Source organism: Hemiscyllium ocellatum, assembly GCF_020745735.1.
Source record: "Hemiscyllium ocellatum isolate sHemOce1 chromosome 27 unlocalized genomic scaffold, sHemOce1.pat.X.cur. SUPER_27_unloc_18, whole genome shotgun sequence".
Lineage (NCBI taxonomy): Eukaryota > Metazoa > Chordata > Chondrichthyes > Orectolobiformes > Hemiscylliidae > Hemiscyllium > Hemiscyllium ocellatum.
In genome coordinates this window covers 30,302-100,683 of record NW_026867485.1, presented here as the reverse complement: position 1 = coordinate 100,683, position 70,382 = coordinate 30,302, and the positions used below count along the sequence as shown (strand labels likewise).

General features: G+C 46.1%; 2 protein-coding genes and 12 non-coding genes across 17 annotated transcripts; 2 read left to right on the top strand and 12 right to left on the bottom strand.

Annotated features, from left to right (window-relative positions):
• Nucleotides 1-29,775: 29,775 nt before the first annotated feature.
• Nucleotides 29,776-29,847, bottom strand: trnae-uuc (transfer RNA glutamic acid (anticodon UUC)). Its single transcript has one exon. It is a non-coding gene; the product is annotated as a tRNA-Glu (tRNA).
• Nucleotides 29,848-30,425: 578 nt separating this feature from the next.
• Nucleotides 30,426-30,497, bottom strand: trnae-uuc (transfer RNA glutamic acid (anticodon UUC)). The gene has a single exon. It is a non-coding gene; the product is annotated as a tRNA-Glu (tRNA).
• Nucleotides 30,498-31,075: 578 nt separating this feature from the next.
• trnae-uuc (transfer RNA glutamic acid (anticodon UUC)) lies at nt 31,076-31,147 on the bottom strand. Its single transcript has one exon. It is a non-coding gene; the product is annotated as a tRNA-Glu (tRNA).
• A 578-nt stretch (nt 31,148-31,725) lies between these two features.
• On the bottom strand, nt 31,726-31,797 carry trnae-uuc (transfer RNA glutamic acid (anticodon UUC)). Its single transcript has one exon. It is a non-coding gene; the product is annotated as a tRNA-Glu (tRNA).
• A 578-nt stretch (nt 31,798-32,375) lies between these two features.
• trnae-uuc (transfer RNA glutamic acid (anticodon UUC)) lies at nt 32,376-32,447 on the bottom strand. The gene has a single exon. It is a non-coding gene; the product is annotated as a tRNA-Glu (tRNA).
• A 578-nt stretch (nt 32,448-33,025) lies between these two features.
• On the bottom strand, nt 33,026-33,097 carry trnae-uuc (transfer RNA glutamic acid (anticodon UUC)). The gene has a single exon. It is a non-coding gene; the product is annotated as a tRNA-Glu (tRNA).
• Nucleotides 33,098-33,675: 578 nt separating this feature from the next.
• trnae-uuc (transfer RNA glutamic acid (anticodon UUC)) lies at nt 33,676-33,747 on the bottom strand. Its single transcript has one exon. It is a non-coding gene; the product is annotated as a tRNA-Glu (tRNA).
• Nucleotides 33,748-34,325: 578 nt separating this feature from the next.
• Nucleotides 34,326-34,397, bottom strand: trnae-uuc (transfer RNA glutamic acid (anticodon UUC)). The gene has a single exon. It is a non-coding gene; the product is annotated as a tRNA-Glu (tRNA).
• Nucleotides 34,398-34,975: 578 nt separating this feature from the next.
• On the bottom strand, nt 34,976-35,047 carry trnae-uuc (transfer RNA glutamic acid (anticodon UUC)). The gene has a single exon. It is a non-coding gene; the product is annotated as a tRNA-Glu (tRNA).
• A 578-nt stretch (nt 35,048-35,625) lies between these two features.
• trnae-uuc (transfer RNA glutamic acid (anticodon UUC)) lies at nt 35,626-35,697 on the bottom strand. The gene has a single exon. It is a non-coding gene; the product is annotated as a tRNA-Glu (tRNA).
• A 578-nt stretch (nt 35,698-36,275) lies between these two features.
• On the bottom strand, nt 36,276-36,347 carry trnae-uuc (transfer RNA glutamic acid (anticodon UUC)). Its single transcript has one exon. It is a non-coding gene; the product is annotated as a tRNA-Glu (tRNA).
• A 578-nt stretch (nt 36,348-36,925) lies between these two features.
• Nucleotides 36,926-36,997, bottom strand: trnae-uuc (transfer RNA glutamic acid (anticodon UUC)). Its single transcript has one exon. It is a non-coding gene; the product is annotated as a tRNA-Glu (tRNA).
• An 11,918-nt stretch (nt 36,998-48,915) lies between these two features.
• On the top strand, nt 48,916-56,362 carry LOC132807534 (zinc finger protein 239-like). Of its 2 annotated transcripts, none has more exons than XM_060821643.1 (2): nt 48,916-48,998; nt 54,556-56,362. In XM_060821643.1, the coding sequence occupies exon 2, from the start codon at nt 54,950-54,952 to the stop codon at nt 55,763-55,765; it is 816 nt and encodes a 271-aa protein (XP_060677626.1). In that variant the 5' UTR covers nt 48,916-48,998; nt 54,556-54,949; the 3' UTR covers nt 55,766-56,362. The 2 variants fall into 2 exon arrangements, with proteins under 2 accessions (XP_060677626.1, XP_060677627.1); XM_060821644.1 differs by lacking the exon at nt 48,916-48,998 and adding an exon at nt 53,341-53,395.
• A 3,185-nt stretch (nt 56,363-59,547) lies between these two features.
• Nucleotides 59,548-63,144, top strand: LOC132807520 (zinc finger protein 664-like). Of its 3 annotated transcripts, none has more exons than XM_060821621.1 (2): nt 59,548-59,647; nt 61,018-63,144. In XM_060821621.1, exon 2 carries the CDS (start codon nt 61,415-61,417, stop codon nt 61,826-61,828), a length of 414 nt encoding a protein of 137 aa, XP_060677604.1. In that variant the 5' UTR covers nt 59,548-59,647; nt 61,018-61,414; the 3' UTR covers nt 61,829-63,144. The 3 variants fall into 3 exon arrangements, with proteins under 3 accessions (XP_060677604.1, XP_060677603.1, XP_060677606.1); XM_060821620.1 differs by having other exon boundaries at nt 59,548-59,673; XM_060821623.1 differs by lacking the exon at nt 59,548-59,647 and adding an exon at nt 59,680-59,806.
• Nucleotides 63,145-70,382: the final 7,238 nt, after the last annotated feature.

The following is a 70,382-nucleotide window of genomic DNA, read 5'->3' as shown; positions in this document are numbered from 1 at the left end:
TCCTTGGGTGGGTTCGAGTCACCAACCTTTCGGTTAACAACCGACCGCGCTAAACAATTGTGCCACAGAGGCAGGTGATGCCGGGGACAGCGCCATCGCTTAGGGGAGGCTATTAGTGAATTCATAATTCAGCCGGCCCCGCCTAGAATTACAATTGTCGTCTATCACGTTTACCTTTCCTTAATAATGCCTGGGACATTCATTGTGGAGACACCGGGGACAGTCTGATCCCACCCTCTGCAGACATATCCATGTCACGAGGAACTAGTTTTCTTCCTCTGGGACCGTCGCCCTTCGAGCCTTTCAGTGTTTTGCCTGTTCCCGAGTTCCCTCATTGGCTCGGAGGCGAGAAGGGGTTTGAATTCCTGATGTGCACGAACGACAATTCTTTCAATGTCTCAGATCAGTTCATGTCCCGAGAACATCAGAGTCAATCTCCCAGCCTCTTTAACAAGGGGACGGTGTCTGGACTGTCTCTGCTCAGTCGGACGGTTCATCTTTCATTCTCATCTAAATCCGCTTCCCAAAGAGTTTCTAAAGGTTCACAAAGCTGGAGACGGGGATTTCTGTTTTGCTTCATGAACATTTTTCCATTTCCTAACTGGCAATATTTTGCCAAAATCTCTTCCCAAGTATACCCCATGCTTCATTTCCAGGGATGAGGAATTTCCATTGTGGGGAGACATTCCCAAGGTTGGGAATGTTCGCTTTGGAGCAAAGAAGGTTAACTGGAGATCTCCTGGGGCTGTTGGTAATGATGGGAGAAGAAGCGGTGGGAATGGGCAGATTAATGATCAGAAGAACCAATTGCCACTGACCAGAGTCAGTTACCAGAAGACAGGAATTGAAGTTCTTGAATGAAATGCAGCACTTGTGCCTAATAAACACAGAGAATACTGCAGAAAGCCAACAGGTCGTGCATCATCTGTGGAAAGGTAAACAGAGCTGACGTTTTGAGTCTGGTACGTTGTTTGTTCCGAACTCGAGTTTCCTGCATGGCAATCAATTCCCAGACATGAGAAAACGGGACTTTATTGAGACGGGTTTTGTGAGGGTTGAGCGATAATGCAACCAACAGGAAGTGATTTAAAATCGCCAGAGAAGAAAGCATAGCCAGCAGGTTACCATCCTGGGCGGGGGATCCCCAAATGATCTCCACGCCAGCACCTTAAGTATTCGGCCACAACTACACGCCCAAAGTTATGATCTAAAATTTCTCATGGAATTGCTCTAACAGGAAAGGTGAGTACTGGGCTTGTCCTGTCCGCGCCATAGCCCCAACGTATCCTGTTCCCCTGGATTTGATCAGGACAGAGGAGGCTGATGAGAGATCGAATTGAACTACACACATTGATGAGGGACAGAGCGGGTGGGAAGGATCCATTTCCGTGCGTAGAGAGATGAATAATCAGGGCCGAAAATCAGGAGCCACTTCAAGAAATTTGGGGTTCATTCAGCAAAGCTAATGTAGAACTGTTCACAGAAAATGGTGATGAAAGTCTCTCGAGTTATTTTGATGAGAAGTATTCATGATGCTAATACAATCGAAAGGATGAAGGAAGATTGGTAAATGTATTTGGTGACAGTTCTGTTCATGCCCTGTGAGCGAAACCTGGATCTGAAAGATTAAAAGGGACATTAACAATATCGATCTGAAATTGGATACGTGACAAGAAACAGAGCCATTATTAACAGTTGGCTTTTGAACTGGAAAAGGTTTCTCGTGAAATTAGCTTAAGGCTTGAGGTATGCAAGGTCAAGATAATTTCGGTAAAACACGGAAACGCCATCCTCATTAGCAGACAGTGAAAGGATTACAAGACGCAAATTAAGCATTTTCGACAAGTGGTACAGGGGACTGGGAAGATAAGTATTATAAACTGTGAACAACAAAGTTCTGGAGCACAACACTTGCATTCAAAGACCGAAAACATCCAGATCCTGATTAATCAGATTGCATTGTGGTGCTTTTCTGCAAAACATCCACTTGCAATATCCGACAAAAGAGTGACAAAACCCATCCCTGTCAGCCCAGGATAGAAAATCCGAAGGGATGAAGGTTTGCTTATTTTCTGAAGATTCACAAAACTAAGACTGAGTTTTGGTGATTGTTTCCTTTCCACTCCCAGGAGCCACAGTGGTTGAGACGTTGAGTTGGGGAAAGTAAAATGTGCCCGTCAGCAGCGTGTGAGGCTATTTCAGCTTCCGCTGTGACTTGACTCCGATGTTCTGAGGGACATTTATTGACGCGAGACAGTGAAAAGACTCTCATTCCCGCAGATCGGGAATTCAAACAGTATGCCGGCTTCAGGACAATGAGAAAGATTAATTGGGGTGTGTGAAGAAGCTGTGAGCTGCATTTCAAACAGGTAGGTGGAGACAGATGCGTCCCTGGCCCTGTGCGTATCTAACGCCACCATGCTGCAGAGTTCTGACGCTAACACGGACATGCGCAGCAATGGGAGCATTCACAAGGTCAACAACCAAAGATAATCACCGTTACTGCTTCCCTTCCACAGTCCCAACTTTGTGAAGCAGTATCTTTCACTGGCAAAGAAAACACCCTTGTCCTCAGGTGCCTGCTTCATTTCGATCACGATTTCATGTCCCTCACTGTTCTAGTCTCATTTGCAGACACTTGGCTCATAGCCTCAAAAGAAGCTCTGCGGATATCTGCTTATTCCACCCGAACACGCAGTGGGTTGCAGACTCCCACCAGTCCCAATGTGAGTGAAATAGTTTTTCCACTCCACTGACTTGAATCTTAAAGAAGAAGCCGGGGAGCAAGCTCCCTTTCTTTTCGACGACATTTCTCATTTTGTAGTCGGCAGGGGTCACACCTGCGTGGGGAAACCGCAATGGGTTTCAAGTCCATCGTATAAACCACTCAGCCCACGAATACAGAACTACACTGACAGCTTCATTTCCCAGATCTGTCTGCCTGCGGAGCTGAGAAAGAGTGAATCATCGCAGAGTTTGTTTGAATCCATTCACTTCAGTGATTCGAAAGGGTAAAATATCTGCACACTGCGAGTCTAGGTGTTTCATCGCAAAAGATTAAATGAACTTTCAGTTAAAAACAAATCTAGAAATTGCAGGAGGAACGGAGAAGGTCAGGCAACATCTACGGAAAGAGAATCAGACACAGCTTATCAGAATTCCGTTTTCGCCGACAGGTGCTGTCAAACCTGCCGAGTTTCTCTTTTGTTATCTCGGGTTCTCAGCATCCGCAGTCCCTTACGTTAGACAATAATCCAATTCAGAAACCACTTTGTGGAGGAGGTTTCCGTTTGGATAACATTCGCCTGACCCCATTGAAGTGCACACAGCCGCAAAGCCAAGGAAGAGCAGCGAACTGAGCATCCCTGGGTCGCTTCGAACCACCAACCTTTCAGCTAATAGCCGAACGCGCTGACCAATTGCGCTACAGAGACAGGCGGTGTTAGCGTCGGCGCCATCGCTTAGGGGAGGCTATTAGTGAATTCATAATTCAGCCGGCCCCGCCTAGAATTACAATTGTCGTCTATCACTTTTACTTTTCCTTAATAATGCCTGGGACATTCATTGTGGAGACACCTGGGACAGTCTGATCCCACCCTCTGCAAACATATCCATGTCACGAGGAACTAGTTTTCTTACTCCGGGACCGTCGCCCTTCGAGCCTTTCAGTGTTTTGCCTGTTCCCGAGTTCCCTCATTGGCTCGGAGGCGAGAAGGGGTTTGAATTCCTGATGTGCACGAACGACAATTCTTTCAATGTCTCAGATCAGTTCATGCCCCGAGAACATCAGAGTCAATCTCCCGGCCTCTTCAACAAGGGGACGGTGTCTGGACTGTCTCTGCTCAGTCGGACGGTTCATCTTTCATTCTCATCTAAATCCGCTTCCCAAAGAGTTTCTAAAGGTTCACAAAGCTAGAGACTGGGATTTCTGTTTTGCTTCATGAACATTTTTCCATTTCCTAACTGACAATATTTTGCCAAAATCTCTTCCCAAGTGTACGCCTTGCTTCATTTCCAGGGATGAGGAATTTCCATTGTGGGGAGACATTCCCAAGGTTGGGAATGTTCGCTTTGGAGCAAAGAAATTTAACTGGAGATTTCCTGGGGCTGTTGGTAATGATGGGAGAAGAAGCGGTGGGAATGGGCAGAATAATGATCAGAAGAACCAATTGCCACTGACCAGAGTCAGTTACCAGAAGACAGGAATTGAGGTTCTTGAATGAAAAGCAGCACTTGTGCCTAATAAACACAGACAATACTGCAGAAAGCCAACAGGTCGAGCATCATCTGTGGAAAGGTTAAAGAGCTGACGTTTTGAGTCTGGTACGTTGTTTGTTCCGAACTCGAGTTTCCTGCATGGCAATAAATTCCCAGACATGAGAAAACGGGACTTTATTGAGGCGGGTTTTGTGAAGTTTGAGCGATAATGCAACCAACAGGGAGTCATTTAAAATCGCCGGCGAAGAAAGCATAGTCAGCAGGTTACCACCCTGGGCGGGGAAGCCCCAAAGGATCTCCACGCCAGCACCTTAAGTATTCGGCCACAACTACACGCCCAAAGTTATGATCTAAAATTTCTCATGGAATTGCTCTAACAGGAAAGGTGAGTACTGGACTTGTCCTGTCCGCGCCATAGCCCCAACGGATCCTGTTCCCTTGGATTTGATCAGGACAGAGGAGGCTGATGGGAGATCAAATTGAACTACACACATTGATAAGGGACAGAGCGGGTGAGAAGGATCCATTTCCGTGCGTAGAGAGATGAATAATCAGGGCCGAAAATCAGGAGCCACTTCAAGAAATTTGGGGTTCATTCAGCAAAGCTAATGTAGAACTGTTCACAGAAAATTGTGATGAAAGTCTTTCGAGTTTTGTTGTTGGGAAATTTTGGTGATACTAATAAGATGAACGTAGATTGGTAAATGTGTTTGGTGACAGCTCTCGTTATAGCATAGCCTTCTTGTCTAATTGATTCAACACTCCCCATCTCTATGTACAGGAATTGATCCCCAGCTTATGGAGCAACTCGGTAACAAAATGCATCAATGTCATTAAGTAAGGCCTGAGTACCAGATCAAGTCACAATACAGTGGTTCCATGAGCTTTGAAAGTAACATAAAACGTACTGTAACCAACGATTGTCCTAAGACAATCTGGGTGACGAAGTTTCCTAATTTCTTTCCTCGAAATGAATCACATTTTCTTCATTTCAGTGTACTTTAATATGGACTGGTATTGATTCCCATAGCACTTAACCGTTCTAATTCTGTGATTGAGCCGCTTATTTGCCTCGATGCATGAGTAGAACCTGTCACTTTTCGAGTGCCACCGTTAAGTCACACCTACAAACTTGCCTCCCATTCACTTTCAGTGTTCCCTCACAACCGAGCAACGGGGACAGTCAGAAAACGAACGGTAGCAAAATTCAGTTTGAATATGATTAGTTTGCCAGTAGAAGAAAGAGCGAATGTTTTGCGTAAAAAACCAAAGTTTCAAAGGAACATTGCACAATTTGGGAGTCAAACTCACGACATCAGAATAAAAATCTTTTGTTCTATTACTGAGGTATTCGAACATATAGTCAGGGTATAACCAGTTCTTATATCAAGCCAAAATAGCTTCTTAAAATCCACGAAAATAAATACATTGATCAGCAGAAGTCTACAGCTCCAAAGCTTTCTGCTCAAAAATCAGGAAAATCATTGAGATTCCACTCCCCTTTTGCTTCTTTCTCAACGCTGACATCCAGTCCTTCAGCTTCTCTTCTTGGATGTAAAGTTATTTGTCTGTTTTTTTTGCCTTTAATTTGGAAGCAAATTCGCTTCAATGTCAACAAAACTGACCGGCAAACCTGACACATAAACAGCCACTCACTACCACAGATCCCCAATTCTCACTTTCAGATTTGCAAAGGTCAATAAAATAAAGGAAGTAAGCAGTTGAGCATGTTTAGAAATAGATGACTGACTTTTATGGATGACTCGCTTGGGCCTTTGCCAACGCTGCTCACAGGTTTCGTGATCAGGATATAATCTCCCTCAGTTTCCCTGAGCCTGTGCTCGGTCCATTGGAAGATTAGGCCAGGGTCGCAGAATCTCACATCCCAAGGATTTACAGTCTTCCCCGACTAAAGTTGCATTGTTGTTTTTCACTGGCAGCAGAAGATTGGAGATTATAGGACCAGAACATTGCTGCTTTTCTATGTTTTCTTGTGTTGTTCAATCCGAGGCTGAGGAAGGCAAATCATTATCCGGATCGTTGGAAACCAAAAACATTAAGTTTCTAAAGATTCAAGTGCAGGAATTCAGCCAGTTAACTGTTCGGTGACTGTGTTTGTCCGCATATTGGTATAAGATGCCTGGGTGTGTCTATATTCGACATTTCCAGAACAACTAATCATTGGAGATTATTTTCTTGCCGATTGTGTCCTCAATAACAGGCCGGAAATGTGCTATAAGGAAGCAGTTCAGATTACAGGAACATCGGAATATGAATAGGCCATTTAGCCCCTCAAGCGTGTTCCAACTTTCAAAGAAATCAAGGCTGATTTCATTTATCTGTCTGACTCCATTTATCTCTCTTTGGCCCACCTCCCTTAATACCTTTCCTGAACAAAAAAAAATCTATTTCAGATTTAAAGTTGACAAATGATCCTGTATTCTCTGGCGTTTATGTTGGATATTTCCAAACATCTGACAAACTCAATGTGTAGAAGTGCTTCTGAACATCTACCCTTAAAAGCCTGGCCTTAATTCTATAACTTTGCTCCATTTCGACGTACAACTATTTTGGTGAACAGCCGGACTTGCTGACTAAATGCACCAAAGAGTCTGAGATGTAAAAAGAAAAGTATGATCACGAAACCCGAATGTTAGCGAATTCGAGCTTCAGACTACAATCACTGAAATAGCAATTGTCCTCTGTCAGTGTGACTTTACCAAAATAAAGGCTGGGACATTTAGTGTAAACGGTCTGACCACAGACACAGCAGACAGAAACCACCCCTGTGTGGGGATACAAACAAAGTAGTATGGCAGCCTGTCTGACATTTCCTTAGTTTCACTTGCATTGTCATTTTCGTCTCTGTTTAGAAACACGAACTGACTGAGCAGAATAGAATTTTTCTCCGCCGTAATCATACGATGGTTTTATAGCACTATCATTGCATTCGGGAACGAAGTTTAGAAGCCGATGGCCCTCACCATATTCAAACTTTACCAAATGTCTTCAGAAATCATTAGCCAACATCGGGAAAAAGTGCTTTTAAACATACGTGAGGAATTTCGGTTTGATTGGTCTTGAACTCAAGTGGAAGGAAGGGAAGCCCCGATGCAGGGCTGCCTGACCCTCTTTAAAAAACTGTCACCAGAAATTCCAACTGCAACACGACGTCATAGGACATGCACAGTGATGGCCTGCAGCTGCTACGACACAATAATGATGCTGGTCCCGGAACATGAATATGAATTCGGCATGGGTCACGCGGTAATGAATCCAAAAAATAGTTTTCAGAACATCTGCTTCTCAGTCTGTCTCCCAGGACCCGGGCGGGTCTCCACCGGCAGATAATTACGCCATTCTGTTTTTAAATTTAGCTCGAACACCCGAGTGACCAGGGACAAGCATTACCCTCCTCAACAAAGGAGACAGAGAACAGAAGAACACCACGCTGAAATCCACAAATGTGTAACCTCATCTTTCGACATTGGACCAGTGTATCACTGTGATGATACTTAGTTCACATCTTCAAAGATTTTTTGGGGAAGCGAGTGAGGAGGGAAAGCTGCAATAGATGACACTGAGCGGTTGGCAGAGGATAGCTTCTATCCATCAGCCTCCGGTTATGGGCCCAACACGGTCCCCCTGCACTACTCTGTTACGTTACGCTACAGCCTTTCCTGACAAGTTTTCAGCTTTTCATCTGGCGTGTGACATGCACGTTCGAGATTGATGTCAAAAGATCTTCATTACTCTCGTGAAATATGCTGTTGCGAAGATGTATAGCTGTTGTGTCAATATAAACGTTGTATAAATTCGAACATTCTGCTTTTCGAACTGTGATTTCGCTCAGAACTACACAATTTCAAAAATCGCCATGTTCAAACGTGAACACAGTGCCCACAGAAAGAATTAGCAGTCCCAATGTTTCCCAGTGCGTGGCTGCCTGACTCTCAGGAAGGTTTCTTTGATAAACTGTGTCCTAGCATTCCAGCCGCACGTCATCGGACATGCACAGTGATGGGCTGCAGCTATTGTGACACAATAATGATGCAGGCCCCGGGAACATGAATATGAATTAGTCGTGGGTCACGTGGTAGTGAATCATTCAAACGAATGTTATTTCATTTCAGGGATGAGGTAAATGGGCAGGAGTTACACCTGGGGTTCACTCTTCCTTCACTCCCGTCACCCGCCCATAGCCCCATGGCACTTTGTGCTGCAACCGCCGAAGTTGTAACACCTGCCCATTTCCCCCACCCTCCTCAGTATTCAAGGGCGCGAACATACCTTCAAAGTGAAGCAGCACTTTACCTGCACTTTCCATAGCCAAGACTAATGCATTCGCTGCTCACAATGTGGTCTCGTCAACATTGGAGAAACGAAGCAGAGACTGGGTGACTGCTTCGCAGAACATCTCGGTTCTGCCCACACAAAGACCCTGAGCTTCCAGTTGCCTGCCACTTCACCACACTACCCTGTTCCCTGTCCAGCATCTCTGTCTCAGGCTTGTTGCAGTGTTCCAGCAGAACAATTTTGCACTTGGGGACCCCTACAGTCCATATTGACAGTTGGACCAACAGAAGGTGGCACTTTAGTCAAAGGTCATATTTATACAGCCTCCACATGTCTGTTTTGAATTCAATAAATTTATGGCCTGAACTTCCCCACATCTTAGCCCCCTACCACGCATACTAGGCCATGTTATCACGTAGTCTGCCATTACACACCACCTATGGTTAGCCACTAACAGTTTCCTTTAACAGCTATTCACTCTCCCAGACAGATCGTTATCAACTCCTTTGACTGTCCAACTATTCTTGTCTCAGTTTGGGCTCTATCCCTATCTATCACCCTCCCATCTGCATATTAACCGACATTTTCCTAATCATCACTAGCTCTGTGGAAGGGTCACCGAATTCTTCTTCACAGAAGCTGACAGACCTGCTGAGCTTTTCCAGCAACTACTGTTTCTGTTTCTGATATACAGCATCCACAGTTTTTTCAGTTTTATTGAGAAACAGTTGCAAATTGGTTCGAGAGACAGTGAGTGAGACAGAACATCCATGAACTGTTGGCCCCAGTTCTCAATCATAACGTAAAATCATTGCAGTACGATTACTTCCCCTAATACTGCAGAGTGAGGGCCTGTGTGCTTGTGGCGCAAGGGGAGCGCGTCTGATTAGATTAGAAGATTGCATGCTCAAATCGAGTCAGGCTCAGTGTGCTACATGAGAGCTCAATTTCTGCTGTCTCAAATCAAGAAACTGGATGTCAATGTGCTGTTGCGCAGACATGTGGAGGCTGTATAAATATGACCTTTGACTAAAGTGCCACCTTCTGTTGGTCCAACTGTCAGTTCACTCAGAATCGCAGAATGCATCGCAGCCCACCTTAGCTCTGCTGCTTCTACGCAATGAGCAAATTAGTGCCTTAATTCGTATCGTAATCTTGACTTCTCCCTGAAAATCTCTGCATTGTTCCTTTGAACAATGACCACCCCGAATTCCCTTTTGTGTCCATTGAATCTGCCTCTCTGTCACTGAAAGGCAGGTTTTCCTGATCCCAACCACTCCCTGTGCGAAAACGTTCTTCTTAATGTCACTTTTCCTACTTTTTCTAATGACTTTTAGTCTCTGCCTATTCGCTTTCGATCCTTTCAGGCGCGGGAGCATTTTCACCAAAGCGGGAATCATACGCCTAGACCACTACACCATACACCGTGGGCCCTCTCACCTCCCGAAGCAAATGGGACTTGCTCAATATGGAATACATTCCACATTCCTCCAAGAATTGCATACAGCAAGAGTTTCCAAAACATCTGCTTCTCATTCTGTCTCCCAGGACCCGGGCTATCTCCACTAGCAGATAATTACACCATTCTGTTTATAAATTGTTCTCTCACACCCAAGCGGACTGGTACAAGCATTATCCTCCTCAACAAAGGGAACAGGGAACAGGAGTGCACCACAGGTGCATCACCTCAATTACCTATGTTGGGCCAGTATATCAGTGTAAGATATTTAGTTCACATCCTCAAAGGCAAGATACAGAACATAGCACCAGTGTAGGGGAAAACTGCTAAAGACAACATCGAGAGGAGAGTGGAGGATGGCTTCGACCCACCGACTTCGGGTCGATGGGCCCAGCACGCTCCTGCTATACCACTCTGCTATGCCAATGGCAGTTTTCCCAAAGAAGTATTGAGCTTTGCATCTGGACTGTGGCATGCACGTTCGAGATTGATGTCAAAAGATCTTCACATCTGTCGGATCATATGCTGTTGCGCAGACGTATGGAGGTTGTGTAAATATAAACTTTTTTCTAACTTCCCACATTCTGTTGGTCGAACTGTGATTCCATTCTGAATCGCAACATGTGTCACAGCGCAGACGGAGGCCATGCGATCCACCTTCGCTCTGCTGGTTCTACACAGCCAGTAAACGTGAGTCTCTATTCGTATCATTCTCTTGCCTTCTTCATGTAATTCTGCACATTGTTACTTTAAACATGACCACCGAATTCCCGTTTGCGTCTATTGAATCTGCCTCTTTGTCAGTGTCAGTTAGGGATTTACTGACCCCAACCACTCCCTGTATGAAAGTGTTCTTCCCAATGTCACTTTTAGTTCTTTTCTTCATGACTTTAAAACTCTGCCGAATCGTTGCCAATCCTTTCAGGTGTGGGAGCATTTTGACTACCTTACTTTCCCTGTCTGGACCCCGCATGACTTGTGAAGCTTCAACCAGGCCAGATTTCAAAACTTCTGTTCTCCGAGGAGAGCTGTCCCAAATTTTCAATCTTCCTTCAGTGTTGACATTCCTTGAACACGGCACCACTGACGTCAACGCAATATTCCATCATTTCACTTCCTTGCTTTCTGCCCAATCCTACTCCAAGCGGTAAAATCAATGACTGCAGATGCTGGAAACCAGATTCTGGATTAGTGGTGCTGGAAAAGCACAGCAGTTCAGGCAGCATCCGAGGAGCAGTAAAATCGACGTTTCAGGCAAAAGCCCCGACTTCAGCGAAGGTGCTTTTTGAGAAAGTTAACCAGGCACTCTTGCACAAGTCAGGAAATGCCGGCTTGTCTGGGATTTCGCGCAAGTCTACGTAGTAGTAGAAGACCCAAAGTGAGAATCATACCCCGAGACCAAAGAGCCACATCGAGAGCACACAAGTACCCCTGATCCTCCTCTTTGACCAGCTGAGTCTTGCTCAGTGTGAAATACGTTTGACATTGCTCTGAGAATTGCAAGCGGCAAAGAGTTACTGGAACAGCTGCTTCTCATTCAGTCTCCCGACTGCCGTTTGTCCCGGACCCAGAAACCGGGCTCCCTTCTAAACATTTCTCTGACACCGGAGTGACCCGTGATAAGAATTGCCCTCCTCAACATAGGGTACAGAGAACAACAGAAGACCACTCAGACCTCCACGAGTGTGTCATCTCAGTTGTGCACATTGGGTCAGTACATCAATGTGAAATATTTAACATAAACTGATTTCGCTCAAAAGTACAAAATGTCAACACTCACAATGTTCAAACTTTACAAAGTGCTCATAGATATATTTAGCGAACACCTGGAAGAAATTCTTCCAAACTTACCTGGGGAATTTCGGTTTGAGGGCTCTTGAACTTTAAGTAGAAGGAAGGGACATTTGCCTCGAGCTTGCGTAATGTGGAGATGTGTTCCCCATGTTAACTGATAGTGGTTGGCTATCCCAGTGCTTCCCGATGCAGGGCTGCCCTGACCCACAGGGAGGTTTCTTTGACAAACTGTCCCGGGGCTTCCAGCCGCACCATGACGTCATAGGGCGAGCCCGCGGTGATGGCCTGCAGCTGCTGTGACACAATAATGATGCTGGCCCCGGAACATGAATACGAATTAGTTCATGAGTCACGTGGTACTGAATCATTCTATGGAATGTTCTTTCAACTTCACGGATTTATATATGAGAGGAGGTAAATGGGCAGGGTTACACCTCGGGTCCACCCTTCCTTCACTCTCAATACCCCACACCCACCTCCCCTTGCCCCAAGGCACTTTCCCCTGCAACCGCCGAATGTGTAACATTTGCCCCGTTACCTGCTCCCTCCTGAATATCCAAGGGCTCAAACCTGCACATTTGCCACAACCTCGTTACTGCATTCGCTGCTCACAGTGTGGTTTCCCCAAAGTAGCATGAAGCATACACTGGATTTCTGCTTCGCTGAGCATCTCTGTTCTGCTCGAAACAAAAGGCCTTGAGCTTCTGGTTGCAGAGGAACAGAAACCACACATGGGAAATAAACAGCAGGTTCACTGTGTTAGATTCCCTACAGTATGGAAACAAACTCTTCGGCCCACCAAGTCTACACCAACCCTTGGAAGAGTAACCCAGCCAGACTAATTCCCCTATTCTATGTTTATCCCTGACTAATGCATCTCATACTATGGGCAATTAAGCATGACCAATTCACCTGATCTGCACTTCTTTGGATTGTGAGGGGAAACCTACGCAAACACGGGGAGAGTGCGCAAACTCCACAGAAATTGATCCTGGGCCCTTGGTGCTGTGAGGCAGCAGTGCTAACCACTGAGCCACCAGGCCATCCCACTACAGGTTTCCCCCACTATCTGAACGTAGAGCATTCCTATGAAAACTTTCATAAGCTGCCATGGAGTAAAGTGAAGAAACAATTACCATGAATTAATTTAGATTTTGCCTTTCTTTGTAAAAGCAAAAATCCTCTTGGGATTTCTTTCGGTTTGTGAGAACAGGTATAAATGTAGGTCTTTTGTAAAAGTCAAGTAGTGTAAAGTTAATTTTCGAAAAGTGGGGGATACCTTTATGCTGATGGAGTGGAGATGGGAGGCAATGAAGAGGGGTGGGTGGAGGCTCAGGTGGAGAATAAACACTGACAGAGTCCAGTTGTGCTGCCCGGCCTGGCCCTGTGCTGGAGACTCAATGGGACAGAGACAAATGTATCTATTTCAGGTATACCTGCAGCTCAATCCAGGATTTTTTAAAAAAATGTCATTCCTCTGCTTCAGCATATGGGGCAGATGAACGGTTTCTCCCTGGTGTGGACCAGGAGGTGATGCGACTGAGTGAAGCCTTTCCAGCACTGAGTGCAGGTGAATGGCCGCTGCATGGTGTGCAAATACTGATGAATGTCCAGTGCAGGCGGGGAAGGGAAACCGTCTTTACACTCCCTGCATTTCCACGGTTTCTCCATGGTGCAGGTGTCCTCGTCTTTCTCCAGGTTCAACGATCAGTTGAAAACTCGCTCACACTTACAGCATGTGTATGATATTACTGGTGAACCCTCTGATAATTGGAACACTCTCATTCAGCCAGTAGAGCATGATCCAGTCACTACTCTGGTGTGTGGGACTCTGAGTATGTGAGACTCTGAGTTTCCAGTCACACGGACATTTACAACATTACTAAACAGACAGACCGCCTCATCCTTGTTGCCAAGGCCATCAATATCCAAGTCCTGGCGAGTCAAAGTACTGTCAGACTTTGATGTGATGTTTGGTCTGAGATTTCTACCTCCAAATTCTTCTCTTATAATATTCCCGTGAAAAGAGATTGCAACGTCCATTGCTGTCAGTCCACAAGAGATTAGATTAGATTAGACTTACAGTGTGGAAACAGGTCCTTCGGCCCAACAAGTCCACACCGACCCGCCGAAGCGAAACCCACCCATACCCCTACATTTACTCCTTACCTAACACTACGGGCAATTTAGCATGGCCAATTCACCTAACCCGCACATCTTTGGACTGTGGGAGGAAACCGGAGCACCCGGAGGAAACCCACGCTGACACGGGGAGAACGTGCAAACTCCACACAGTCAGTCGCCTGAGTCGGGAACTGAACCCGGGTCTCAGGCGCTGTGAGGCAGCAGTGCTAACCACTGTGCCACCGTGCCGCCCACAAATAATCAGAACAAATAATTCTAGTTTCTTTGGAACATTCTTTCCTGGATATCAAACCTACAGTTCAACGAGCAAACCTACACCCTAAACATTCTTTCCTCTCTTAATAACCAAGTTCTTTGGGCTGATCTTTATGTAAATGTCTACCAACTGGGTAATGTGGTGGATTGCATACTCCATGAAGAGTTGCTGCATGGACATCTATCATGCGGTATTCACGTTCTTATTGAAGATATACAATATGCTGCAGTATAACATTACGAGCCCAGAAACAACTGCAAATCAGGCTTTTAGAACCACAAACATTCCATCAAATATGTACCATGTACGCCAGACTTATCTATCTTATATTAATGCACGGTTGTCTTAGATTCCCAGAAGACTCGGACTTATGTGTGAATTTTTGTAAAAGAGCCGTCGTTTTGGACTCCTTCCATGTCATACTGACCACATTAATACTACACCAGGATTCATGGATCAATGACATGAGGCTTGTCTTTACCTGCTTATAATTTTCTGTTGCTTAAATGTTTCGACGAACACCAATATTTTTCACCATTCATAGAGTCAGAGACGTAAAGCACAGAAACAGACCCTTCAATTTAAATTGTCGAAGCCGACCATATATCCAAAATTAATCTTGTCCCGTTTGCCAGCATTTGGCCCATATCCCTTTAAATCCTTCCTATTCAAATATCCATCCAGATGCCTCCACAAGGCTCCACCATTTCATCTGGCATCTCATTCCATACACGCACAACCCTCTGCATGAAAAGGTTGACTGCAAGGTCCCTTTAAAATGTTTCCGCTCTCGCCCTCAACCTATGCCCTCTAGTTCTGCACTCCCCCTATCCCAGGGAAAAATCTTTGTCTATTCACCCCATCCGCGCCCCTCATGTTTTTATAAACCTCTTCTTTAAAAAAATCACTCAGCCTGCGACGCTCTAAGGAAAACAGCCCCATCCTATTCAGCCTCTCACTGTGGTTCAAACCCTTTTACCTTGGCAACATCCTTATGAACCTTTTCAGAATCCTTTCAAGTTTCACAACATTCTTCCTATTAGAGGGAGACCAGAATTGCACACAATATTCCAGAAGAAGCCGACTGAAACTGACGTTTGAGAGTCTGCGCCCTGTTTGGATTCATACTCTCTGCCTCCAGTTGCTGCAAGTGAACAGTGCTTCCCCCCTTCTCTCTCCCTCCCAGGATGAGGAATGGAAAGGGGAAAACATTGCTTTGCTGACAGATGTTGTCCAGAAGAGACAATTTCCCTCTGAAGCTCATTGGATGACGTTTACATTGTGATGTCCACAATGTGTGTATGTGTGTGTGTGTGTGTGTGTGTGTTTGTGCACGTGCGCGTGCCACACCTTAGGTAGCCAATTGGATTCGCGGTGTTTGGCAGTGACATTCCTGCATTTCCAGGCTAACCGTCTCCCATCGCTCGCGTCACCCAGTCCAGGCAGTGCCGTGACTGGGGATTGAACAATGGGGAGTCCTGAAGGACTAGAATTTTCCGGGTCCTCTTGCCAATCAGAGCTCCTCCATTGTCTGAATGCGCAAGTTGGACTATGAGCTTCTGAAGCTATTGCCGTTCCTTTCTTTCTGAATGAAGACTGAGCTTCACCCCAGATTGCAACTTCCTTTCTCTGTCCAAACATCTGTGAGTCCAGCACATTTTTGTTGAAGTAAGGCATATTTCCTGAACATCACAATTATAGGAGTGTCTTCCCCCTGATATTCAAAGGGATGGTCAGTCAGAGAAGGGCAGGGTCACACCTTGTGTTGTGTGGCATGTGTGACAGCTGAAACAAGATGTCCCAACTCCTATGCTGAATACTTTCGCTGATGAATGGAAGCAGGCTGAAAGACTTCTTCACCACCCTGTCAACCTGTAACTCCACTTTCTTGGAACTATGAACGTGCTCCCCTAGATCTCTTGGTTCGAAATACTGCAAATGAAACAGATTCGGAGCTTGTTGGAAGAACATTATGGTTTGGTACTTATATCTACTCTAATTCACTATCTTACTTAGATACATAATTTAAGGCTCTCTAATCAGTATATGTTTGTTATTCTTTCCTGCCTTCAATATAGTACGGAATCTATTTCATACTCCAAGTGCAGCCTCACCAACATTCTGTATAGCTGCAACATAAATTCCCAACTTCTATACTCAGCGTTCTAACTGATGAAGACCAGTGAGCCGAAATATTTTTACCTATGATTCCACTTTCAGTGAACCTACTCCAAGATCCCTCTGTTCCACTACAGGTCCAACCATTCACCATAAAACTCCTACCTTGATTAGACTATCCAAACTGAGAGACCTCACGGTTATCTATAATAAATTCCATTTGCTATTAAACTTAATCTATGCACTCTACGTTTTGAATCTCCCCCACCCCCAGGAAAAGACCATTCCTGTTTACCCAATCCATGCCCTCATAATTTTATGAGGGGCATGATAGGGAATGAATACTTTTCGTCAGTATTCACTGTTGGAGAGACACTGAATGAATACTTTTCGTCAGTATTCACTCAGGAACAGGACATTGCTGCCGACGTGAATATTGAGTCACAATTAATTAGAATGGATGGCTTTGAGGTATGTAGGGAAGAGGTGTTGGAAATTCTGGAAAGGGTGAAAATAGATAAGTCCCCTGGGCCTGATGGCGTTTACCCTAGGATTCTCTGGGAAGCAAGGGAGGAGATTACAGTGCCATTGGCCTTGATTTTTATGTCCTCGTTGTTTACAGGAATTGTGCCAGAAGATTGGAGGATAGCAAATGTGGTACCCTTGTTCAAGAAGAGGAGCAGGGATAACCCTACTAACTATCGGCCTGTGACTCTCACTTCTGTTGTGGGCAAAATCTTAGAGAGAATTGTAAGGGATAGGATTTATGAACATCTGGATAGGAATAATGTGATCAAGGATAGTCAGCATGGTTTTGTGAAGGGCAGATCGTGCCTCACAAACCTTATTGAATTCTTTGAGAAGGTGACGAAGGAGTGGACGAGGGTAAAGCGGTAAATGTGGCGTATATGGATTTTAGTAAGGCATTTGATAAGGTTCCCCATGGTAGGTTACTGCAAAAAATACAGAGGTATGGCATTGAGGGTGTGTTAGAGGTTTGGATTAGGAATTGGCTGGCTGGACGAAGACAGAGGGCAGTAATTGATGGTAAAGGGTCATCTTGGAGTGCAGTTACTAGCGGTGTTCCGCAAGGATCTGTTTTGGGACCATTGCTGTTTGTCATTTTCATAAATGACCTGGAGGAGGGGCTAAAAGGTTGAGTGAGCAGGTTTGCAGATGATACGAAAGTCGGTGCAGTTGTTGACAGTGAGGAAGGATGTGGAATGTTACAGCGGGATATAGATAAGCTGCAGAGCTGGCCAGAAAGGTGGCAAATGGAGTTCAATGTAGGTAAGTGTGAAGTGATTCACTTTGGTAAGAGTAACAAGAAGATGGAGTACTGGGCTAATGGTGGGATACTTGGTCGTGTGGATGAGCAGAGGGATCTTGGTGTCCACGTACACAGATCTCTGAAAGTTGCCACCCAGGTAAATAGTCCTGTGAAGAAGGCATATGGCGTACTGGCTTTTATTGGTAGAGGAATTGAGTTCCGGAGTCCTGAGGTCATGATGCAGTCGTATAAGACTCTGGTGCGGCAGCATCTGGAGTATTGTGTGCAGTTTGGATCGCCATACTAGAGGAAGGATGTGGAGACACTGGAACGGGTGCAGAGGAGGTTTGTCATAATGTTGCCTAGTATGGTAGGAAGATCGTATGAGGAAACGCTGAGGCACTTGGGGCTGTTTTCATTGGAGAAAAGAAGATTTAAGGGTGACTTGATAGAGGTGTACAAGATGATTAGGAGTTTAGATAGGGTTGACAATGAGAACATTTTTCTACGTATGGAGTCAGCTATTACGAGGGGGCATAGCTTTAAATTAAGGGGAGGTAGGTATAGGAGAAATGTTAGGGGTAGATTATTTACTCAGTGAATCGTGAGTTCATGGAATGCCCTGGCAGTAGCAGTGGTGGACTCTCCCTCTTTATGAGTATTTAAACGGGCATTGGATAGGCATATGGAGAATAGTGGGCTAGTGTAGGTTAGGTGGGCTTGGATCGGCGCAATATCGAGGGCCAAAGGGCCTGTACTGGGCTGCATTTTTCTAAGTTTCGATGTTTATGAACTTCTATCAAGTCACCCCTTAGCCTCCAAAGCTCCAGGAAAAATAGCCCCAGTCTGTTCAGCCCTTTCCTCGCTCAAACTCTGCAACCTTGGTAGCGTCCTTGTAAATCTTTTCTGAACCCTTTCAAATTTCACAACATCCTTCCCCTAGCAGACAGCCAGAAATGCATACAGTATTCCTACAGTGGTGTAACCTCTGAAGAAGATTTTTAAAAATACTTACAATTATGGTATTACTACAAGGAAATCAAATCAGTTGGGCATGACCTTCCCATAGCAACTTGTCTTGGCCGTCCTTCATTAACCGATGCTTTTCTTGTAAAAAGAAATTGTGGCATGTGATTGTTGCAAGTATGTGCAACATTTTCTCACCGTCCCTCATGTCCCTTGGTCCGAGTAATTGACTACATACTAGAAGGCAACTGAGAGTCAGCCCCACACTGTAGTAGGTCTGGAATCACATGGTCCCTGTGCACGCACAGGGTTGATGAATGGTAGATTTTCCTCCAGAAAGGAATAATTTCACAACATTCAATCAATAATGGCTGGTGACACAGAACAGTTCTGTCAGTCTCTCGAAAGAGATTCGTGGTAATGTTTTGTGTACAGTGGCCCTTCAAAAGTGACTGGATTCAAAACACTAACTGTTTTCTCTCCACAGATGGTCCAGATCTGCTTCGATGCCCCAGGAATTGTGCCTTTTGTTTCCAATCTCCAAAATCAGCAGTTCATTGTTTTTATCAATAATGGTTCCCTGGTGTCCAGTACTGAGACAAACTCTCACTTTCAGAACTTTTTATTAGTTGGACATAAATTCCATTAGCTGCCATGATGGGATTTGATTTTTTTGTTCTCAGAAGACCAAGATCTCTGGTTTACTCAACCATTATCACTAGATCACAATCTCCACTTCAGTGACAATTTTCTGCTGAATATTTTCCTTTATTCATTCATGGGATGTGGCACTTTACCTCCCAGAAAAATGAATTGCCATTTCAAAGAGCAGTTACGAGTTAATCACATTACTGTGGATCAGAGTAACACAATCTCCTAACTGGGTAAGGACAAAAGATTTCCTTCCTTAACAAGATAGGTCCTTATATCAAATGCAAGATCACAAAAACAGCGATAAACTTTATATTCCAGATATATTAATTGATTCCAAAGTGCATTGGGGACATAGCAGCATCAATTTGAAACTCCCGGTGTTAAATCCAGTAACAATGCCATAATTCCACCAACTCCGTACAATCTCTAATTTTCCAACACTGACCTGTAGTTGCCAGTTGTATCCTTTTCTCCTTTATTACTTGAATCAATTCTGCCATTTATTCGGATCACGTTTGCTGTGGTAAACATCAACTCCACTTTCCTGCCATTTCCCCATAATCCTCAATTCCCTCACTAGTTAAACAAAATCTGACAGCCTTGAATGTACTTAACGACCCATGCTCAACAGGCCTCTGGAGTAACATGTTCCACAGATTTACTGCCCTCAGTAAAAATTCCTATGTGTCTTCAACATGCAATCCCTCATTTGCAGGTTTTTCCCTCTGGTGCTATATTCACCCACAAAGGTAAACTTTTCCATATCAAGCCTGTCAAGTCTCCTCAGAATCTTTTATGTGAAAATAAGGTTACCTTTAAATCTTCTAACTTCGAATAAGTACAGGCCCAACCTATTCACTTCTCTTCATATGATATTCTTTCCATCCCTGATGTCATCCTTGTCAACCTTCTCTGGAATCTTTCCTTACGTAAAGGACCCTTCGAGTGTTCAGTTGTGGCGTGACTGGTGCCTGACATAGGTTCACTATAACCTCCCTACTTTTATACCCAATTTAAAAGCCAACCTCCCATTTGCCTTCCCTATTACTCACTGAACGTGGCTGAAGAGATGCATGGATATGGGCTTTCAAATCTCTCTATTCACCAGCTTTCTCCATTTAACATTCAACACTTTTCCTCCTGCCAAAGTGCGCAACCACATTTCCCCACATTCTATTCCATCTGCCAAGGATTTGCTCATTTCCTTAACCAGTCTATATCCCTCTGCAGATATTTCATGTCTTCTCACCACCCATCTCTTCTGCAATCTTGGCAATAGTGCATTCACTTTACTTATCCAAGTAATTCATATTTCTTTTGTAAATACTTTTGGCCCCATCACTGATCCCTGTGGCACACAACTTGTTACAATTACTATCCTGAACATGCCCCTTATCCCAATTGTATCATTGGTTAACCAATTCTCTATCCATGCCTCTTTGCTTATTATTTCACGAGATGTGAATATCATTGGGTCTGCCAACAACCCTTCCCAAACTGTCCTTGAAAATGTGGCGCTGAGCTGCCACTTAAATTGCTTCACATTATGATTTGGTCTGCAATAATGTTCAGGAGCGAGTTCCAGGTTTTTGATCAAAAACAAAGAAGCAATGCGATATATTTCACAGTTGGAATGCTGTGTTCACACTTACCTGCTCTTGGTGGTTGAGGTGATGGCTTTGAAGAGCCACCACTTAATTAATCCAGACTGATAGATTGTGGCCAGAGATTCTGCTTTTCGACTTTCATCATCAATCTACATTCTTTCCCGCCAAGATTTTAGTTTCAAACTGCCACACAATTCCTCCTGTTATAGCTTCAATCAACGATAATAATATGACGATTCTTGGGATGATTTTTCACACCTGAGTGCAAAATAAATACAGATCATTGTTTCCAGCTTTGGTGGAACAAAAAAACAGCAAATTGGTGGATAATTACAGTTAGTGCAAACAAAGCTAGCGATCGATAAAGACTAACCCTGTTCACTTCAATGGCCAAATTACATTTTGAAAACCAAATACACACAGACAACATGTAAAAGTGGTTCATAGGAGGAGAAATGGGGCATTGAAGAGGAGTGAAATGATTGCTTTTGGTCACCGCCACCATTGTCCGAAAAACATATTGAAAGGATTCTCAAAAGGTAGGTAAAAAGGTGGAGTGGTATAACACTTCAGACACCGCAAAGTGTAAGACCACTTTCTAGTGGAAGAAAAAGGCATTTCTTATTTCTAGAAGAACGAGGGAACAAATGGGGAATAAATCTGAATTGGGAGCTCTTTCTTATGAAGGATGTTCCTTCACCACAGTCTTAGTTTAGTGCAAACGTTCTTCATCAGGAATGAAGGTTGGTCCAACGGGGCTGAGAGATAATTGGGAAGGGGATGGGGATGGAGGGGAGGTAGCTGTGAATGAAATAGGTCGATGGAGGTGCTGATTTATCATGAGAGGTAAGACAGGAGGGTGGAGCGAATAGGTGGGAAGCAAGATGAAAATGTAGGACAGCTCAAGAGGCCAATGATGATTTGGAAGGTTGGATCTGGGACAAGGCGCGTGATGTGGGAGTAAGGGTGAGGAGAAATATGGTAACTGGTGAAATCGACATTGATCCCATGTAGTTGGTGGGTCCCAAGGCGGAAGATGAAGTGTTCTTCCTACAAGTGTCAGGTAGCTAGAGCTTGGAGGGGAATGCGGCACAGGACTTGCATGCCCTTGACGGAGTGGGAGGGGAAGTTAAAGTATTCAGCCACAGGGCGGTGGGGTCGTTTAGGTTTGGAGTCCTAGAGCTGTTTCCTGAAATGTTCTGCAAGTTGGCATCCAGTCTCCCCAATGTGGCAGAGCAATGGACATATAAATAAATCTTATAAACAAATTGTTTAAATTTTAGCATGCTGGAGTTATTATCTTTAATGAAGATAACGAAAATATTAATAAAATTCGGTGACTGTTTGAAACGGTTTGCTGGTCAGGCTCAACTCATCCCCTTCAAATGAGACAATGACATTGATAGCGGTAAACTGCTCTTTTTGCTGTAAAATCACAAGTTCTTGATTTATTTTCACAACTTACTGGTATTCACACCTGCACATTCAATGTCAAACTCTGACATCAGAAATGAAATTACAGCATTAATTTTGACTTAAAATATTCGAACAAACAAATTAATAGCACACAGTGAATACCAAGTCTGATAAATATGAAATCAGATTTGACCAAAAAAATATACAATCAAGATGGGAGATAAGAAATGGGGGAAGGGCAGAAGGCAAGAAATGCGGCATCATAGAAGGTGCTCCTCCAGGGAGTGTATTTTACGAACTACAACTGCTAAATATAACCAAACACTCTGACATGATCCTCCGGTTTTAATGTGACCCAAAGCCCCATACAGTAGGTACCATTCAAATAAGTTAATAGAGACAAGCCTTGAGCAAATCCAGCCTCCAGTTGGGCCCCCCTTTTGGAGCTCGGAGCTTCCTCCAGCTCCAGGGGGTTGTTGAGCTCCTGGGATCCAGCTGCCACTGCCACTCCTCCACTGAAGAAGCTTTGGGAAGCAGATGCAAAGGTAAGATACAGAACAGAGCACCTTTGCCAAGGAAAGCAGCTTATGGAGACATTCAGCAATAGCATCACATGGTTTTGACCAATCGACCTCTGGGTTATGTGCCCAGCACACTCACGCTGCACTACTCTGCTTCGGTGCTCCCAGTCGCAGGATTGTGGATCAGTTTAAAGTCGATCCTATATCTCTGATAATATCGGTACACAAGGCAGTGAAGAAAGGTTTAGGCACACAAACCTTCATCAGTTAGCAAATTGAGTATAGATGTTGGCAAGATATAGTGTAGTTATACAGAACGTTGATGAGGCTGCACCTGGAATATTGTGATCAGTTTTGGTCCCCTTGGTATCGTGTGACTTCTGACATCTTCAACTCTGGGTTTGTGTTGAACTTGATGGGATACTTTGTCCAACTCAGCATGTTTAAACAGTATCGCTCGGAGGGAGTCATTTGAAACATTTGAGGAGGTGAGTTCAACAAGATTGAACTATTCAAAGTTACTTGGACTCTTTTTTAAACTTACATCAGGACCAGTAGTCAGAGACACATACAACATGGAAACAGAGCCTTCAGTCCAACTTTTCCATGCTGACCTGATATCCTAAATTAGTCTAGTCTCATTTGACAGCACCTGACCCATATACTCTGGCAGCTCATTTCATATATGTACCACCCTCTGCATGAAGACGTTGTCCCTTTAATATATTTCGCCTCTCACCCTGAACCTATGCCCTCTAGTTCTGGACTCCTCCATCCCAGGGAAAATACCTTGTCTTTTACCCTGTCCATCCCTCTCATGAATTTGTAACCTCTATTAGGTCACTCCTCTACCTCCGATGCTCCAGTGAAAATAGCCCCAGCCTATTCAGACTCTCCCTGTAGCTCAAACCCTCCAACCCCCAGCAACAGTCCGTAAATCGTTTCTCATAGAGAAGTCAACGTTTCAGTCCTGAAGAAGGGTTAATACCCAAAATGCTGACTACTCCACATCCTGGTGCTGCCTGGCTTGCTGTATTCTCCCGACCTCCTGCTTGCCTACTTCAGGTTGCAATATGTAGTGCCTCAGTGGTTACCACTGCAGCCTCACAGCACCAGGGACCCAGGTTTGATTCCAGCCAGTGAGGAGTTTGTACATTCTCCCAGTGTCTGCGTGTGTTTTCTCTGGGTGGTCCTGTCCAAACATATGCAGGTCTGAGGTTTGATGAAGGCCTTCCTGCACTTAGAGCAACTGAGCAACCTCTCCCCCCTGTGGACCCACCAGTGGGCCAGCAGGTCAGAAGAAAGAGCAAAGCCCATCCTGCATTCGGGGCAGAAGAACGGCCTCTCCTCGGTATGGACACACTGGTGTCTCAGCAGGTGGGAAGAACTGCTGAAAGCCATCTCGCACTCAGGGCATGAGAACAGCCGTCCCGGGTGTGGACCAATTGGTGCGTCCGCATGGCAGAGGAATCACTAAAGGCCTTCCCGCACTCACGGCAGCAGAAGGGCCTTTCCTCTCTGCGGACTCATTGGTGCTTCAGAACCCTTTCAAATTTCACAATATCCTTCTGATAGGAGGGAGACCAGAATTGCACACAATATTCCAAAAGTATTCCACAATATTCCAGTGTCCTTTCCAGCCACAACGTAACTCACCAACTCCAATACTCAAGTCAGAGGATTGCGGAATTTTTAAAACTCACAAAATAAAATAGCAAAAAATGGAAGGACAAACCGAATTTTTGAAGTCAACTTGGAAGCATCATTGAGAAATCGGCGGACTGGGTTTATTAGGTACCTGTTCTCCTTAAATACACTATAAACATCTTTTTCTTCTGCTCTTCGCAGTTTCTCTGTGCTGCAGTGTGTAGTGGCTCGTTGAAATAATGTCCTGATGCAGCTTAATAGAACATAGAACATAGAAAATTACAGCGCAGTACAGGCCCTTTGGCCCTCGATGTTGCGCTGATCCAAGCCCACCTAACCTACACTAGCCTACTATCCTCCATATGCCTATCCAATGTCCGTTTAAATGCCCATAAAGAGGGAGAGTCCACCACTGCTACTGGCAGGACATTCCATGAACTCATGACTCGCTGAGTCAAGAAGTTACCCCTAACATCTGTCCTATACCTACCACCCCTTAATTTAAAGCTATGCCCCCTCGTAATAGCTGACTCCTTAGGTGGAAAAAGGTTCTCATTGCCAACCCGATCTAAACCCCTAATCATCTTGTACACCTCTATCAAGTCACCCCTAAACCTTCTTGTCTCCAATGAAAAAAGCCCCAAGTGCCTCAGCGTTTCCTCATACGATCTTCCTACCATACCAGGTAACATCCTGGTAAACCTCCTCTGCACCCGTTCCAGTGCCTCCACACCCTTCCTATAGTATGGCAACCAAAACTGCACACAATACTCCAGATGCGGCCGCACCAGAGTCTTATACAACTGCAACATGACCTCAGGACTCCGGAACTCAATTCCTCTACCAATAAAAGCTAGTACGCCATATGCCTTCTTCACAGCACTATTTACATGGGTGGCAACTTTCAGAGATCTGTATACATGGCCACCAAGATCCCTCTGCTCATCCACACTACCAAGTATCCAACCATTAGCCCAGTAATCCATCTTCTTGTTACTCTTAACCAAAATTGAACTCCATTTGCCACCTTTCTGCCCAGCTCTGCAGCTTAACTATATCTCACTGTAACCTGCCACATCCTTCCTCACTGTCAACAACTCCACTGACTTTCGTATCATCCGCAAACTTGCTCACCCAACCTTCTAGCCCCTCCTCCAGGTCATTTATAAAAATGGCAAACAGCAATGGTCCCAAAACAGATCCTTCCGGAACACCACTAGTAACTGCACTCCAAGATGAACCTTTACCATCAGCTATTACCCTCTGTCTTCTTCCAGCCAGCCAATTCCTAATACAAACCTCCAACGCACCCTCAATGCCATACCTCCGTATTTTTTGCAGTCGCCAACCATGGGGAACCTTATCAAACGCCTTACTAAAATCCATATACACCACATCTACCGCTTTACCCTCGTCCACCTCCTTAGTCACCTTCTCAAAGAATTCAATAAGGTTTGTGAGACAAGACCTGCCCTTCACAAAACCATGCTGACTATCCTTGATCACATTATTCCTATCCAGATGTTCATAAATCCTATCCCTTACAATTCTCTCTAAGACTTTGCCCACAACAGAAGTGAGACTCACCGGCTATAGGAACTAGTGTTATCCCTACTCCCCTTCTTGAACAAGGGAACCACATTTGCTATCCTCCAGTCTTCTGGCACTATTCCTGTAGACAACGAGGTTATAAAAATCAAGGCCAATGGGTCTGCAATCTCCTCCCTTGCTTCCCAGAGAATGCTAGGATATATGCCATCAGGCCCAGGGGACTTATCTATTTTCATCCTTTCCAGAATTTCCAATACCTCTTCCCTACATACCTCAAAGCCATCCATTAAAATTAATTGTGACTCAATATTCACATCGGCAACAATGTCCTGTTCCTGAGTGAATACTGATGAAAAGTATTCATTCAGTGTCTCCCCAATCTCTTTGGCCTCCATGTGCAACTTCCCACTACTATCCTTTACTGTACCTATTCCAACCTGAGCCATTCTTTTATTCCTGACATACCTATAGAAAGCCCTTGGGTTGTCCCTTGTCCTACCAACCAAGGACTTTTCATGTCCCCTCCTTGCTGCTCTTAACTCTCTCTTTGGATCCTCCCTGGCTACTTTATAACTCTCAATCGCCCCAATTGAACCTTCACGCCTAATCTTTACATAGGCCGCCCTCTTCGCTCTAACAAGGGATTCCAATTCATTATTAAACCACGGCTCCCTCACACGACGTTTTCCTCCCTGCCTGACAGGTACATACTTATCAAGGACCACTCAATAGTTGCTCCTTGAACAAGCTCCACATATCGATTGCACCCTTCCATTGAAGCATACTTTTCCAAGCCACGCATCCTAAGTCATGCCTCACCGCATCATAATTTCCCTGCCCCCAGCTATAACTCTTGCCCTGCAGTGCACACGTATCCCTCTCCATCACCAGAGTAAAAATCACCGAATTGTGGTCACTGTCCCCAAAGTGCCCACCTACCTCCAATTCTAATACCTGGCCTGATTCGTTACCCAGAACCAAATCCAGTACGGCCTCACCTCTTGTTGGCCTGTCAACATATTGTGTCAGGAAACCCTCCTGCACACAATAGATAAACACCGACCCATCTAACGTACTCGAGCTATAGCTTTCCCAGTCAATATCTGGAAAGTTAAAGTCCCCCATAACAACCATCCTATTACTCTCACTCTTCTCCTGAATCACCCTCGCAATCCTTTCTTCTACGTCACTAGGACTATTAGGACGCCTATAGAAAACTCCTAACAGGGTGTCCTCCCCTTTCCTATTTCTAACTTTAGCCCAACGTACCTCAGATGGCGAGTGTTCATCCATCGTCCTTTCCACCGCTGTAATACCATCCTTGACAAGCAATGCCACACCTCCCCTTCTCTTACCCCCACCTCTGACCCTACTAAAACATTTAAACCCTGGAACCTGCAACAGCCCAATCCTGTCCCGGTTCTACCCATGTCGCAGTAATAGCCACAACATCAAAATCCCAGGTACCAACCCACGCTGCAAGTCCACCTATCTTATTTCGTATACTTCTCGCATTGAAGCATACTTCAATGTCACATTGCTGTTTAGAGGCACCCTCCTTCAAGATTGATGCCAAGCTCCTAATCTCCCTACACTCAAGGTCCTGCACCCTAAAGCTACAGTCTAGGTTCCCATGCGCCTGCAGAGTTAGTTTAAACCCCCTCCCCCAAAGATACCTAGCAAACATCCCCCCAAGGATACTGGTGCCCCTCAGGTTCAGGTGTAGACTATCCTGTTTATAGAGGTCCCACCTTCCCCAGAAAGAACCCCAGTTATCCAGATACCAGAATCCCCCCTCTCCTGCACCATCCCTGTAGCCACGCATTTAACTGTTCTCTCTCACTATTCCTCGACTCACTATCACGTGGCACGGGTAACAAACCAGAGACAACAACTCTGTTTGTTCTAACTCTGAGCTTCCAACCTAGCTCCCTGAAAGCCTGTCTAACATCCTCATCCCTCTACCTACCTATGTCGTTGGTGCCAATGTGGACCACGACTTCGGGCTGCTCCCCCACCCCCTTAAGGACTCGGAAAACACGATCAGAGACGTCACTTACCCTTGCACCTGGGAGGCAACATACCAATCGTGAGTCTCTCTCGCCCCCACAAAACCGCCTCTCTGGGCCACAAAATATCGAGTCCCCAATAACTATTGCTCTGCTCTTCTCCAACCTTCCCTTCTGAGCAACGGGAACAGGCTCCGTGCCGTGGCCTGAACACCATTGCTTACCGCTGGTAAGTCTTCCAACACACAAGTATCCAAAATGGTGTACTTGTTCTTGAGGGGAACGACCGCAGGGGGTCGCTGCACTGGCTGCTTTCTCCAAGTTCCCCTCACTGTCACCCATCTGTCTGCAATCTTTGGAATTACTACTTCCCTAAAGTTCTGATCTATGACCCCCTCTGCCTACCGAATGATTCGAAGTTCTTCCAACTACAGCTCCAGTTCACGAACACAGTCTTGGAGGAGCTCTTCCTGCAAGTGTAATCAGCAGGGACGACCATGGCATCCCACACCTCAAACATGTCGCAAGAGGAACATTGCACTGTCTTCACTACCATCCCACTAAAAGTAACTTTTAAAAAATGCTAGGTCTAAAGAATAGAACCAGCAAAACGCAGCTCTTACCTGCTTACCACAACGGGTCTTACTATCAGGTTAGACGAGGAGGGCGGGTGGGAGGCACTACCCATGTTGTGCCTGGGGTTCCTCTCCTGCGCGCCTTTATAGGAAAGAAAACCTACCCAGGGAAGCTTGAGCTACACCAGCTTCCGGGTCCGCTCCGCGCTTTTTTCCAAGAAAGGCGCGCAGGCGAGTCCCGGAGATGTGACTTGACTCTCTAGTCTCCCCAACGTTATAGAGATCGCATCGGGAGCAATGGATACTAAAAAAATTACATTGATGGATGTACCGGTGAAAGTCTTCTTCCTGCCGCAGCCCGGGTTCGATCCCCGGGCAGCGAGGCAATTTTCAGCAGAGCTACAAGAAGGGGCCGATGTCTCCCTGGTAGTCTTGTGGTTAGGATTTGGCGCTTTCACCGCCGCGACCCGGGTTCGATTCCCGGTCAGGGAAGCAGTTTTCTGCGGGCTATCCATTCGTCTGAAATACGCTGTACATTAGATTATTGATTGATCTTCGTCGTTCCTGGGTGCTGCAGTGTGAAGTAGCTCGTTGAAATAGCATCCTGATGCAGATTTGTTCACATATGTTGGGGTGATTACTTCTGCAGCTACAAACGAGTGAGCAATGCTCACTCTCTCGGCGGAGCAGGACAGGGCTATTTGGCAGTGTCTGTTTGTAGACGCGGTTACGTTTGTTTAACAGTTACAATTTAATTTTTTTAGTATCCATTGCTCCTGATGCGATCTCGAGAACATTGGGGAGACTAGAGAGTCAAGTCACATCTCCGCGACTCTCCTGCGCGCCTTTATAGGGAAAAAAGCGCGGAGTGGACCCAGAAGCTGGTGTAGCGCAAGCTTACCTGGGTAGGTTTTTTTTTCCCTGTAAAGGCGCGCAGAGGAGAGTCCCAGAGAAGTGACTTGCCTCTCCAGTCTCCCCAATGTTATAGAGATCACATCGGGAGCAATGGATACAAAAAATTACATTTAAACTGTTAAACAAACGTAACCGCGTCTACAAACAGGCACTGTCCTGCTCCGCCGAGAGAGTGAGGATTGTTCACTCGTTTATAGCTGCAGAAACAATCATCCCAACACATGCAAACAAATCCGCATCAGGATGCTATTACAACGAGCTACTTCACTCTGCAGCACCCAGGAACGACGAAGATCAATAAACAACCGTACAGCGCATTTCAGACGATTGGATAGCCCGTCGACCCGCTGAAAACTGCTTCCCTGACCGGGAATCGAACCCGGGCCGCGGCGGTGAAAGCGCCAAATCCTAACCACTAGACCACCAGGGAGACGTAGATTCATTCCTGTAGCTCTGCTGAAAATTTCCTCTCTGCCCGGGAATCGTACCCGGGCTGCGGCAGTAAGAAGACTTCCACCGATCTCGAGAACATTGGGGAGACTAGAGAGTCAAGTCACATCTCCGCGACTCTCCTGCGCGCCTTTATAGGGAAAAAAGCGCGGAGTGGACCCAGAAGCTGGTGTAGCGCAAGCTTACCTGGGTAGGTTTTTTTTTCCCTGTAAAGGCGCGCAGAGGAGAGTCCCAGAGAAGTGACTTGCCTCTCCAGTCTCCCCAATGTTATAGAGATCACATCGGGAGCAATGGATACAAAAAATTACATTTAAACTGTTAAACAAACGTAACCGCGTCTACAAACAGGCACTGTCCTGCTCCGCCGAGAGAGTGAGGATTGTTCACTCGTTTATAGCTGCAGAAACAATCATCCCAACACATGCAAACAAATCCGCATCAGGATGCTATTACAACGAGCTACTTCACTCTGCAGCACCCAGGAACGACGAAGATCAATAAACAACCGTACAGCGCATTTCAGACGATTGGATAGCCCGTCGACCCGCTGAAAACTGCTTCCCTGACCGGGAATCGAACCCGGGCCGCGGCGGTGAAAGCGCCAAATCCTAACCACTAGACCACCAGGGAGACGTAGATTCATTCCTGTAGCTCTGCTGAAAATTTCCTCTCTGCCCGGGAATCGTACCCGGGCTGCGGCAGTAAGAAGACTTCCACCGATCTCGAGAACATTGGGGAGACTAGAGAGTCAAGTCACATCTCCGCGACTCTCCTGCGCGCCTTTATAGGGAAAAAAGCGCGGAGTGGACCCAGAAGCTGGTGTAGCGCAAGCTTACCTGGGTAGGTTTTTTTTTCCCTGTAAAGGCGCGCAGAGGAGAGTCCCAGAGAAGTGACTTGCCTCTCCAGTCTCCCCAATGTTATAGAGATCACATCGGGAGCAATGGATACAAAAAATTACATTTAAACTGTTAAACAAACGTAACCGCGTCTACAAACAGGCACTGTCCTGCTCCGCCGAGAGAGTGAGGATTGTTCACTCGTTTATAGCTGCAGAAACAATCATCCCAACACATGCAAACAAATCCGCATCAGGATGCTATTACAACGAGCTACTTCACTCTGCAGCACCCAGGAACGACGAAGATCAATAAACAACCGTACAGCGCATTTCAGACGATTGGATAGCCCGTCGACCCGCTGAAAACTGCTTCCCTGACCGGGAATCGAACCCGGGCCGCGGCGGTGAAAGCGCCAAATCCTAACCACTAGACCACCAGGGAGACGTAGATTCATTCCTGTAGCTCTGCTGAAAATTTCCTCTCTGCCCGGGAATCGTACCCGGGCTGCGGCAGTAAGAAGACTTCCACCGATCTCGAGAACATTGGGGAGACTAGAGAGTCAAGTCACATCTCCGCGACTCTCCTGCGCGCCTTTATAGGGAAAAAAGCGCGGAGTGGACCCAGAAGCTGGTGTAGCGCAAGCTTACCTGGGTAGGTTTTTTTTTCCCTGTAAAGGCGCGCAGAGGAGAGTCCCAGAGAAGTGACTTGCCTCTCCAGTCTCCCCAATGTTATAGAGATCACATCGGGAGCAATGGATACAAAAAATTACATTTAAACTGTTAAACAAACGTAACCGCGTCTACAAACAGGCACTGTCCTGCTCCGCCGAGAGAGTGAGGATTGTTCACTCGTTTATAGCTGCAGAAACAATCATCCCAACACATGCAAACAAATCCGCATCAGGATGCTATTACAACGAGCTACTTCACTCTGCAGCACCCAGGAACGACGAAGATCAATAAACAACCGTACAGCGCATTTCAGACGATTGGATAGCCCGTCGACCCGCTGAAAACTGCTTCCCTGACCGGGAATCGAACCCGGGCCGCGGCGGTGAAAGCGCCAAATCCTAACCACTAGACCACCAGGGAGACGTAGATTCATTCCTGTAGCTCTGCTGAAAATTTCCTCTCTGCCCGGGAATCGTACCCGGGCTGCGGCAGTAAGAAGACTTCCACCGATCTCGAGAACATTGGGGAGACTAGAGAGTCAAGTCACATCTCCGCGACTCTCCTGCGCGCCTTTATAGGGAAAAAAGCGCGGAGTGGACCCAGAAGCTGGTGTAGCGCAAGCTTACCTGGGTAGGTTTTTTTTTCCCTGTAAAGGCGCGCAGAGGAGAGTCCCAGAGAAGTGACTTGCCTCTCCAGTCTCCCCAATGTTATAGAGATCACATCGGGAGCAATGGATACAAAAAATTACATTTAAACTGTTAAACAAACGTAACCGCGTCTACAAACAGGCACTGTCCTGCTCCGCCGAGAGAGTGAGGATTGTTCACTCGTTTATAGCTGCAGAAACAATCATCCCAACACATGCAAACAAATCCGCATCAGGATGCTATTACAACGAGCTACTTCACTCTGCAGCACCCAGGAACGACGAAGATCAATAAACAACCGTACAGCGCATTTCAGACGATTGGATAGCCCGTCGACCCGCTGAAAACTGCTTCCCTGACCGGGAATCGAACCCGGGCCGCGGCGGTGAAAGCGCCAAATCCTAACCACTAGACCACCAGGGAGACGTAGATTCATTCCTGTAGCTCTGCTGAACATTTCCTCTCTGCCCGGGAATCGTACCCGGGCTGCGGCAGTAAGAAGACTTCCACCGATCTCGAGAACATTGGGGAGACTAGAGAGTCAAGTCACATCTCCGCGACTCTCCTGCGCGCCTTTATAGGGAAAAAAGCGCGGAGTGGACCCAGAAGCTGGTGTAGCGCAAGCTTACCTGGGTAGGTTTTTTTTTCCCTGTAAAGGCGCGCAGAGGAGAGTCCCAGAGAAGTGACTTGCCTCTCCAGTCTCCCCAATGTTATAGAGATCACATCGGGAGCAATGGATACAAAAAATTACATTTAAACTGTTAAACAAACGTAACCGCGTCTACAAACAGGCACTGTCCTGCTCCGCCGAGAGAGTGAGGATTGTTCACTCGTTTATAGCTGCAGAAACAATCATCCCAACACATGCAAACAAATCCGCATCAGGATGCTATTACAACGAGCTACTTCACTCTGCAGCACCCAGGAACGACGAAGATCAATAAACAACCGTACAGCGCATTTCAGACGATTGGATAGCCCGTCGACCCGCTGAAAACTGCTTCCCTGACCGGGAATCGAACCCGGGCCGCGGCGGTGAAAGCGCCAAATCCTAACCACTAGACCACCAGGGAGACGTAGATTCATTCCTGTAGCTCTGCTGAAAATTTCCTCTCTGCCCGGGAATCGTACCCGGGCTGCGGCAGTAAGAAGACTTCCACCGATCTCGAGAACATTGGGGAGACTAGAGAGTCAAGTCACATCTCCGCGACTCTCCTGCGCGCCTTTATAGGGAAAAAAGCGCGGAGTGGACCCAGAAGCTGGTGTAGCGCAAGCTTACCTGGGTAGGTTTTTTTTTCCCTGTAAAGGCGCGCAGAGGAGAGTCCCAGAGAAGTGACTTGCCTCTCCAGTCTCCCCAATGTTATAGAGATCACATCGGGAGCAATGGATACAAAAAATTACATTTAAACTGTTAAACAAACGTAACCGCGTCTACAAACAGGCACTGTCCTGCTCCGCCGAGAGAGTGAGGATTGTTCACTCGTTTATAGCTGCAGAAACAATCATCCCAACACATGCAAACAAATCCGCATCAGGATGCTATTACAACGAGCTACTTCACTCTGCAGCACCCAGGAACGACGAAGATCAATAAACAACCGTACAGCGCATTTCAGACGATTGGATAGCCCGTCGACCCGCTGAAAACTGCTTCCCTGACCGGGAATCGAACCCGGGCCGCGGCGGTGAAAGCGCCAAATCCTAACCACTAGACCACCAGGGAGACGTAGATTCATTCCTGTAGCTCTGCTGAAAATTTCCTCTCTGCCCGGGAATCGTACCCGGGCTGCGGCAGTAAGAAGACTTCCACCGATCTCGAGAACATTGGGGAGACTAGAGAGTCAAGTCACATCTCCGCGACTCTCCTGCGCGCCTTTATAGGGAAAAAAGCGCGGAGTGGACCCAGAAGCTGGTGTAGCGCAAGCTTACCTGGGTAGGTTTTTTTTTCCCTGTAAAGGCGCGCAGAGGAGAGTCCCAGAGAAGTGACTTGCCTCTCCAGTCTCCCCAATGTTATAGAGATCACATCGGGAGCAATGGATACAAAAAATTACATTTAAACTGTTAAACAAACGTAACCGCGTCTACAAACAGGCACTGTCCTGCTCCGCCGAGAGAGTGAGGATTGTTCACTCGTTTATAGCTGCAGAAACAATCATCCCAACACATGCAAACAAATCCGCATCAGGATGCTATTACAACGAGCTACTTCACTCTGCAGCACCCAGGAACGACGAAGATCAATAAACAACCGTACAGCGCATTTCAGACGATTGGATAGCCCGTCGACCCGCTGAAAACTGCTTCCCTGACCGGGAATCGAACCCGGGCCGCGGCGGTGAAAGCGCCAAATCCTAACCACTAGACCACCAGGGAGACGTAGATTCATTCCTGTAGCTCTGCTGAAAATTTCCTCTCTGCCCGGGAATCGTACCCGGGCTGCGGCAGTAAGAAGACTTCCACCGATCTCGAGAACATTGGGGAGACTAGAGAGTCAAGTCACATCTCCGCGACTCTCCTGCGCGCCTTTATAGGGAAAAAAGCGCGGAGTGGACCCAGAAGCTGGTGTAGCGCAAGCTTACCTGGGTAGGTTTTTTTTTCCCTGTAAAGGCGCGCAGAGGAGAGTCCCAGAGAAGTGACTTGCCTCTCCAGTCTCCCCAATGTTATAGAGATCACATCGGGAGCAATGGATACAAAAAATTACATTTAAACTGTTAAACAAACGTAACCGCGTCTACAAACAGGCACTGTCCTGCTCCGCCGAGAGAGTGAGGATTGTTCACTCGTTTATAGCTGCAGAAACAATCATCCCAACACATGCAAACAAATCCGCATCAGGATGCTATTACAACGAGCTACTTCACTCTGCAGCACCCAGGAACGACGAAGATCAATAAACAACCGTACAGCGCATTTCAGACGATTGGATAGCCCGTCGACCCGCTGAAAACTGCTTCCCTGACCGGGAATCGAACCCGGGCCGCGGCGGTGAAAGCGCCAAATCCTAACCACTAGACCACCAGGGAGACGTAGATTCATTCCTGTAGCTCTGCTGAAAATTTCCTCTCTGCCCGGGAATCGTACCCGGGCTGCGGCAGTAAGAAGACTTCCACCGATCTCGAGAACATTGGGGAGACTAGAGAGTCAAGTCACATCTCCGCGACTCTCCTGCGCGCCTTTATAGGGAAAAAAGCGCGGAGTGGACCCAGAAGCTGGTGTAGCGCAAGCTTACCTGGGTAGGTTTTTTTTTCCCTGTAAAGGCGCGCAGAGGAGAGTCCCAGAGAAGTGACTTGCCTCTCCAGTCTCCCCAATGTTATAGAGATCACATCGGGAGCAATGGATACAAAAAATTACATTTAAACTGTTAAACAAACGTAACCGCGTCTACAAACAGGCACTGTCCTGCTCCGCCGAGAGAGTGAGGATTGTTCACTCGTTTATAGCTGCAGAAACAATCATCCCAACACATGCAAACAAATCCGCATCAGGATGCTATTACAACGAGCTACTTCACTCTGCAGCACCCAGGAACGACGAAGATCAATAAACAACCGTACAGCGCATTTCAGACGATTGGATAGCCCGTCGACCCGCTGAAAACTGCTTCCCTGACCGGGAATCGAACCCGGGCCGCGGCGGTGAAAGCGCCAAATCCTAACCACTAGACCACCAGGGAGACGTAGATTCATTCCTGTAGCTCTGCTGAAAATTTCCTCTCTGCCCGGGAATCGTACCCGGGCTGCGGCAGTAAGAAGACTTCCACCGATCTCGAGAACATTGGGGAGACTAGAGAGTCAAGTCACATCTCCGCGACTCTCCTGCGCGCCTTTATAGGGAAAAAAGCGCGGAGTGGACCCAGAAGCTGGTGTAGCGCAAGCTTACCTGGGTAGGTTTTTTTTTCCCTGTAAAGGCGCGCAGAGGAGAGTCCCAGAGAAGTGACTTGCCTCTCCAGTCTCCCCAATGTTATAGAGATCACATCGGGAGCAATGGATACAAAAAATTACATTTAAACTGTTAAACAAACGTAACCGCGTCTACAAACAGGCACTGTCCTGCTCCGCCGAGAGAGTGAGGATTGTTCACTCGTTTATAGCTGCAGAAACAATCATCCCAACACATGCAAACAAATCCGCATCAGGATGCTATTACAACGAGCTACTTCACTCTGCAGCACCCAGGAACGACGAAGATCAATAAACAACCGTACAGCGCATTTCAGACGATTGGATAGCCCGTCGACCCGCTGAAAACTGCTTCCCTGACCGGGAATCGAACCCGGGCCGCGGCGGTGAAAGCGCCAAATCCTAACCACTAGACCACCAGGGAGACGTAGATTCATTCCTGTAGCTCTGCTGAAAATTTCCTCTCTGCCCGGGAATCGTACCCGGGCTGCGGCAGTAAGAAGACTTCCACCGATCTCGAGAACATTGGGGAGACTAGAGAGTCAAGTCACATCTCCGCGACTCTCCTGCGCGCCTTTATAGGGAAAAAAGCGCGGAGTGGACCCAGAAGCTGGTGTAGCGCAAGCTTACCTGGGTAGGTTTTTTTTTCCCTGTAAAGGCGCGCAGAGGAGAGTCCCAGAGAAGTGACTTGCCTCTCCAGTCTCCCCAATGTTATAGAGATCACATCGGGAGCAATGGATACAAAAAATTACATTTAAACTGTTAAACAAACGTAACCGCGTCTACAAACAGGCACTGTCCTGCTCCGCCGAGAGAGTGAGGATTGTTCACTCGTTTATAGCTGCAGAAACAATCATCCCAACACATGCAAACAAATCCGCATCAGGATGCTATTACAACGAGCTACTTCACTCTGCAGCACCCAGGAACGACGAAGATCAATAAACAACCGTACAGCGCATTTCAGACGATTGGATAGCCCGTCGACCCGCTGAAAACTGCTTCCCTGACCGGGAATCGAACCCGGGCCGCGGCGGTGAAAGCGCCAAATCCTAACCACTAGACCACCAGGGAGACGTAGATTCATTCCTGTAGCTCTGCTGAAAATTTCCTCTCTGCCCGGGAATCGTACCCGGGCTGCGGCAGTAAGAAGACTTCCACCGATCTCGAGAACATTGGGGAGACTAGAGAGTCAAGTCACATCTCCGCGACTCTCCTGCGCGCCTTTATAGGGAAAAAAGCGCGGAGTGGACCCAGAAGCTGGTGTAGCGCAAGCTTACCTGGGTAGGTTTTTTTTCCCTGTAAAGGCGCGCAGGAGAGGAACCCCAGGCACTACAGGGGTAGTGCCTCCCACCCGCCCTCCTCCTCTAACCTGATAATAAGACCCGTTGTGGTAAGCAGGTAAGTGCTGCGTTTTGCTGGTTCTATTCTTTAGACCTAGCATTTTTTAAAGGTTACTTTTAGTGGGATGGTAGTGAAGGCAGTGCAATGTTCCTCTTGCGACATGTTTGAGGTGAGGGATGCCATGGTCGTCCCTGCTGATTACACTTGCAGGAAGTGTACTCATCTCCAGCTCCTCCAAGACTGTGTTCGGGAACTTGAGCTGGAGTTGGATGAACTTCGAATCATTTGTGTGCGGAGGGGGTCATAGATCAGAACTTTAGGGAACCAGTAATTCCAAAGATTGCAGACAGATGGGTGACAGTGAGGGGAACTTGGAGAAAGCAGCCAGTGCAGCAACCCCCTGCGGTCGTTCCACTCATGAACAAGTATACCATTTTGGATAATTGTGGGGGGGGAGGTGACTTACCAGCGGTAAGCAATGGGGTTCAGGCCTCTGGCACGGAGCCTATTCCTGTTGCTCAGAAGGGAAGTTTGGAGAAGAGCAGACCAATAGTTATTGGGGACTCGATAGTTTGGTGCACAGATAGGCGGTTTTGTGGGGGCGAGAGAGACTCACGACTGGTATGTTGCCTCCCAGGTGCAAGGGCAAGTGACGTCTCTGATCGTGTTTTCCGGGTCCTGAAGGGGGTGGGGGAGCAGCCTGAAGTCGTAGTCCACGTTGGCCCCAAAGACATAGGTAGGTAGAAGGATGAGGATGGTAGGCAGGCTTTCAGGGAGCTAGGTTGGAAGCTCAGAGTTAGAACAAACAGAGTTGTTGTCTCTGGTTTGTTACCCGTGCCACGTGATAGCGAGTCGAGGAATAGTGAGAGAGAACAGTTAAATGCTTGGCTACAGTGATGGTGCAGGAGCGAGGGATTCCGGTATCTGGATAACTGGGCTTCTTTCTGGGGAAGGTGGGAACTATATAAACAGGATAGTCTACACCTGAACCTGAGGGGCACCAGTATCCTTGGGGGGATGTTTGCTAGTGCTCTTTTGGGGGGTTTAAACTAACTCTGCAGGGGTATGGGTACCTAGACTGTAGCTTTAGGGTGCAGGACCTTGAGTGTAGGGAGGTTAGGAACATGGCATCAATCTCGAAGGAGGGTGCCTCTAAACAGGAATGTGACTTGAAGTGTATATACTTCAATGCGAGAAGTATACGAAATAATGTAGGTGAACTTGCAGCGTGGGTTGGTACCTGGGATTTCGATGTTGTGGCTATTACGGAGACATGGGTAGGACTGACTGTTGCAGGTTCCAGGGTTTAAATGCTTTAGTAGGGTCAGAGGTTGGGGTAAAAGAGGGGGAGGTGTGGCATTGCTTGTCAAGGATAGTATTACAGCGGTAAAAGGACGATGGATGAAGACTCGCCATTTGAGGAAGTTTGGGCTGAGGTTAGAAATAGTAAAGGTGAGGTCACCCTGTTAGGAGTTTTCTACAGACCTACTAATAGTCCGAGAGACATAGAAGAAAGGATTGCGAGGATGATTCAGGAGAAGAGTGAGAGTAATAGGATGGTTGTTATGGGGGACTTTAACTTTCCAGATATTGACTGGGAAAGCTATAGCTCGAGTACGTTAGCTAGGTCGGTGTTTGTCTAATGGGTTCAGGAGGGTTTCCTGACACAATATGTTGACAGGCCAACAAGAGGTGAGGCCGTACTGGATTTGGTTCTGGGTAACGAATCAGGCCAGGTATTAGAATTGGAGGTAGGTGGGCACTTTGGGGACAGTGACCACAATTCGGTGATTTTTACTCTGGTGATGGAGAGGGATAAGTGTGCACTGCAGGGCAAGAGTTATAGCTGGGGGCAGGGAAATTATGATGCGGTGAGGCATGACTTAGGATGCGTGGCTTGGAAAAGTAGGCTTCAAGGGAAGGGCACAATCGATATGTGGAGCTTGTTCAAGGAGCAACTATTGAGTGTCCTTGATAAGTATGTACCTGTCAGGCAGGGAGTAAAGGGTAGTGTAAGGGAGCTGTGGTTTAATAATGAATTGGAATCCCTTGTTAAAGTGAAGAGGGTGGCCTATGTAAAGATGAGGCGTGAAGGTTCAATTGGGGTGATTGAAGTTTATAAGGTAGCCAGGGAGGATCTAAAGAGAGAGTTAAGAGCAGCAAGGAGGGGACATGAAAAGTCCTTGGTTGGTAGGATTAGGGAAAACCCAAAGGCTTTCTATAGGTATGTTAGGAATAAAAGAATGACTAGGGTAGGAAAAGGTCCAATCATGCATAGATGTGGGAAGTTGCGCGTGGAGGCTGAAGAGATTGGGGAGACACTGAATGAATACTTTTTGTCAGTATTCACTGAGGAACAGGACATTGTTGCGGATGTGAATATTGAGTCACAATTAATTAGAATGGATAGCTTTGAAGTATGTAGGGAAGAGGTATTGGAAATTCTGGAAAGGGTGAAAATATATAGGTCCCCTGGGCCTGATGGCATTTATCCTAGGATTCTCTGGAAAGCAAGGGAGGAGATTGCAGAGCAATTGGCCTTGATTTTTATGTCCTTGTTGTCTACAGGAATAGTGCCAGAAGACTGGAGGATAGCAAATGTGGTTCCCTTGTTCAACCCTGGTCTTTCAATTGATATCCTTCAGAAAAATTAACAAAGTAAGTGTGCTGTTAAATGAACATAGCATCGGCACCAAATTCCTATAAACTGCCAGATGCCTTCTGATCACACGTTATCCAGGACACCAAAACTGAAAACTGTCATGCAGTCAGCCAGCCTTAAGAATCACCTAAGTGAAGCTTTCCTCCATACACAATGACATAGAACAAAATGCTGTCAAAGATGCTGCAAAGGGAGCTGAATCAAGGACATGAAAATAAAATATCAAGGCCGCTTGAGAAAAGAAAGCCATTTAAGTTGCTGAATAACTTCCTTCTATTCTATTAAATGAAAAAGATGACAAGAAATATAGAATGTTATTAGAAGGTGAAACATATTAGCCATTAAACTTTTACAACAGTGAATAATAATAGATATACTCAAAGTGAAGCAACACATATGTACTGTTTATAACAATGTGCTAATCCCTTAAATGCTGCTCAGTTCCATGAGAAACTACCCCTTTATTTGTGTACGTGAGGAAAGAAGCTATCCATTTCTAGGGTGCAAATTGTATTCAAATGAATGTGCCAAATTAAGGAAAAAAGTGAAAATACATTTAAGAGGGACAGAGAGCATCTGAGCACCTTTGCAGAGTCTTGTCCCTCCCTGGATTCACTGCAGTTGCAATCAGTGAACAGTTTTCCCCCATCTCTCCCTCCCAAGATGAAGAATGGAAAAGGGGAGACATTGCTTTGCTCCTCGGTGTTGTCTAGAGGAGGGAGTTTTACTCTGAAATTGAATGAAGATAGAGCTTCATTCCGGACTGCAACTTCCTTCCATTGTCCAACATGTGAGTACGGCACTTTCTGAGGAGGGGAGGCTTGTCAGGATAGATGCCAATAAAATGCTTCCTTGTCAGAGAATCTAGAACTCGATGACACAGATTATTAATAAGGGCTTTCCCATATCAGGCAGAGTGAGGAATTTATTCTCTCTTCTTTATTGCAATGCTCCCACACAGAGAGTAATAGAGACAGGCTCTTTGAATGTATTTAAGGCTGAACTGAACTGAATTTTGAGTGACAGGGAATGAAAGGTTATTGAGTACAGGTAGCAAATGAAGTTAACACTACAGCAGGACATGCATGATCTTCTTAATTGGAAAGTAAGCCTGATGAATGGCAGTGGCAAGAGATTTAACACGTTCCATGTGTGAGTGGTGCTTCAAACAGTTGTCAAAGCTGGACAGAGACATGGATTCCCACATCATAGAGAAACCGTGGAAATGTGAGGACTGTGGGAAGGAATTCAAAATTCCATCTTTGCTTGAACGTCATTGCCATGGTCACACCGGGGAGCAGCCATTTACCTATTCCATGTGCAGCAAGGGCTTCATTCATTTATCCACCCTGGTGATCCACTGGTAGAGTTTCACGAGGAAAAGACCTTTCATCTGCTTCGTGTGTGGGAAGGAGTTCTTTTATTTATCACCCTGGTGACCCACCAGCCGGCTCACACCGGAGAGAGGCCGTTCGCCTGCTCTAAGTGCATGAACGGATTCACCCAGTCATCCGCCTTGCTGATCCACCAATAGGTCCATACCAGGGAAGAGACCATCCTGCTGCTGTGTCTGCATGAAGGTATTCATTAATTTGTCTGCCCTGCTTATGCATCTTCGAGTTTACACCAGGAAGAGACTGTTCTCCTGCTCCATGTGCAGGAAGGCGTTCATTCATTTATCCACCCTGGTGAACCACCAGCAGGTTCACACTGGGGAGAGGTCATTCACTCGGTCCAAGTGTGGGAAGGGATCCACTAACTCCTCTGACCTGCAGACAAACCGGCACATTCACACCAGGGAGAGGGTGTTCACCTGCGTCGTCTGTGGGAAAGGGTTTAGCCATTCATCCATTCTGCTGGCGCACAGGCGCATCCACACTGAGGATAGACCGTTCTCCTGGTCTGTGTATGGTAAGGGATTCACAGATTATTCCAGTTGCAGAGAAACCAGCAGGTTCACATTGGGTAAAGGCCTTTCACCTGCTCCAAGTGCGGAAAGGGATTTAGTCAGTCATCCCGTCTGCTCAGACACCAATCCAGTCACACCAAGCAGAGCACGTTTGGAATCTTTGTGGGTGTGACTTGTATTAGTATTCAAGAGGAAGGGGAGTATTGCTGAGGCTGGACTGACTGCAGGTAAAGTAGGTGGCGGTGCATGGCTGATAGCATGGAGCATAGGATCCGGAAAGAGAATTGTTGCTGAAGGTTTTGAATTTGTAGGTGCACTGGGTATCCTGATCAGGTTCAAACTGTGTTGGGCTGAATGTGGTCCGGAGTCCATGTGAGATCAGATGGTTCCATAGGCAGTTCTGAGGAATAGCTGATCCTGATGAAGGGCTTCTGCCTGAACATCGATCCTGATAAAGGGCTTATGCCCAAAACATCGATTCTCCTGCTCCTGGGATGCTGCCTGACCTGCTGTCCTTTTCCAGCAATACACTCTCGACTATTAATACTCAAGAGTGCTGACATTTACTGGTCAGTTGAGCACCTATTAAGACACACTTACTGTGTTGGAACATGCAGTGGAGTCGGGAGATGTAGACCTGTCATGTTTGACTCTGTGAAGAAATCAATCCCATGGAAAGATTGGCTCCAGTTTGTCCCTTCCCCAGGAAGCTGTCAGGACGATAACATGGGAAACAGAGAATGCTTGTCCATTACTGAAGGTTGAACAAATTGGAAAAATGAGAGTTTCTGATAATGTCTTACAATCCTGGTGGCTTTTGGAGGTATTTTTGAAATTGTCATGGTCTGTGTGACCCACTGATGTTCCCGGGGCCGGGCCACACCACAAATGGCAGGATGGAGAAGGGAATGCAGACATGGGTTATATCCCTACTATAGAGTCATAGAACTTGACCGCATGGAAACAGACCTTTCCATCCAACTCATCCATGTTGACCAGTTATCCCAAATTGGTGAGGCCACTTCTGAAATATTGTGTTCAATTCTGGCCTTCTTGCTATCAGAAGAATGTTAAAGTTGAAAGGTTTCAGAAAAGATGTGCAAGGATGTTGCCAGGCTTGGAGGGTTTGAGCTCGAGGGAGAGTCATAGAGCCTTAGAATCATAGAGACGTACATACAGAAACAGACCATTCATTCCAAATTGTCCATGCTGACTAGACATCCAAACCTTAACTAGTCCCATTTGCCAGCACTTGGTCCATATCCCTCGATCCCTTCCTATTCATATACCCATCCAGTTGCCATTTTGAATGTTGTCATTGTAGCAGCCTCCACCACTTCCTTTAATAGCGCATTCCATACATGTGCCACCCTCTGCGTGAAAAAGTTGCCCCTTAGGTCCCTTTTCTCACCGTAAACTTATGCCTGCTAGTTCTGGACTCCCACATCCAGGGAAAGAAACATTGTCTATTTCCCCTATCCATGCCCTTCATGATTTTATAAACGCGTATAATGTCACCCCTCACCCTCTGACACTCCAGAGAAATTAGCCCTATATTGGTCAGAGCATTGAGTATATGAATTGGGAGGTCTCTGTCCAATGGTCACTTACTGTTCCCTTCAATAATTCTATAATTGGAAGTATATGACAAAACTAAAGGACAAAAATACAACAGATAATTGTATTTGAATCTCAGAGGCTAGCACATTGAATATATCACCATTTAATAACACTCGATAGATCTCTGTCCCTTCTCAAGTTCCAGTCCTGATAAATGCCTTGCGGATCTGAAAGCCTTGAGAGACTGAGAGAATCTGAAACCCCTTCTATTTGATTAACTTCCTCTTTTTCCAGCTGCTATATTGAATAGTTTTACCCCTCCCCCTCTCATTCCCCGTCTCCAAGCCAGGATGACGAATGGAAAGGGGAGACATTGATTTGTTCGCAGATGTTTCCCAGAGGGAGGGAGTTTCCCTCTGAAACTGGCCTCGACCCGCGTTGTGACGTTCACGATGGAGGGCGGGGCGTCCTGAAGGAGCCAATAGGAATTGCAGCGCCGACCGGTGATGTCGCTGTGTTCTAGGTCCTTTTGGAGAACGGCCCGTACGTCGCACAATGACATGAACCATACTTGTCGACTGACCAATTGCAAACCCTGGAGAACCAGAAAGGAGTCTGGTCCTCCTGCCAATCAGAGCTCACCTATTGTCTAAATGAGCTCGGGAAGTTGCTACTACTTCTCTGAATGAAGATAGAGCTTCAGCCCAGACTGCAACTTCCTTCCTCTGTCCAACATCTGTGAGTACGGCACTTTCTTTCTACACCCTTCCCATCCTTTTCAATTTCTTTTCTCATTCTGGGGTTAAACTGATATCCCTGCCCTACCTCAGCTCCTCAGAGCACATCTCTGTTATGCTAATCCCAGTATACAGGCGTGTCAGACCGGTTCTGAAGCAGGTAAAACCAGGCCAGGTGGAGCCATTTCTGCTCTTCAAGACTGTTTTGAGCGCACTGACTGGTGGGTGTTCAGGGAGATGACAAATGATAGCAATTCCATCAATTTAGAGGAGTACATGGTGTCGGCTATTTCCTACGTTAGCAAGTGTATTGACGGTGTCATTTTGTCCAAGACCATCACTTCTTGCCCCAACCAGAAGCCATGAATGACTGCAAAGGTGTGTGCAGTGCTGAGGACCTGCGATTCTACCTTCATAGCAGATGACAAGGCGGGCCTAACAACAGTGAGGGCCAACCTGACCCGGGTATCAAAGAGTCAAAATGTGCATACACACAAAAAATACACAGCCACTTTCAGGACAGCAGTGATAAACTGAGCGTGTGGAAGGCCATCCAGGGCATCATGACCCACCGAACAGCATTGTCTGGTTGCGCTGGTGGTGCCTCCCCACTGCTGGATGAGTTGAACAACTTTTTATGCATAGTTTGAGGCACAAAATTATGTGGCAGCGAGGAACTCCAACTTCCCAGACCCCCCAACCCACCTCCCAATTCAGTCCCTCACGACCAGATTGTGCAACAGTTTCTTCCCCCAAGCCATCTGACTCCTTAACACTGTATGATTGGACTCTTTTTCTATCTGAAATTTTTTGCACAACTTCGAATTGCTGCTAGAAAAATGTCTATTCTTTATCATTCTTTTATTATGCTGTAACTTGTGTGTTTTCTACTTCTGGTCCCTCGAAGTAGAGGAGATGACCGAAACACTGGAAGCTGGTGAGAGAGCGTTCTCAAAATTAATCCTGGGAATTGACGTGTTTGCAAATGATGCAATGTTGAGAAGCTTAGTTGAGCATTCGTTCGAGTTTGGAAGAATGAGAGGAGATCTTGAATAAAGATCAGAATCTTAGTGGGCCTGAAAGGTTAGTTGCCAAAAAGGTAGTGTTCATTTTTGGGAGAGTCTCAGACCAGAAGGAATAGCCTCTAATCTTAAGTGTCCACATACATATGATGGAGATGAGGTGGATATCTTCTCTCAGAGGGCAATGAATGACAGGGCTATTGAATTTCTATCACTAAGTATAGTCAAGGCAGATGGTGGGCAGAATTTTAGTCAATAAGTGAATCAATAATAAGGCATGAATGTGGATTTTTGGATTATAATATTAGACATTATGGTAATAAATGGTGGAGCAGATTCAATGGGCTGAATTGTCTGTTTTGAATTTCTATCCTGTGCAGATGGTGATGCTTCCTGTAATCTCCTTTTACAGGATATGAGAAAGGGAAGGAATTGCAGCCAGAAATATCAAAACAAGATCTGATAGAGACAATCATCATCAGCCTTTGAATCTCTCAGGATTTATTATTTCTCTGTTGCCCTGTCTGCTTCAAAAGGTTTCAAACATCAGTGAGACTGAGGCACACAGACCTGAGTGAGAGTGTCCCAGTGAACTGACTGTGGGAAGAGCTGTAAGCGGATACACAGCCTGAAATAGCAACATCCCATTTGCAGTGACAAGAGACAGGACACATTCCGTGTGTGAGTGGTCTTTTAACTGATTGTCAAACCTGGAGAGAGACCAGGACTTCCACGTGATGGAGAAACCATGGAAATGTGAGGATTGCAGGAAAGAATTCAAATTCCTGTGTCTGCTTGATACCCATCATCGTGGTCACACCGGGGAGAAGCCATTCACCTGCTTAGTGTATTGGGAAGGCATTCGTTCACCTATCCACCTAGTGACTCACCGGTGGGTTCACACCGGGGAGAAGCCATTCATTTGCTCAATGTGTGAGAAGGACTTCACCCATGCGACTTCTCTGCTAACTCACCAGTACATTCACACCAGCGAGAAGCCGTTCTCCTGCTCCACCTTCAGGGAGCACAGAATTCCTCTGCCCCGCAGATACACCAGTGTGTTCACACCGGGGAAAAACCATTTACCTGCTCAGTGTGTGGGAAGGCCTTCAGTCGGCCGTCCCATCTAATGAGACACCTCTTCAGCCACACCGAGTAGAGAGTTTTTAAACTCTTTATGTAGGTGTGACTTGTATTAGTATTCAAGATAGCACACGTTCACTGGTCAGTTGAGCATCTATTAAGAGACTCTTAACGATTTGGAACATTCAGTGACATCAGGAGGAAATGTTTGACTCTTTGAAGAAATCTGAGTTGGAAAGCGTGGCACTATAAGAAGTACAGCAGGTCACGCAGCATCCGAGGGGCAGGAGAGTTGATGTTTCGAGCATAAGCCCTTCATCACATTCCAGTGCCATACTTTTTGACACTGACTTTCTAGTATCTGCAGTCCTCGCCTCCTCTGAGTCTGTGACAAAATCTGCCCCGTGTAAAGATTGGCTCCACTTTCTCCATTCCCAGTGAGGCTGTCAGGATGATTACATGGGTAAAAGAGAGAGCTCTTCCAGTATTGAAGTTTGCAAAATTAAAATTAGGAAAAATAAAGTTTCTTACTGCGGCTACAATCCTGGTAGCGTATGTGAGAAATGCCTCAAGGTATTTGGACATTGTCAGAGTCTGGTGACCAACTGAGATCCATGGTTTGAACCACACAACAAGTGGCAGGATGGAGGGGGGAATGTAGACATGGGTTATGTCGCGACCATAGAGCCATAAAACTCCACTGCACAGAAACAGACCTTTCAGACCAACACGTCCATGCTGACCAGATGTCCCAAATTGATGAGGCCATTTCTGGAACACTATGTTCAGCTCGAGTCTCTCTGCTTTGGGAAGGATTTAACACTTAAACGATTCAGAAAAAGTTACAAGGCTGTTGCCAGGGTTGAAGGGTTTGAGGTAAAGAGAGAGGATGAATAGGCTGGGACTGGTTTTCTCTGAAGCATCAAAAGTTGAGGGGTGACCTTATAGAGGTTAAAAAATCATGAATGGTATGGATAGGGTGAATACTGATGTTGTTTCCCCAGTGTTGGGCAAGTCCAAACCCACCCCCCCCCCCCCCCCAGATAAGGAATGGAAAGAGGGAGACATTGCTTTGTTCCCAGATCTTGCCCAGAGGGAGGGAGTCTCCCTTTGAAACAGGTAGATAAGATAGTGAAGAACACGTTTGGTATGCCTTCCTTTTTTGGTCAGAGCATTCAGTGTAGGGGTCGGGAGGTCGTGTTGCGGCTGTAAAGGACGTTGGTTAGGCCACTTTTGGAATATTGCATGCAATTCTGGTCTCCTTCCTATTGGAAGAATGTTATAAAAATTGAAAGGGTGCAGAAAAGGTTTACAAGAATGTTGCCAAGGTTGGAGGATTTGAGCTATATTGAAAGGCTGAAATGTCTGGGGCTGTTTTCCCTGCAGCGTAGGAGGCTGTGGGGTGACCTTATAGGGGATTATAAAATAAGGGGCATGGGTAGGATAGAAATATTGGAACACGGACTTTAACCTCATACTTTCAATGCATTATCTGAGCTGAGATGGCACCTATTGTTAAAGCTATCTTGAGAATGTAACTTTTAAAAAGTTGTGGGATTTACATATGAAGGAATCAAAACTAAATGTGATCTTTTGAATTGGTGGGGGTAAAAGACATCTGATTCACTCATATCCTTTTTAGGGAAGGAAATTGCCGTTGTGGGAAAGGATTCACTCAGTTGTCCTAGCTGCATTCTTTACCCAGTCTGGCCTACATGTGACTTCAGACCCACAGCAGTATGGTTGACTCTTGATTGTCCCTCCTCCCCCTGGGGAGAAATGTACTTGAATGACAGCACGGTGGCTCAGTAGTTACCACTGCTGCTTCACAGCACCAAAGTTTTCAGGTTCGATTCCAGCCTCAGGTGACTGTCAGTGTGGAATTTGCACGTTCTCCATGTCTGCGTGGGTTTCCTCAGAGTGCTCCGGTTTCCTCCCACAGTACAAGAATGTGCAGGTCAGGTGAATTGTCCGTGTTAAGTTGCCTATTGTGTTAGGTGCATTAGTCAGACAGAAATGGGTCTGGGTGGGTTACTCTTCGGAGGGTTGGTGTGGACTGGTTGGGCTGAAGGGCCTGTTTACACACTGTAGGGAATTTAACTAATCTAACCATATCCGAACTTAACCATATTCCTCTAAACCCTTCCTGTTCATATACCTATCCAGATTCCTATTAAACATTGTAAATGCACCAGCCTCCACCACTTCGCCTGGCAGTTCATTCCGTACACACACCACCCTCTGTGCGAAAAAGTTGCCTCTTCAGACCATTTTAAATCTTTGTCACCTCACCTTAAACCGATGCCCTCCAGTTTACAACTTCATCTGCCCTGGTGAATAGACTTACAAAAGTTGAGCAGCCAGACAAAATGCAAAAAGAATACAACATCGAGCCACAGGGAAAAATAAAATTGTGGCTCCAGCCGTTTTTTCTCCTTTTGGCCTTTACATTCTTGACATCTGTCAGTTACTGTAGACACCAAAGCGCACACTGCGCATGCTCCGAGGTGTCAGCGAGAAAGGCGCATGCTCACCGGTGTCAGCAAAGTAGTACGCATGCTCCTCGAAGTCCGAAGAATGGCACGCGACTTCCTGTAGATGGACCAATGGTAAAGCCTGGAGGACCGGATGGAGATTGGTCCTCCTGCCAGTTAGAGCAGCCCTATTGTCTGAATGCAGAAGGAGGAGCATAAGCTTTTGTCGCTGCTGTGAAGATTGAGCTTCACCCCAGACTGTAACTTCCTTGTGTTTAATATCTGTGAGTACAGCACTTTCTTTTCTCACCCCCTTTTCCATTTAGTTTTCATTTTGGTGTTCATTTATAGTCAAAGAGATGGACAGTACGGAAACAGACCCTTCGGTCCAACTCGTCCATGTCGGTCAGATATTGCAACCGAATCTAGTCCTGCTTGCCAGCACCCAGCCGATATCCCTGTTCATGTAGTGTCGATTTGCAGCAGCTGAAAGGAAAGGGAGTGATTCTCTGGGGTGCAGACAGACTTTGGAAATGTTGGACAGGGTCAGTGTCACAGTTGGCAAACACATGGCAAATGCAGTACCTCAATGTGAAGCTATAGCCTTTGTTGTGGCAAAAAAAAAGCAGAAGGGAGGTGCGTTTTTAAATGTGATACATTGGGATGTGGAGAAGGTGAGGATTGCAGAATCTGAAGATCAGAGTCGCAGTGTGGCATCGGAAAAGTACAGCTAGTCAGGCAGCATGAGAGTTGATGTTTTGGGCACGAGCCCTTCATCAAGGATGGTGTGTAGATGTACAATGGGACCTCAGTGTCCTTCTGCACCAGTCACTGCCAGTTGTCAGACAGGTGCAGCAAGCAATCAGCAAGGCAAGTGGTATATTAGCAAGAGGAATTGAGTTCAGAAGTGGGGATGTCTTCCTGCAGTTAGGGGGTCATTGAACGTATTCACTGCTGAGTTCATCTGATATTTTGAACAACAATGAAATGGATGTTTATGGGGAATGTCAAGAAAATGGTTTCAAGACCAGTATAGAACTGTTATAGTGTCAGACAGCACAGAAACAGCCCCTTCAGTCCAACTAGTCCATGCTGACTATGTTCTCAAACTAAACTAGTCCCAACTGCCAGTATTTGGTCCATATCCTCTGAATTTTTCCTATTCAGATACTGATCCAAATGTCCTTTAAATGCTATAATTGCACCTGCATCCACCACTTCCTCTGAACATTGATTCCACACATGAACCACTCTCTGTGTAAAATGAAAAATAGTGTCCCTCATGTCTTTCAAATCTTTCTCCTCTCTCCTTCAAAATTTGCTCCCTCATCTTGAAACACCCACCCAAGGGAAAGGACACCTGCCATTCACGTTAGCTATATCTGTCATGATTTAATCAACCTCAGTAAGGTCACCTCTTAACCTCCTATATTCCACTGAAAAATGTCCCAGCCTATCCACCAAAATGTAGGTATTTTCATATCCAGTTATGATCGGTGCAATACTGGTTCAGGCTCGAAAGACCAAATGTCCTAGTCCTGCTCCAATTCTCACCCTCTGTGTCCAGGACAGCAAGAGACCATAAGACATAGGAGCTGATATTAGACCATTCAGCCCATCAGGTCTGCTGATAGCACACAATCGCAGCTGATAAGTTTCTCAGCCCCATTCTCCCGCTTTCTCCCCATAACCCTTGATCCCCTTGATACTCAAGAACCTGTCTATCTCCATCTTAAATATTTTCAATGACCTGTCCTTTACAGGCTGCTGTGACAATGAATTCCAAAGATTCACCACTTTCTGGTTGAAGAAGTTTCTCCTTATCTCTGTTCCAATAGGCCTTCCCTTTACTCTAAGGCTGTGCCTTCAGGTTCTTGTCTCTCCTACCAATGGAAACATCTTCCCAATGTCCAGTCTGTCCAGGCCATTCAGTATTCTGTATGTTTCAATTAGAGTGTGGGTCTGTGTATCAGCATGAACCAGATCCTTCAGGATGAGATGCAGCAGGAATTAGGTTCAGCAAAGTGAGAATGGAGGGAGTGTGTGAGATGGAGATTTTCAGCTTCGAGGCAATAAGAGAGGAAAGAGAGTTTGCTATAAATGGGAATTGAGCAGATGGGTCATTGGGCCGAGGAGTGGGAGATGGAGTTTAATTCAGACAAATGTGAGGAGTTGCATTTTGGTCAAGCAATCCAGGCAGAACTGACACAGTTAAGGGGAGTGTTGCTGAACAAACACCTTGGAGTGCAGGTTCATAATTCCTTGAAAGTGGAGTCTTGGGTAGCTAGGATAGTAAAGAAGGCGTTCGGTATGCTTTCCTTTATTGGTCAGAACATTGAGTATGGGAGTTGGGTGTTCATGTGGCCGCTGTACACGAAATTGGTTGGGCCACTTTTGGAACACTGCATTCAATTCTGGTCTCCTTGATATAGGAAAGATGTTGTGAAACTTTGAAAGAGGTTTGAAAAGATTTACAAGGCTGTTGCCAGAGTTGGAGGGTTTGACCTACTGGGAGAGGCAGAATAGGCCAGGGATATTTTCCCTGGAGCATCTGAGACTGAGGGGTGACCTTATTGACGTTTGTAACGGGCATGAATAGGCTGAATACCCAAGATCTTTACCCCAGGATGGTGCGGTCCAAAACTAGACGGTGCATATTTGAGGTGAGAGAAGAATGATTCACAAGTGTGGTTGTGAAGACTGGACTTTCAGAGCAGCTGTCAAAGATGTTTTGCCCTGACTGGGAGCAGAAGTTGTAACAGTGAAATCTTTCATTTAAGAGCAAACAACTGAGTGAGTCTGTCTATCCCAGATTTTGGTGGAAAGTGGGAATTCGTTGCTATTGGGTGAGACTAGACCTCAAGATTAGGGGGAGTAGCTTTCAAACAAAGATGAGGAGGAACTATTTTTCCTGGAGAGTAGCAAATCTATGGAATTCTCTGCCCAGTGAAGCAGTAGAGGCCACTTCAGTATATTCAAGACACAGTTGGATGGGTTTTTGCATGGCTGGTGAATTAAGGGTAGCTTTGACAATGCAGGGAGGAGGAATAGCGATGGTGAACCGATCAGCCATGATCTTAATGAATGGCAGAGCAGGCCTGACAGGACAAATGGTCTACTCCTGCTTTTATTACTATGGAACTATAACCCTGCATTTCCCATGGCTAACCCAGCTTCAGGATGACAAGGATTGTATCCTTAATATTGAGGGGTTAGTCAAATGGGAAGCTAGGTAAAGGTTGAGGGTTGGCACTGCTAATCAAAGCATTGATCCCAGGGTAGTCTGGTGTCAGCTCAGATTTCAGGTCCTGATTTCTCTCTCCTCTGTTGATCTCCCTGTTCGCTAAGAATAAGATGTCGGTCTGTCAGCTCTGCTGGATTTCTGCTGAAGCTTTGACACCCATTTTACACCATTTGGAACAACAAAACATTGAAGTCAATCGAGACCCAACCCACCATCTCAACCTGTCAACCATTCAGATACAGTGTTGTCAGAGCAGGGAATCAAACAAGAAAAACGAAACAAAATTAGAAATAAATAGATACTTGTGCTTAATGTTTTTCACTAGTAAGTAAACCAGAATAGGGTTCTCCCAGGTTTCTTATAGTGCCCTATTTTGAGGAATTCTGTCCCTTACATATACTATTAGTACCCAGCTATAAATTACAACAACATTTACAACCACAGAAATAAAGCATCTGTTATCTCAATGTCTGTGTGATATGCAGCACAGAAATAGACTTTTTATTTCTCTCGTGCGTGTGTGTGTAGACACAAGTCCATGGCAGTGAATTTGTGTTTGCAGCATTATATTTGCCGATACATTCTATTTTGCTCCTAAAATGAACAATCTCCAGGCAATCAATACATGTAGTATTATGTAAATTCAACTTTGAAAATAGAACCAGCCTGACTCAAGGTTAGGATAGACAGGCTCTGATCTCACACCTTTCATGTATTGTCTGAGCTGAAATAGAGTCATAGAGATGTACAGCACAGAAACAGACCCTGCGATCCAACTTGTCCATGCTGACTAGATATCCCAATCTATCTAATCCCACCTTCCCACACCCAGCCCATATCCCTCCAAACCCTTGCTATTCATATATTCCATCCAGATCCCTTTCAAAAGTTGCAATTGTACTAGCCTCCACCTCTTCCTCTTGCAGCTCATTCCATACACATACCACCCTCTTTGTGAAAAGGTTGCCCTTAGGTCTCTTTTATATCTTTCCCCTCTCACCCTAAACCTATGCCTTCTAGTTCTGCCCTCCGGTTCGGGTGGATTAGTCAGAGGGTGAATGTAGAGGAATGGGTGTGGACTCGTTGGGCCGAATTGCCTGATTCCACACTATGGGGATTTGTTGAAGGGAAGAGATTTTCCCAACTGTGCAGGGCAGCGCAGGTCCTGCGGCGGCCGTCTGGAGCGGGCGTAATGCGGATCAGTCTGACACCGACCGCAGCAGGCGCAGTGAGGGCCAGCCGCATGCCGTCCGACCGCAGCAGGCGCAGTGAGGGCCAGCCGGACGCTGGCTGTCTGGAGTAGGCGCAGTGAGGGTCAGCCGGACGCCGGCTGTCTGGAGTAGGCGCAGTGAGGGCCAGCCGGATGCTGTCCATCCGGAGCAGGCGCAGTAAGGGTCAGCCGGATGCTGCCGTCCCTCCGGAGCAGGCGTAATGCAGGTCAGTCCCACGCCGGCGTCCGGAGCCGGTGCAGTGCGGGGGCTGAGTGTTGGCCTGGGTCCGTCCTTGTGAATCACTATTGATGTCACAACGCGGAAGTGGCCCTGTCAGTTTCAGAGTGAAACTCTTTCCGTCTGGGCAACTCTTCATCCTGGGGGCGAGAGAGAGAACCTTTGTTCACTTGAGCAACTGGAGTGAATCCAGGGAGGGAGCAAACTCAAGTGTGAATCTTAATTGCTCGGGTGAGTGAAGATGGAAGTATAGGATGGGGTTGTTTTCCCTAGTGCGGCAGAGTCTGAGGGGTGACCTTATAGACTTGTATAAAATCATCAGTGATGTGGATCGGGTAAATAGACAAGGTCTTTTACGTGGGACGGGGAGTCCAGGACTAGATAGTACCAAGGTTTAGGGTGAGGGTGGGGTGGACATTTAAAAGCATAAGAAGGGGCAAATTTTTCACACAGAGCCTGGTCATGTTTGGAATGAGTTGCTAGAGGAAGTGATGGAGGTTGGTACAATTACAGCATGTAAAAGACATCTGGATGGGTGTATGAATAGAAAGGGTTCAGAGGCTTATGGGCCAAGTGCTGGCAAATGCAACTCAATTAATTTAGGATATCTGGAAGAGTTTGGCTGAAGGGTCTGTTTCTGTGCTGTATATCTCTATGACTCTGGCTTGCCACTAATGTTTGCCACATCTGTATGTTCAGTTTCTCTCTGGTGTCAGTGTTAATGCCTTGATGTCTCATTTTGTTCCCCTCTTCCTGGGGGCGTTAACCATTTTGTGTCTGGTTGTTCCTCAAGAAGCTGCATGGCGGGTTCACCCTGAATTAACATTTTTGTTTGCTTCCCAAAATTAGACCTGCTCGCTCTCAGCAGCATCCCAATGTCGTGGAAGATATTAGCTTTCAGCTGGAGTCATCCAAACTTCAGAGAGATGTCAGTCTTGATATTTTTGCTTCTCTGCCCCTGTAAGATCCTGAATCAGTACCTTCAGGAGAATTAGTTAGAATGGAGTGAAAACAGAGGGAGGGAGTGGGATGGTGCTTTCAATTTTGTGGAATAGTAAAAGAAAATAATATTCTGCAGAAAGTAGAATTGCTTGTTCTGAGTTTCTACTCTGGACTGACAGTGATGACATTTATAATCTCTTTTCACAGAGTATTTGAAGATAGAAGTTTCAAATCAACAAATGAAGGACTTCTGCCCAAAACATCAACACTCCTGCTCCTCAGATGCTGCCTGACCTGATGTGCTTTTCCAGCACACTTCTCGACTCACTGTACAGCATCTGCAATCCTTGCTTTGACATCAATATCTGACAGTCACTCAATCCATCAGGACCTCAGCAATTTTCAACTTAGATTCTGTGAGAAGGAGCAAAGCTTTTTGGTTCCTGTTTCAGTACATTTTCAGCATCAGTGGGACTGGATGAGGGACCCGACTGTTGAACCGCACTGAGTGTGGAGCATGGATGAGTGATACGGCCTGGAACGAGGAATTCACGGCGGGGAGGGGCTATACACATGTTTGTGTGCAGGTGAAGCTTTGGCCATGGAGAATCCCGAGGAATCTCGCCCTGTGGAGAAACCGTGGAAGTGTGGCGACTGTGGAAAAGGCTTCCGTGTCCCGTCTGCCCTGGAGATTCATCAGCGCAGTCACACCAGGGAGAGGCCATTCTCCTGCACAGAGTGCAGAAAGGGTTTTACCCAGGCCTCCACCCTGCTGAGGCACCAGCAGGTCCACACGGGGGAGAGGCCATTCTCCTGCCCCGAGTGCAGGAAGGGTTTTACCCAGGCTTCCTCCATGCTGAGGCACCAGCGGCGCCATACGGGGGAGAGGCCATTCAGGTGCCCTGAGTGTGGGAAGGGCTTTACCCGGGCCTCCATCCTGCTGACTCACCAGCGGGTCCACACTGGAGAGAGGCCATTCCCCTGCCCAGAATGCGGGAAGGCCTTCAGCAATTCCTCCCACCTTCTGATCCACCGGCGTGTCCACACGCGGGAGAGGCCCTTCAGCTGTCCCGAGTGTGGGAAGAGATTCAGTCAAGTGGGCACCTTGCGGAAGCACCAGCTGCTCCATGCCGGGGAGAGGCCCTTCAGCTGCCCCGAGTGCTGGAAAGCTTTCAGCGATTCCTCTGCCCTGCTGAGGCATCAGCTAGTCCATACCGGGGAGTGGCCTTTCAGGTGCCCCGAGTGCGGGAAGGGCTTTAGCGATTCCTCTAATCTCCAGACCCACCGGCGGGTCCACACGGGGGAGAGACCCTTCAGTTGCCTCAAGTGCAGGAAGGCCTTTACCTGCTCCTCCCTCCTGCGGAGGCACCAGCGAGTTCATTTGTCATCGCAGGGGTTTGAAGGAACGATGGCCTAGTGCCATTATCAACTGGACTCACAACCGAGTTCCGGCAAATCCTGCCACGGAAGATGGCGGAATTGGAATTCGGTCAGAAACCTGGAGTTCTGTATTTAACGATGAAACCATTTTTGGTGGTGAAGAAAACCAAAACTCAGGAATTCCTGAAGAAGGACTCATGTCCGAAATGTCGACTCTCCTGCTCCTTGGATGCTGCCTGAACTGTTGCGCTTTTCCAGCAACATGTTTTCAGCTCTGGTCTCCAGCATCTGCAGTCCTCACTTTTTCCAGTTACAAAGGGATAACTAGGTGCTGACCAATAGTAAAGAACGTGGGAGGAAGTGTGTGGGTTTTGACCTTGAGCTGTTTAAAAACATATCAGTTACTTTTTTCTATGCCATTTTGCTGAGGGGATCTGAAGCTGTAACAAACTTGGGTCACAATAAAGGTTACCTGAACTTACCATCGGGCTCAGACTCACATTGAAAGCTGTGAGCTCCAAGTGATTTTTGTTTTAAAGCTGCTCATTTCTTTCAGCTTCACTAAGTTTCCAATGTTGTGTATCAGATGGAGCAGTGAATGAGGAGCTTGTATCATTAAAAATTGTAAATTTTTCAGGAGTGCAGGTACTGTATCATTTCATCAGCATTGTAACGTTTACTGGCAGCACTGGGAGGTGTGGGATGCGTTCGCTAGAAACTGTTTTGAGGAGCCGGTCTTGGACTGGGGTGGATAAAGTTAAAAATCACGCAACACCAGGTTATAGTCCAACACATTTATTTGAAAGCACTAGCTTTCGGAGCGCTGCTCCATCATCAGGTAGCTGTGGAGCAGGATCATAACACACAGATTTTATAGGAAAGGATCACAGAGTCATGCAACTGATAGGCTATATTGAACAAACATAGATTGCTGTTAAGTCTTTCATCTTTTCGAATGGGTTGCAGGTTTCCTTAATGTATAAATTCCAGAATTTCTTTTAAGTTACAATCTCATGATGACATAAGGTTTTATAAAAATAGGTGACTTCTCAGCTCAGACAATGCATGTCAGATGTGAGGTTTGAGTCTGTCTGTATCCCAATCTTGAATCAGAGTGGTATCATTTCTAAAGTAGGAATTTATAAAATACTACATGGATTGGCTGCCTGCATTAACTGTCTGCAAATTATGTGCTTTTTGAGCAAAATTGCATGTATCTGCAAATGTAATTCTGCAAATGCAAATTCACCCCATAGATTTTATATATATCTGTGTATGCATGCATGTGACCTTGTGCATCAGAGTGCGCGTACCATGCTTCGTAAAGTGTGGGTGTGTTGGAGTATAAGCCTCAGGAGTTGAGAGTGTTGGGGTGTGTGTATGTCTGACAGTGTGTGTTTGAGAGGTATGGATAAAAGTGAGAGTTTGCATTTTGCTAAAACAAAGCAGTGCAGGACTTGTACAGTTAATGGGAGAGCCCTGGGTTGTATTGTGGAACAGAGAGATCTGGGAGTGTTCAGGTACATCGTAGTTTGAAAGTTGCACCATTGGTAGACTGGGTGGCTAAGAAGGCATTTAGCACACTTGCCTTCATTGTTCACACCATTGAGTATAGGAGTTGGGACATAATGTTGAGGTTATACAGGATGATGGTGAGGCCACTATTGGAGTACTGAGTACAGTTTGTCCTGTTATAGGAAGAATACTATTGGAGAGGGTTCGGAAAAGATTTGCCAGGACTGGAGGGTTTGAGTTATAAGGAGAGGCTGAGACTTCTTTCACTAGAGCAGAGGAGGTTGAGGGGTGACCTTAATGAGATATATAAAATCATGAGAGGTGGAGTAAAGTGATTAGCAAAAATAGCAAGGCGCACATGTTAAGATGTCAAGCTCCGGGGGGGGGGGAAGGGTGGGTGTGGCGGGGCGGGAGTGTGTTGGTGGTCATTGTGGCTCGATCTTTTTTTCTCACATTGGCCTTTGGACAGTGAGAAACTGTCAGTAACCCCATCTCCACAGAGTCTACTATGCGTGCTCCTCGGTGTCAGCAAAAAAAAACCGTGCATGCTTGTAGCTGTCCGCAAAAACGGCACTACATTGTTTTGATGGACCAATGATGAGTACTGCAGGACCAGTAGGAGTCTAGTCTTCTTGTTAATCACAGCCTCGCTATTGTCTGAAGGTGTCCTTCCTCATGTATATGTAAGGATACTAGGGATAGTGGGTGATGTCTTTTTGTGGCTAGTTGATGTTCATATATCCTAGTGGCTAGTTTTCTGCCTGTCCAATGTAGGGACACCGCATCCATCCTCGGATAAGGGTCTGTTTCTGTGTTCATAACTTGCTACATTGGATTCTGAGAGGAGCTTCTGACCTGTGCCAGCACAAAGCCTCCTGTATCCGCCTCTGTCATCTTATTCGAGCCAGTCCCATTCTCAAAGTAGCTGCTGCTGCTGGAATCATCTTTTGTCTCTTCCTTACCTCCAGGCTGGACTACTTCAATGCTGCAATCAATAATTTTACGCATTTGCCCTTCTGGAAACTTGAAATCATCTCAGACTTTGCTCTTGTTTCATAGCAACAATTCTCATTCCTCTATGGCTCATGTGACCACTGACCTGTACTAGTGCCCATTCAAGCAACAACCAAATTTTAAAATTCTCATTTTAGTCTTCAAATCTCTCCAATGGTTTCTCCCATCTTTATCTTTGTAATCTCCGTGTGTTGAAATGTGTGTGCTGCTCCAACGGTGAGTGTCTTTGAAGAGAACTTGCAGGTAATGGTCTGCCATGTAACTGCTGCTCTTGACCTTCTTAACGGTAGTAGTTTGAAAGGAGCTATCTGAAGAGTTTTGACTTTCCAAACATCCTGATATTGCTTCCTTGATAATTGATCCTAACAACTTCCCATCAACACATGTTGAACTAACTGGTCTGCAATTTCTCACATATTGCCTCGCTCCCTTTTTGAATACAGGTGTTACATTAGCATTTTTCCACTCCAGTGGAATCATAAGATATCAGAGCAGAAATGAGGCCATTCAGCCCAGCAAGTCTGCTCCATCATCCAATCACGGCTGAAGTCAACTCCTGTCTGGCGCTTTCTCCCCGTAACCATTGATCACCTTGACAATCAAGAATCTACCCATCTCAGTCTTAAATAAAGTCAATTAATCTTTCTTATGTCCAAGGAATTTTGGAATATTGTAACTAACGAAGCCACTATCTCTACCGCCACTTGCTTTAGTACATTAGAATGTGGGCCATTAGGCTCAGGGGACCTGTCCGCCCTCAATCCTGATAGTGTACATGTCAACGTTGATTGTTTAAGTTCTACCCTTTCTACAGCCTCTGACTTGCCTGTTCCAATAAGGATAGTATTGCTGTCCTCCAATGTGAAAGCTGATGAAAGTTTTGATTTAGCAGCTCTGCTAGTTCAGTGTTCCCCTATTAACTCAGCGGTTTCAGCGATTTTGTTCCCTTCAGCACACCAATAGAAGCTCTTGCTATTCTGTTTGATATTTTGTGCTGGAATTATTTCGTAATTTGCCTTAGCTATTTTTATGAATTTTATTCGTATCCTTTTGTTTATGTTTGCAAGTTTCTCAATGCTTCAGCCTTCCAGAGGTCTGGAATAACATTTCTGAAAATTGAAAGAAAACTACATTCAAACTTTAAAGAAACCCACCTTTCAAGTGGCTGGGGGCGGGAAAAACGATCGCCCCGCCCCCATTGTCTCCGAATTCTTGGAGGATTCCTCCAACCGCGCCCCCTCGGCGGGTGATGACGTCACCAGGTGGGACGCCCTCCCTCTGTCAGTTGGCGCATGTGCAATGGGACAAAGACAGTGTTACTGAGTGTGGGAGAGGAATGGCGCCGGCGGCTGAAGGAACAAGAACAGAAACCGCTGGAAAAGCTGAGCAGGTCCGGCAGCTCGTGTTGAGAGAAATGTGAGGACGTGTTTCGGGTCCGGGGATCCTTCTTCAGAACAGGACCAGGTTTCAGAAACATCCCGGGGAGGTCGCCAGGTCCGAGCGCCAAGACCTGGCTCCTGCCCCCGGGGAGAGGAGACAGTGAGACAGGGTAGGATTGGGAACCGCGGGAGGAGGGAGACTGGGGAGTTTATAAACTCCTAGGGGGAGGCCGCAGGCCGCGAATAAAAGCCCCACAGGCCCAGTGTTTACTTCACCGGCGAAGGAGCTCTCGGGTTGTCCGGGCAACCGGCCGCCAGCTTTGTGAGGGTCAGGCACATGTTGTCTTGGGACGGGGTTGTTGGATTGTTGTATAATATTGATCTCCTCTTTTAATCTTGAATATTTTAAAAATGTACACTGGCTTCAATTTATGAATTCTCAGTACAGAAGCAAAATATAAACATCTCCTTACATGCATCCCAACATGTGCATAGGAGCCAAGACTGCCTCAAGATTTACTGAGGTGCTGAATCATTAGCTCTTTCCCTTTTGATGAATGAAGGTGGTGCCCAGCAGACTCCTGTACACAGCCTGTTCTGTCAGCCTTTATGGGAGAGATACGATAGCAAAACTGAGACCCCCGTGCAGCCAAGTAATTTGAAGTCACACTTTGGTGCTTTAAACCCCTCAAATTCAGCCTAACGTCAAGGCTGTAGGGGTACCAGACTCCCTAGGACAGCCAGGATAGATAACAAAGAGGAGAGCTGAAGTGTTATCCTCGTCAAGCCTGTAACTTTGCAAAAAACACCATCATGTTAGTGAAATGCAATGTTCCCTTCAGCAATCCCACGCTGACTCTTCCTAATCAATCCACCTTTCTCCATGTGACTACTAATTTTGACCAGAATAACTATTTCTGCTTTTCCACCAAATTTAAACTGGCTGCCCTATAATTGCTGAGTATATCTTTACAACCTTCCTTAAATAAGGCTATAATGTTTGCAGTTTTCCAGTCACTTCCTCCAATTCCATGGAAGACTGTTGAATTATGGTGAGTGCTCCCACAATTTCTGTCGTCCTTTTCTTCAAGATCCTTGGATACATTTCATTGAGTCCCAGTGCCTTGTCATCTTCTCAGTGCCAACAACTTATCGAAGACTTCTTTCATATTAATTTTGAACTCATACAGTGACAAAGTCACCTTGTTGGTTGCCCCGTAAGAATTAGTTAGAGCGGAGTGAGAACAGAGGGGGAGACAGAGTGGGATGGTGTTTTCAATTTTGTGGAATAAGAAAAGAATATTCTGCAGAAAGTAGAATTGCTTGTTCTGAATTTCTACCCTGCACTGACAGTGATGAATTTTATAATTTCTTTTTGCAGATCTGAAGACAGAAGTTTCAAAATGAACAGGTGTAAGTGTTATGCCGGAAACATTGACTCTCCTGCTCCTCGGATGCTGCCTGACCTGCTGTGCCTTTCCAGCGCTGCACTTTTTGACTCTGACTCTCCAGCGACTGCAGTCCTCACTTTGACATCAATGTCTGACAGTCACCCAATCCATCAGGACCGCAACAATTTTCAACTATGATTCTGTGAGAAGGAAACAAGCTTTTTGGTTCTTGTTTGAGTACTATTTCAGCATCAGTGCGACTAGATGAGAGACCCTAGTGTCGCAGCGCACTGAGCGTGGAGTGTGTAACAGCTATATGGCTGAAAACAGGAATTCACAGCGGGAAGGGGGTTGTACACATATTTGTGTACAGCTGAAGCTTCAGCCATGGAGAAACCATGGAAGTGTGATAATTGTGGGAAAGGCTTTCATGCCCCGTCTGTCCTGGAGACTTATCGGCGCAGCCACACTGGGGAGAGGCCATTCAGCTGCCCCGAGTGCGGCAAGGCCTTCAGCAATTCCACCACTCTGTTGACCCGCAAGCGGGTCCGGGCGGGGGAGAGGCCCTTCAGCTGCTCAGAGTGTGGGAAGGCCTTCAGCAATTCCTCCGACCTGCTGAAGCACCAGCGGGTCCACACAGGGGAGAGGCCATTCTCCTGCCCTGACTGCGGGCAGGCCTTCGGTGATTCCTCTGCCCTGCTGACCCACCGGCGGGTCCATACAGGGGAAAGGCCCTTCAGCTGTCCCGACTGCGGGAAGGCCTTCAGCAAATCCTCTGACCTGCTGAAGCACCAGCTTTGAGCTCCAAATGGTTTTTGTTTTAAAGCTGCTCATTTCTTTCAGCCTCCTGCACTAAGTTTCCAATGTTGTGTATCAGATGGAGCAGTGAATGAGTAGCTACTATTGTTAAAAATTGTAAATTTTTCAGGAGTGCAGGTACTGCACCATTTCATCAGCTACTGCACCATTTCATCAGCATTGTAAAGTTTACTGGCAGCAGTAAAGGGTGTGGGCCGTGTTCACTAAAAACGATGTGGAGGAGCCGGTGTTGGACTGGGGTGGGTAAAATTAAAAATCATAGTTAAGTTAAAAAGCACCAGGTTATAGTCCAATAGGTTTATTTGGACGCACTAGCTTTCAGAGCGCTGCTCCTTCATCGGGTAGCTGTGGAGCAGGATCATAAGACACAGAATTTATAGCGAAAGATCAGTGTCATAGAACAGAAAGTATATATTGAAAAAAACCTGGATTGCTGTTAAGTCTTTCATCTTTTAGAATGGGTTGCAGGTTTTGATTCATTAATGTATAAATCCCAGAGCACTTTTTAAGTCACAGTCTCGAGATGACTTAAGGTTTTATAAAAATAGGTGACAGCTCAGCTCTCACAATGTATGAAAGGTGTGAAGTTTGAGTGTGTCTGTATCCGAATCTTGAATCAGACTGGTTCTATTACCAAAGTAGGAATTTAGAAAATAATACATGGATTGACTACCTGCCGATTTCTGCTCAGAAAGTGCACATTGAATGTATCTGCAAATGTAAATTCACCCCATAGACCCATGTGTATGTGTTTGCATGTGTGCATGCTTGGTAAAGTTTGTCTGTGTGATGGAGTATAAGCCTCTGAGAAGGCGTGTGCATGGGTGTGAGTGGGGTGTGTTTGTATGTGTGTGTCTGAGAGACCATGTGTATATGAGAGGGTCTGTGTGACTGTGTGAGAGAGAGTGTGTATAATGTAGTGGGGTCACCCAAAGTCCCTGTTGAGACCATCCTCATGGGTTCCGAACTTGGCTATCAGCCTCTGCTCAGCCACTAAAAACAATTGAGCAGTTACACAACACGCATTGGACAGTACAGGGTGGGACTTGTCTTTTGTTTTGCAGAAGGTGGGAGGCTCTGGATGAGAGCAAACACATGCTGGAGGACCTTCGGCTCAGAATTGGAGCTGGAAGCCAGGCTGCATACACATCAGGGGGAAAAGTTAACCAGCATTTTATTCCGGGTAATGGTCATTCATCTCCAGACAGAGCCTTCTCATTGGGTCAGTGGACAGGATCAGGTGGGTGTGAGTGTGAATCACGCAGGTAAAGGGGATTTGAGAGAGGGCTGCAGGGGGGGAGAAGTTAACTGGCTGGGTGGTGGGAGGAAGAACAAAGTTGGGGGGGGGGGGGGGGGGGGAGGAGAGAAAGGTGACGGTAAGGGACAGAATAGTGACAATCGTCTCTGTTCTCTGCAGTTGGCAGCAGGAGGCCAGATGGCACCAGGATTCAGGAACCAACATGCTTAGGGCTGGAGAAGTGGGAAAGGGAGGCTGCAGTGGGTGTGGTCCAACAATGTCAGGAGGAGACAGCCAGTCAGAAGCTACAAAGACAAAGCAGAACCCCAAAGCTATGGGCAGCACAGTGACTCTGTGGCTAGTGCTGCTGCCTCACATCGCCAGGGACCTGGGTTTGATTCCAGCCTTTGGGGACTGTCTGTGTGGACTTTGTGCATGGTTTAGCTCTGGGTGCTGCGGTTTCTACCCACAGTCCAACAATCTGCAGTTTAGGGTGGGTAAGCCATGGGGAGCTGCAGAGCTATATGGTAGGTGAGTTGGTCTGGTGGGATGCTGTTTGGAAGTTTGGTGTGAATTAGATGGCTGAAAATGTGTTGCCGGAAAAGCGCAGCAGGTCAGGCAGTATCCAAGGAACAAGAAATTCAATGTTTTGGGCATAAGCCCTTCATCAGGAATTCAACATATTTTCAGCTCTGATCTCCAGCATCTGCAGACCTCACTTTCTCCTGTGAATTAGATGGGCCAAATAGCCTGCAGGGATTATATGATTCTGCTGCCATGGCCATGTGTATATTGAGAAGTAACTGCTGAGGTCCTGGGAAAGGTGGGATTTGTGCTGTCGCTGCCCGCTGTCCATTCTCTTCCTGTCCCCCCAACCCCTGTCAATTTTCTCTCTCTAGACCCCCAACCATTCTCTTTCCCTTTTCCCCCAGTACCTGTTATTTCTCGTGGCTCAAGACTTCTTTGATTGCTGTATCAAGACTTTCTAAAGAGAAAGAGAGAGAATGGATGTTGATGAGTCTATATGAGAGATGGGGGTGCATGAGAAATGGCTGATCTTTAAAATGAAGAATAGCTACAGTGATATATTCAGAAACATCATTAAAGCATCTTCAATTTTATTAAAAAGCTGCAGGCACTTTTCTGAATCTGCACTGAAATATGTGCAGTTAGGTATAGGCTGTAATGGGTGAGTGGTGTATTCCTAGTCTTGTGATATAGGTTCCAACTATGTCGGACAAGAGTCAGAGGCAGCAAAGGACTGCTTATGCTCTTCGGTGTCAGCAAAAATCTGCGTATACTCCTAGATTTCCGCACAAACGGTTTGCGACCTTCTTTTGATGGACCAATAGAGCGCCCTGGAGGATCGGAAAGAGACTGGACCTCCTGCCAGTCAGAGCTCCCCATTCTCTGAATGCGGAAGTCGGACCATGAGCTTTGGAAGCTGCTCATCTCTGAATGGTTGAGCTGCGACCCCAGACTGCAACTTCATTCCTCTGTCCAATATCTGTGAGGTACACACTCTCATTTCCATTTCTTGTTTTGCATTCTGGGCTTCAATTATTGACTTACAGCAAGTGAAAGGAAAGGGAGTGAATGCAGGACGGACTATGGAAACGTTGGTCCAGGTCTGTTCTCAGTTGGCAAACACATGGCAATTGCATTACCACAATGTGATAATGTAGCCTTTAATGTGGAATAAAAATCAGAAAGGAGTTGCATTGTTTAAAAGTGACACATTGGGATGTGAAGGAAGTGAGGACTGTAGATGCTAGACATTAAGAGTCAAAGTGTGGCGCTGGAAAAGCACAGCAGGTCAGACAGTATCCGAGGACCAAGAGAGTCGACGTTTCAGACATGGGCCCTTCAACAGGAATGATGTGTGGATGTACAAAGGAGGCTCAGCGTCCTTCTACACTAGTCAATGCCAATTGTCAGAGAGGTGAAACAAGCATTCAGCAAGGCAAGTGGTATATTAGCAAGTGGAGTTGAGTTCAGAAGTAGGAATGTCTTCCTGCAGTTAGGGGGTCATTGAATATATTCAAGGCTGAGTTCATCGGATTTTTGAACAACAAAGTGTATGGTGATGGGGGAAATTAAAAAAAAAGTTTTGAAGACCAGTACAGAACAGTTGCAGAGTAATACAGAACAGAAACAGACCCTTCAGTCCAATTAATTCATGCTGACTATATTCACAAACTAAACTAATCCCATCTAGTTTGGCCTATATCCCTTCAAACCTTTCCTATTAATGCACTTATCCAAATGTCTTTTAAATGTTATCACTATTCCTGCATCCACCATTTCCTCAGGACATTGAAAGAGAGTGGTTTGTGTGTGGAATCAAAAGAAAAAAGTACTCTTCATGTCTTTTTTTTTTAAATCTTTCTCCTCTCACCTTAAAAATGTACTCCCTAATCCTGAAACCCCCACACGAAGGAAACAGCATCTGCCACGCACCTCATCAATATCCCTTCTTGACTTTATAAACTAAGGTCACCTCTCAACCTCCTGTGCTGCAGTGAAAAATGTCCCAGCATATCTACCTATGCAGGTATATTCATATCCAGTTATGATCTGTTCAATGCTGGTGCAGGCCCGAAAGACCAAATGGCATCCTGCTCCCAATTCTCACCCTCATGAGTCTAAGGACAGCAAGAGACCATGAAACATTGGAGCACAAAATTAGGCTATTCAGCCATCAGGTATCTTCATACCATTCAATCATGGCTGATAAGTTTCTCAATCCCATTCTCCCGCTTTCTCCCCGTAACTCTCGATCCCCTTGATACTCGAGAGCCTATCTATCTCGGTCTTAAATATCCTCAGTGACCTGGCCTGCACAGCCATCAGTGGCAATGAATTCAATAGATTCGCCACTCTCTGGCTGAAAGGTTCCTCCTTATCTCTGTTCTAAGAGGTCTTCCCTTTACTCGAAGGCTGTGGCCTCGGTTCCTAGTCTCTTCTGTCAGTGGAAGCATCTTCCAACGTCCACTCTGCCCAGGCCATTCAGTGTTCGGTATTTTTCAATTAGATCTCCCTGTGTGTGGGCCTGTGTTATGGACTAAACCAGACCATGCAAAACATTCTTAAGCAGGCAGCCCCACACCATGACTTTGCAATTTGTTTTGGTAAGTGTACAGTAAAAATTACCTGGAATAAGTTTGCTTGGTTGATGACTAGATTTTAAAACGGAGAATTATTCATAAAATTACATCATTAAACACAAAGATCAGAATAAAGAACACCTACAGAGGTCAGCCTATCCAACTAGAAAGTAATTATGCTGTTTGAATATATACAACAGTCCCAATAAGCAAACTCAATCTGAAAATCAGTATAAATAGAACACATGCCTACAGATTGAAGTAGAGAGCGCGCGAGAGAGCAATGCCACACAGCTTCCAACCAGTTCAAGATGAACTAAAACTGCTCAGCTCAAGAGCTGACTACGCCCCCTTTTTTTTAAATATACAGGCCACTTCTAAAATATGACCACTTTGGCCTGAAATCTCATCAGTTTACATATAAACAAAAGGCATCTTAAAATCCTTTTCATCTCTGTACCAAAGCAGACTGATCGGAGATTGACCCAGTTTATTATCCCTCTGGGGGAAAAAAAAATCAAAGACACAGTCTCCTTGAGCCAAGGAACATCTTTCAGGAAAAAAAGGTACTAGCTTTGTAACACCTGTTAATCAGCATGAACCAGACACTTCAGGATGAGATGGGATTAGGTTCAACAAAGTGAGAATGGAGGGAGAGTGAGAGGATATGGGGCCTCTGGAAGGTAGGATAAAATGGCTGAAGGAGCTGCACAAGATTGCTTCTGCATTGCTACGTGACGAGCTGCTGTTTGTGTCTATAGCTGTATAAATAACTACTAAAACCATTAGAATGCAGAAGTAGACCGATGAGAAAGTACTAACCACATTCTGCAAGCTGCAAGTCCTTTGTATCTCAAGATAAAGATGACCTAACCTTTATGACTTAACTTGTTTACCAATTATCATAAGAGACAGATGTACAGCATGGAAACAGACCCTTCAGTCCAACCCGTCCATGCTGACCGGATATCTCAACACAATCGAGTCCCACCTACCAGCACTGGCCCATATCCCTCCAAACCTTTCCTATTCATCCAAATGCCTTTTAAATGTTACAATTATATCAGCCTCCACCACTTCCTCTGGCAGTTCATTCCATACACGTACCACCCTGTGTGAAAAGGTTGCCCCTTAGGTCTCGTTCATATCCTTCCCCTCTCACCCTAAACCTACACCCTCTAGTTTTGGACTCCCCAACCCCAAGGAAAAGACTGTCTATTAATTCTATCCATGCCCCTCATGATTTTGTACACCTCTATAAAGGTCACCCCTCAACCTCCGATGCTCCAGGGAAAACAGCCCCAGCCTGTTCAGCCTCTCCCCATAGCTCAAATCCTCCAACCCTTGTAAATCTTCTCTGGATCCTTTCAAGTTTCACAACATCTTCCCGATAGGAAGGAGACCAGAACTGCATGCAATATTCCAACAGTGGCCTAACCAATGTCCTGTACAGCCGCAACATGACCTTGGAGTGTGGAACCTGAAACAGCCTGGAAAGAGGAATTCATGGCACGAAGTTGCTATACACTCACTCACTTGTGTGCGGCTACAGCTTTGGCCATGGAGAAACCAGAGGAATCCTGCCCTATGGACAAACCATGGAAGTGTGGAGACTGCAGGAAAGGCTGTTCCTCTGCACAGAGTGTGGGAAGGCCTTCAGCGAGTTATGCGTTCTGCTGAGGCACCAGTGGGTCCACGCCAGGGAGAGGCCTTCAGCTGCTCAGAGTGCGGTAAGGGCTTTACCCTTGCCTGTGCCCTGCCAACCCACAGCAATATGGATGACTCAACACTGTCCCATTTGGGCAAACGAGTGGGAAGAAACTGACTTAGATGCAGTGTATGGGGTGAAATTGCTGAATGAGGCAACACCTCCTCCGGGTTACGGCTGTACCAAGGATCCGATTACAAAGGGACAACTCGGTGGCGACCAATAGTAAAGAAAGTGGAATGGGGAGTGTGTGAGCTTTGACCTTGAGCTGATTAAAAACAGCTATCTTTTCTGTGCCTTTTTGCTGAGGGGATTTGAAGCTGTAACAAAGTTGGTTCGCAAGAAAGGTTACCTGAACTTATCAACTGGCTTAGACTCTCATTGAAAGATTTGAACTCCAAGAGGATTTGTTTTAAAGCTGCTCCTTTCTTTCAGCCTCCTTGCACAGAGTTTCCAATGTCATGTATCAGCAGAAGCAGTGAATGAGTAGCTAGTATTATTTGAAATTCTAAGTTTTTCAGGAGTGCAGAGTGCTTCGCTTCATCAGCATTGTAATGTTTCCTGGCAGCACCAGGAGGTGTGGGCTGTGTTCACTAAAAATGTTGTGGAGGTGCCGGTATTGGACTGGGGTGGGTAAAGTTAAAAATCACACAACACCAGGTTACAGTCCAACAGGTTTATTTGGAAGCACTAGCTTTTTGAGCACTGCTCCTTCATTGGGGAGCTGTGGTGCATGAGCATAAGACAGAGATTTTATAGCAAAAGATCACAGTGTCATGCAACTGATAGGATATATTGAACAACCTAAGGTTGCTATTCAGTCTTTCCTCTTTTAAAACGGGTTGCAGGTTTCAGATCATTAATATGTAAATCCCAGAACATAGAAACAGACCCTTCGGTCCAACTTGTCCACAGCGACCAGATATCCTAACCAAATCAAGTCCCACTTGCCAGCACCTGGCCCATATCCCACCAAACCCTTCCTATTCATGTATCCATCCAAATGCCTCTTAAATGTTGCAATTGTACCAGCCTCCACCACTTCCTCTGGCAGCTCATTCCATACATGCACCACCCTCTGAGTCAAAAAGTTGCCCCTTAGGTCTCTTTTATATCTTTCCCCTCTCACCCTAAACCTATGCCCTCTAGATTTGGACACCCTGACCCCAGGGAAAAGACTTAGTCTATTTACCCTATCCATGCCCCTCATAAATTTGTCAACCTCTTATGAGGTCACCCCTCAACCTCCGACTCTCCAGGGAAAACAGCCCCAGCCTGTTCAGCCTCTCCCCATAGCTCAAATCCTCCAACTTTGGCAACATCCTTGTAAATCTTTTCTGAACCCTTTCAAGTTTCACAACATCTTCCCGATAGGAAGGAGACCAGAATTGCACATAATATTCCAACAATGCCCTACCAATGTTCTGTACAGCCGCAACATGACCTCACAACTCCTGTACTCAATACTCTGACCAATAAAAGAAAGCATACCAAAAGCTCTCTTCACTATCCTATCTACCTGCAACTCCACTTTCAAGGAGCTATGAACCTGCACTCCGAGGTTTCTTTGTTCAGCAACACTCCCTAGGACCTTACCATTAAGTCTTTAGATCAGAGTGGTGCTGGAAAAGCACAGCAGGTCAGGTAGCATCCAAGGAACAGGAAAATCGACATTTCGGGCAAAAGCCCTTCATCAGGAATAGAGCTCTTTTCCAGCACCACTCTGATCGAAACTCTGGTTTCCAGCATCTGCAGTCCTCACTTTTGCCTGGTTGATCCTTACAATGAAGTGTATTAGTCCCACTAAGATTTGCTTTCCCAAAATGCAGCACCTCAGATTTATCTGAATTCAACGACATCTGCCACTTCTCAGCCCATTGGCCCATCTGGTCAAGATCCTATTGTAATCGGAGGTAACCCTCTTCCGCTGTACACTACACTCCCAATTTTGGAGGCATCTGCAAACTTACTAACTGTTCCTCTTATGGTTACATCCAAACCATTTATGTAAACGACAAAAAGTAGAGGACCCAGCACTGATCCTTGTGACACTCCACTGGTCACAGGCCTCCAGTCTGAAAAACAACCCTCCACCACCACCCTCCGTCTTCTACCTTTTGAGCTAGTTATGTATCCAAATGGCTAGTTCTCGCTGTATTCCATGAGATCTAACCTTGCTAATCAGTCTCCCATGGGCAACCTTGTCGAATGCCTTACTGAATTCCATACACATCACATCTACCACTCTGTCCTCATCAATCTTCTTTGTTACTTCCTCAAAAAAACCCAATCTGACTATCCCTAATCAGTCCTTGCCTTTCCAAGTACATGTACATCCTGTCCCTCAGGATTCCCTCCAACAACTTGCCCACCTCAGAGGTCAGGCTCACTGGTCTATAGTTTGCTGGCTTGTCCTTACCACCCTTCATAAACAGTGGCAACACGTTAGCCAACCTCCAGTCTTCCAGCACCTCACCTGTTGAC

Coding starts and splice junctions, on each gene's coding strand:
- LOC132807534 (XM_060821643.1), top strand. CDS start 54,950: ATGGAGAATCCCGAGGAATCTCGCCCTGTGGAGAAACCGTGGAAGTGT.
- LOC132807520 (XM_060821621.1), top strand. CDS start 61,415: ATGGAGAAACCATGGAAGTGTGATAATTGTGGGAAAGGCTTTCATGCC.